General features: G+C 36.4%; 1 protein-coding gene across 4 annotated transcripts; it reads left to right on the top strand.

The window, feature by feature from the left end:
* Nucleotides 1-26,190: 26,190 nt before the first annotated feature.
* VSTM2A (V-set and transmembrane domain containing 2A) lies at nt 26,191-56,407 on the top strand. 4 transcript variants are annotated; one of them, XM_064660277.1, is made up of 5 exons: nt 26,191-26,818; nt 29,127-29,293; nt 30,180-30,230; nt 33,636-33,972; nt 50,550-56,407. In XM_064660277.1, the coding sequence occupies exons 1-5, from the start codon at nt 26,740-26,742 to the stop codon at nt 50,624-50,626; spliced, it is 711 nt and encodes a 236-aa protein (XP_064516347.1). In that variant the 5' UTR covers nt 26,191-26,739; the 3' UTR covers nt 50,627-56,407. The 4 variants fall into 4 exon arrangements, with proteins under 4 accessions (XP_064516347.1, XP_064516368.1, XP_064516357.1 ...); XM_064660287.1 differs by lacking the exon at nt 50,550-56,407 and adding an exon at nt 50,412-50,543 and having other exon boundaries at nt 26,197-26,818; XM_064660270.1 differs by having other exon boundaries at nt 26,199-26,818; nt 50,672-56,407.
* The last annotated feature ends 15,682 nt before the right edge of the window (nt 56,408-72,089 follow it).

Genomic DNA, 72,089 nt, shown 5'->3' with positions numbered 1-72,089 from the left:
TTATATACATAATAGTGACGAACAGCTATTCTGGATAAACTAGAATATTCAAAACTGCAGCATAATGATGCAATGGAGAGAAACACAGACCTTATATCACAGCAGAGCCCTTGAAATGAAGAACAGGCAGTGCAGTGTAGGACAGTGCAGGCATGGGATGGTAAGAGGGAGGTTGACATTGAAGAGTCTGGAGTTAGAAACAACTCACCAAAGTGTAAATAAAGAAATACAACTGTGGGAGCTGAGTAGAACCAGCTTAAGGGTAACAGAGAGAACAACGAACAAGTATTCAACATATCTAATCCATGCTGTATATAGGAAATTTCAGTGTGACATGGACTTGCTGACCAAGGCAGACCAGGATGTAAAGCATGTTAGAAAACATAAAAGTTAGTCCCATATAAACCCTATGGTGGGGAAAAGGATGCCATTGTGATCGATTTTACACTTTCTCTGGGGAAAAAAAAAAGAGAAAGAAACATCATCAACACCATCCCTGTCCTTCTGGTGAAGAATCTGGGACACTGTCAGCTCCTTTTAAATCCCCCTTCCACCTGCAACCAGACTGCAGCCACTCACCTCAGGACTCAGAGGGTTCTGGATGGATGTGCATAACACTAAAGAAATGAAATATGTACTAAAAATTGTGCATATAAGAATTTTAATTTTATTGTTCTTATTTATTGTTGTTAAGCCTTTTTCTGTAATAGTTTCTTTACTTTTTTCTCTATTGTTTTCCATGAACTAATTATATCTGTACCAATACTTATTTGATTAGGCTTTTAAGATTTCTGTTCCACTAAAAGTAAATTCTTAGCTTTGCATGTAAGGTGTGTTTCTGTTTTGTCAGTACAATATTTTAAGTGTAATGGGCTATTTGATTAATGTAGAAATGTTCAACCAGAGATCCATATCTGAACTATTCACCTTGAGCTTCCTTTAGAGGCAATAAAAATAAGTTCATGATCAGTGGAGTCAAAGATGCAATTCATCTTAAAGCAAATATTTAAATTATATTCTCTGTTTCCAATGATTGTAAAGGGATTTGCAATTTGTAACTTTGACAGAACAACTACACTGAGGTCTTCTGAAATTAGAGATGAGTTTCATTGCGTTTAGTACATGAAAGTGAGCATACCTTTTGTTTTTATATTGTTTCAGAAGCTTTTACTTCACTGCACATTCAGCCCAACAAAAAGAGTATAGCTTTGAAGTAGCTAATACCATGTTGCAGGGGTTGAAGTAATCACACTACTTCAGTATTTGATTCAGTGGCAACAGAAAAAGAAAATAGTGAACTTTTATCTGCCCTACACACCATCACAGTCTTTTGTGGTCATATAAGTAAATCTGGCAAGGCTGCTCTTTTCCATGTTCGTCACACCCTTTTCTCTCAAAATTTCCTGCAGTTATTTAATTCCTACAAGAGTATGTCTCATAAAGCAGTACAAGTTAAGTCATCAGCTGTTGTAATCAGAGTACGACTGTTAATTGTAATGTTATGCAAGTGTTTACTAGGAAAAAGGCTGCTCTACTGTTCAATCTAATACATCAGGAAAAGAAAACTTTACTACTGGTCACCCAATTTGACATTTTCTTCTTCCTCTTCCAGGCTCCTTAGCTGCAGATCTAAGAAGCAGTCTTATGGTTTCCCCATTCAAAAAACACACAAAAAATAATCATTCAGTTGAGTGTGATGCCTTTTTACTTCAGTAAGGGAGGCTTCCAAATGCAAAAGATAAATAAGAAAGAGTAGTCTCAAAGTTAAAAATAAATGTGGAATATACCAAGTATTTGCAAAAAGATAATTGGTAATTCTGCTTGGCTCATCCTCCAAGAAATAAATTAATCTGGATCCTGTATGTACTAAAGCAATCAGCATCCTTTCCAAGCAGGGCCAATAAGAGAACACTGCAATTAGTAAGTGTGGGCACAGCCTTGATTTATAATGAACCATGAAATAAAATACTTTATATACATGAACACAAAACATTTTGCATACTTACAGTGATTTGATCTTTAAATTTCAATTTGCCGCTTCTGAACAAGTGGATCAGGTGTTTGACTGAAAGGGTTGTTCATATCCAAAAGACTTTCCTTACTTTCACTAACTTGCTTTAAATAACCAACAAATCTTGCTTACTTTCATTAATTAATGAAGATTAATATAAAAATATTGGTGAGAAATATATTTTGATTAAATTTTAAAACTACTTACAAGTTGGAAATACCTAACCTCCACTGTATTTTAATATCAATTTGTTTCACTATGTTACAGAGAGTGTTTTAATTTTTACTGGTTAATTAGATTCAAAGTCTTCTTATGGGCAAAGGAAACACACCCAAAAATTATATTGTTAGTCTAGTTAAATCTTAACACAATAACGAGAGAGTTATTATTAGATTCCTTACAGTGATCCTAATTCTGATAGTTCAAGATAAATACAGTTCAAGTGACATGCACACACAGACCTTCTAGTGCCTACCTCCTTTCTTTGACATTCTGCCCACCCTTGCACAGCCACTTTGGTTCCTCAGTTAATTGATGACTTCAGCTGGGGCAAGATGACAAATGTTTTATGTCCTGTGCTGGAAGGAGTATGACACTGACACTGATGATTTCTTCTTCCTCATTATAGGGTCCTCTTGGGGGCAATTATTATGCATTTAGTCCTATACTGTGCTTTTTCTTTACTGGTTTACAGCTACACTTTACCTCCAAATTTATATGTGGTATTGGATATTTGTTCATTTTATTTCCTTAGTTACCCCTGAAGGTGTTTTAGGTGAGATTACCCCTCTTGGATGAGTGGCAATCATCCTAACTGAGCTATTACAGCCCTGAGTCTCTCATGCTCTTCTCTGCCACTCTTACCAACTCATGTCCATACTTGTCTACACAGCATTTTAATCCAGGATTATGGATAACTCAATTGCACAGAATAACTGCTTATTATTACAACTGGCATGTTATACACTTGTATATGTGTATTAAAAGTACGTATGCTTATGTGTTTTAGTAACATATATACACAAAAGCTTAACTGTAGGATGTAACAATCCCCTGGTTGTTAGATAATGGGGTTTAGTTATGCAAACTAAAACATGGTTCCGGAAAGGCCAAGTCCAAAAACACTGAAAGATGTGCTGGGAGGTTAATGAGCAGCTGTGGTCTGTTATTAGCAACAGCAAAATCATATTTACTGCACTGCAAGTTTATAAATTATTCTAACACAAAACCAAAATTTAGTTATAGGGAGATCATTTCAACAAATTTTCTTGGGCATTATTCAGGCATGTTAGAAAGAAACACTATTGATAGAGTTATAAAGTCTAGCTTTCCAATAACAAAAAGAAGACCTGTGCATGAATAAGAAAGAAAATAAGGACAGATCAATAGTCTAAGTAAACTCCCACTGATTAAATAGTTGGGCTTGTACTAGACAGATGGAAAAACATGAAGTCATAGACATAGAAACTGTCACTTTCTGCTGATGAAGAGGATGGGGTAAATGCTTTCTTCATGCCACCAGGCACAGAACAAAATATAACAGGCTCTTCAAAGAAAGGAGTTAGATTAGAATATATATATATATATATATGTTATCATATACAGTTTTTAATGAAAGATGGAAAGCAGAATGAGAAGGTTGCACAATCCAGCCATTCTGGATAGAGAAGCAGTCCAGAGTAAGCTGGAGAAACATAATTAGATACAATACATCACTATATTCCTTGGAGATAATTGCTGGAGTTAGCAGTCTTTAGGAATCTTTCTAGTTTTTCTCTCAATATTTCCTTGGCTAGATGGACACAAAAACTCAAGTACAACGACATAAAAAAGAATTCTGGACATTAAAAAAGAAAGAAAGAAAGAAAGAAAGAAAAGAAAGAAAGAAAAGAAGAAAGAAAAGAAAGAAAGAAAGAAAGAAAGAAAGAAAGAAAGAAAGAAAGAAAGGAAAGAAAGAAAGAAAGAAAGAAAGAAAGAAAGAAAGAAAGAAAGAAAGAAAGAAAGAAAGAAAGAAAGAAAGAAAGAAAGAAAGAAAGAAAGAAAGAAAGAAAGAAAGAAAGAAAGAAAGAAGAAAGAAAGAAAGAAAGAAAGAAAGAAAGAAAGAAAGAAAAAAGAGAAAAAAAGAAAGAAAGAAAGAAAAAAAGGAAGAAAGGAAGGAAGGAAGGAAGGAAGGAAGGAAGGAAGGAAGGAAGGAAGGAAGGAAGGAAGGAAGGAAAAAAAAGTATGTAGGAAGCTGTAGTACAGTCTAAGTGCCTCGGATTCAGGAAAGAAAATGATAATTTGCTGGTGTCTATGAACACTCAGTGTTCCACTGTAAAAGACTACAAAGACTTTGGTTAGTATTGCACATTTTCCTTGGATATATTGACCTAAAAGAGTGATGATTGTTGTTGTATTCAGAGTCATGAAGGGCTTAAGTAGTGACAACACAAAAGTACTGTGCTCTTTGTATATTATATATACACTGCAGGTCTGCATAATCACCATATTCCCAGTTCTTATTTCACTAGTGTATCAGTGCTAGTAAGAGGATTGATTCCAATGTATATATTCTTGGTAGTCTGTAAGCAGATCCTATGATTTTGAGTTTGCATAAAGATTCAATCACCTCTGAAATAAAATTTACACTATTTTGCTGGCAAATATTTTTTTATTATGAAAATGCATTGTTGCAAATTTTACGAAGATGAATCCTAGAGCTTCATCCATAAACATGTATGAACTGAACGTTTAGTGGACAGACACCTAAAGGGCTTGGGCTCTTGATGAATTCTTGAAAATATGTTGAGTGGAATGACATTTTCCAGAGAATTATTACATTAGAAACATCATGGCTAGGCTTCGCAAATGAAGATTTGGGAAAGGCTCTACCCACTTTTGCTACAGGCGCACTGGTGGCTAAAGAGGCCAATGTGAGATAGACAAGTTTGGTTGCAAAAGGCACAGCAGAAAGACTCCTTGGACGGTATCAGCAGTATACGATTCTTTCTGCGTCGTCTTTTCTCTTCGATGGTGATCCCAACGCAGCTGAGTTCTCAGCAACATGGCCTCAATACTCGTAACTGCTGCCTGTTCTAGAACAGATGTGTTAGTTACATAATCTCACCAGTGGATTTTTAGGATTGTACAGAGACAGCGTTGATGGAAGCGTTGTATGAGTCACAGGTAGTGGTGGTAAATGACCCATGATTTGGACCCATATAAGAGAGTAGACAGCACAAAGGCTCTGTAAACACTGATCTTTGTACTTTTCTTCAGGTGTTTATTTCGCCAGACTCTTTTATGGAGTCTTCCGAAAGCTCTATATGCCTTTGCTAACCTGTTGTCTATCTCTCCGTCAATCTTACTGTCCAAGGAGATGATGCTACCGAGGTAATTAAACTGTTGGACTGATTTGAGCTCTGATTGGCCAATGATGGGGATGATGGAAGACTTCCTGAGGTGCAGGCTCATAGAAAACTTTTGTCTTCTTCAAGCTGACTTCCAGCCCAAAGAGCTCAGCAGCCTCAGCAAAGCAGGATGTTAAATGCTGCAGAGCTACTTCTGTGTGAGCAACAAGGGTGGCATCGTCAGCGTACAGCAGCTCACAGACAAGATGGTTTCAGGTCTTAGTATGGGCCTTCAGTCCCCCAAAGTTGAATAGGCTTCCATCGGTATGATATCGAATGTAGATACCATCTTCTTCATCGAGGTCTGTCATGGCCCTTTGGAGCATCATGCTGAAAAAGACTGTGAATAGGGTTGGAGCGAGAACACAGCCTTGTTTCACACCATTGGTTATTAGAGAGGGCTCAGAAAGTGCATTGCTATATATGACTTGGCCACGCTGATCCTCATGGAGTGAGATGATCATTTTGAGGAACTTGGGGGGACACCCTAAACGTTCCAAAATCTGCTGCAGACCTTTTCTGCTCACAGTATCAAAAGCCTTTGTAAGATCAACAAAGGTTACATAGAGACCTTTGTTCTGTTCCCTACACTTCTCTTGCAGTTGTCTGAGAACAAATACCGTGTCTGTGGTACTCCTGTTGGCTCTGAAACCACATTGGCTTTCAGGTAAAAGTTCTTCTGCTATAGCAGGTATTAGACTGTTCAAAAGTATTCCTGCCAGGATCTTACCAGCAATGGAGAGCAGAGTAATACCACAGTAGTTTGAGCAGTCTGATTTATCTCCCTTCTTCTTATACAAGGTGATGATGACTGCATCACGAAGGTCTGATGGTAGTTCGCCGAGTTCCCAACAGCACACCACAAACTCGTGAAATTTAGCATGGAGTGCTTGGCCCCCATGCTTCCAGACTTCGGGTGGAATTCCATCAACCCCAGCTGCCTTGCTGATTTTCACCTGCTGTGTTGCCTTAAGAGTTTCTTCCATAGTAGGGGCAGTATCCAATTCACTCTTCAGCGGTTATTGTGTAACGTAGCATGGACCGGCATGCCCGGCGTCCAGCGCAGCACGGTCAGCGGCAGCAATTAGAAACATAATTAAGATACAAATGCATACAAGGATCATTTTTTTTCTAAGCAAATTGATACTAACGTAACTAACACATGTAAATACACACATGAACATCTGTTTATGCCAGGAAGAAACAAATGGCTACTCTTCACTCTGAAAAATCAACCTAGAAAATCTAAGGCTCAAAATAATAAGTTAAAGCATGTCAAGTTATGTATAGTGTTATGGTAAAACATGCTGAATCGTGGTATGCTTCTGAAATTTTAGAGTGCTTTTCTTTTTATGTATGTCACATAATTACAATGTCAAATTTATACTCTAAATATAATTTCAAGAGCACTATTAGTATGTAAAACTGTCCTTTTGTAACTAATTTCTTAAGGAGAAGATAAGCTGAAATTCAGTGGCTAGAAATGCTTACCCCAGGCAGAGGGTGGGTCAGTGGTTATCTGCTGACGATGTTTGTTGGAGCACTTACTTTATTACTTTAGGGTTTGAGTGTGATCCTTTCCTTGATGGCAAGGCTGGGTGTGTTAATATACCCTGTAGCGATGTTAAAAGGTTTAAAGTGGATGCTGTCAAACTAGCTGTGTCACCACATTCAAAGCTTTAAAGTGGAGCTACAGCTTGAAAAATTATTATAAAAATTCTGTATTCTTACCCAGCCAGTCTACTCCCTATATCACTTGATGTGTATCTGCTTACTTTACTGAATAAAACAAAGGTTTTTTAATGTTAGCACTGCAAAACCAAGACAGATCTGAAAGATTGCACAAGATTTCACTCTAGCTCATATATCACCGTCAAACTTGACAGATGAATTCCAGCTGCAAAATATTTATTACTGATGATGATGTAACAGAGAGGAAGAGTAGATTCCTGGTTGAATTTGCAGAGTAGGCAGTTAAAAAAAATTAATCTTTTGACTCACGCACATACACCACACACACACAAACACTCCAAACAAATCAAAACAAACAAGAACCCTAAACAAATCAAAAAAGAAATAAGGCAATCACTACAAGACAATGCAGAAAATTCACCCCAGTAATTTTTGTCTTGAATGTCAGAGTTATTCGGAAGACTAAAAGTGGGGAGATAAAATCCTCTGTCAGTCAATGACAAAAGCTGTCTCTCTCTGAGAAATAAGGAATGTGTATGTTTTATAATTGTGAGATTTCAAGTTTAGATATTTATAACAACCTAAAATGAATTATGTCAATTTATACCAATGTCACTCTCCATCACTTCAACAGCATTTTTCTGAAGGATCCACACCATTATGAATGTACACAGGTGAAATTTCTTAAGCATGCCTTCTTTACCAAGAGGACTGACACTTTTCCTGTGTACTTAATGACATCAGTTTCTGAAGCTTTTTTTTTGGCAGTAGCACATGTTATTTCAATAACTAGCTATCTGCTTACCTACCCACCTGCAATTTGCAATTCCTTCTTGGAACCTATATCAGGCAAAAATACATTGCCATAATAATTTTATTGGTGTTTAGACTGTTTACAACTGTTCCCTGGTTATTCCTTCATGGTTAACACAATGACCAGCTAAAGGGAGATAAAGGATATGGATGCTGTGTATGCCAGCTGCAACTCTTTCTGGAACTTCTTTTGCTGTTTGTGCAATGCAAGTCTCCATACATGTTTGTGTATGTTCCTCAATCTGTGGCTTCAGTGTACTGCACACTGGTTTTTGTTTGTTTTGAATTGAAAGCCCAGATTTTATAGCTCCATGCCCTAAAAGAACCTCAATGTACTTCATTATCAGGAATTATGGCAAATCAGTAGCTCACTGCAGAAAAAACCCTGAGATATCTGTATAAGTCTGCTTCCAAACTGTTCTTAACGTGAAAAAGTACACCATTTTTTTCTTGGATTGATGCAATCCACAGCTGAGATCTGAGGACTTTGTTCTTCCAGTACCATTCACTAAATGTAATATGAAATGAGATTAGATAAGAAAGCTACATAAGGCAATGACTCTTCTTTCTCTCTTTTTAGTCAGAAAAGAGATGCACTTGCTCAGTGTAAGTATGAGCTTCAGTCTTAAGAACTTACATGTCAAATTTCAAGCACAGAAGAAATAAAGAACACAAAACAAAAGGGTATAGACAGCTGAAAAGAAACCTTAGAAAGAAATGAATCTGCATCCTTAATCAGCATCAGTTACTTTGCCTTACACTGCTTTTGTGAATGTGTAATTCCAGCATCTGGAATTCAGACTGTTTTCAGTTGAAGACGAATCTACTGGTCTTGAGAAAACTCTATGAGATCATATCTAACTCCCAGACATCAGTTCTCACAGTGACCACAAGATCTCAGCAATAATGTCTTCTCATTAGAACCAATAAATTTGCTGTCCTGCAGGAGGAAGTTGTGAATATGGAACACAAAATTTTCACAGGTGCTTGGCTGAGAAATGACCCCTTATTGCTTTCAGCACTAAATACAAAATTCATTTCATTCTGCTGAGCTTTCTTCTATCAATTCTTCACACATGTAAATCAAATAACTCCTACCCCTTATCTCCAAAAAGAATCAATCTGTTGCTCCCAAAGGATGTAAACTAAAATGGATTGTTCATTTCTGTTTTAAAACATTAGGAAGCTTTTACAAGGATCAGAACTTAAAAAGCATGAAGATTAAAAAAAAAAAAAGGCACAGAAGCTAAAATCACCCCCAAACTTTAGATGAAACTGTATGTTTCACCATGCATAGCAGAAAAAACACATGGCTGATGACTATTCAATGATTTTTAGTCCTTCCTTTCCTTCTCCTTTTTTTAGTGGAGATCTTACTTTGTTACTCCCATTTTTTAGATAAACGTGATACACAAGGGAAATTGAGTGATATGTCTGTGGAAACCTGTTAGCTAATACTAGACCAAAAGTCCATTAAAATTTTAAATATAATTTTAAAAGCCAACTTCCAAAAAAGATTTTCTTGCTCTTCTAATTGGCTCTCTATTTCAGGGCAACACAGAAGCGTCTATGTTCAAATACGTGCTAGACACATGAAAAAAAAATCAGGAATAGTGTTCATGCAATTCAACTTGGGAAGAAAAATATTCCCAGCAAGCTGACATACCTGACAAATTTGTTCTAAACCCTGTCTACAAACTACATCACACCTTTCTCTCTGAGGTCTCTTTCCCTGTTTCTGATTCATCTGCCTGAAGCATCCATTTTTGCATGGCACCATTCTTTTGATGCCAAGGTATAATTGTTTTTCTATGAGTATCCTACTTTCTCTTTTGAAATACATCCTGAGGCTACAGAAGAGCTTATCTAAAAACATCAGGCAATATATAGAAAATATCAGGAGAATTTTCCCCTATCATTATTAGTGGCTCTGAAACTAATGGAGTGCATCCCTCAAAAATCTTTGACAGATGTTGGGTGACACCAAGTGATTCTGGGGTTCTACTGACTCTGGCAGCCACCATATAACTTGTTGCAGCTAAAAACAGTTATTAGGAGCTTGTCTCTCAAATTAAAATTATCCTGTCTTTGGATGGAACCAGCAAAAAAAAAAAAAAAATAAGGTCAGTGATTTTTTCTTAAGTTATTGTGAATTTTATGAACACAGTTAACCTCATTTGCATAATAGCTTGTATGCATGTTGCACACATATGCCACCTTAAAAAACACCCTCAGTGCCAGAAAATAAAAGCAAATGACAGACATGCAGAAAAAGTCACCTCTGCAGTGTTAATTCAGTCTTGTGTTTTTATTACTTGGTCAGTACTTACACATGACCCTTGCCTTTCTCAGTACAAGAATGGATTACATTCAGGAAAGTAATGAAGTGTTCAAAAATTTTTTACCTTTTTTTTTTTTTTGTAAAGTATGGCCTTAGGTCTTGTTTGCACAGCATTATTCAAGCACTCCTTTGAAGCCATTTGTTTAGACTTCTCTGTGGTGCCCATGACTATATTTCATGAACAGCAATGCCTTGCTTTTACAACTGCCTATAAAGTATGACTGCAATATTATCCTTATTTTACACAGGGTAGCTAAAGCACCAAGATTAAGAACCATTGATTTGGAGAACTCATTTTCTGCGATGACTCAGACTTGAGTGCTCTGTCTGCTCACCCTGTTCGAATCACACTTGCCAGTAACTAGAGTCTCCACACTAGTCCATCAGTACCAGCTGCCTTTCCATTTGGGGACTTCCTATCACCAAGTATCAAAAGCAGGTCTTAGAGAAATGGGAAAGGTCATTAGTCAGCATTCTGACAAATGTATTTTAAGCAGCTTGCCTAGCATCAGGCAAAAACTCTGCAGAAGTATCAGGGACAGAAATAGAAATCAGCTTTTCAATGCCCTCACCATGAGATAACCTTTGTAGCCTTGCCTCGTGCATGGTAGGAGTTCCAGCTTCTGTAAGAGGGAGGCAGGGGCCCTGAGGAAGCAGCCTCCCTCATGCTCCAAAGCACTTCATTCCCACAGCCCAGTCTGCCTTCTCTGAGGTTGAAGTTGGGTCCTGTGGTATAAAAGAGCGCAGAGATGTGTCATTAAGTACACGATGGGATATATGCTGGAACAGAACAAAGGTCACTCAGTTTCATGTCTAACAATGGTTAGTAGAGGTTACTTAAAGGAATAGTGTAAGAAACAGCTGAAATATGGACAGACATAACTTTCCACCCTGCAAATACAAGAAGCTTAAGGTTTCTGTCACACACAATTTTTTTTTTAAGGTAGAAGTTGCATCCAGGCTAGTGCATTTAACAGTCACCAATGGACATTCATGAAATAAAGCTTCCTAATTAATTTCTAAACATTTTTGTTTCCTGCAAAATATCTTACAACAAGAAGCTTCATAATTGAGAACTACAACAAATATATTTATCCGAAATAGCTTACAATCCTGTTTAGCACAATATCCTTGCAAGATAGAACTGTGCATTTGAAACCCTTGGGTTCGGAAGAGATATTATCCCGAATCCTGCGCATTAAATGACGAGTGCTTTAACCTGAATGTACAAACCAAGGCTTTGATTGCTGTATGTAACCTAAGACAGTGAATATGTCAAGCAAGCTTTTTGAATGTATAGACTCTTCTGGCACCTCAACTCACATCCATCTCCCATTACATGTAGCAGTTCCTCTGAACGTCTACAATAATAATCCTTGAATAATATCTTTTACAGTTCCCAGCTAACACAAACACAAGGTATTCACATATAGTCAAGGGGAAATATATACTTGGAAGTACGTGGTATTGAGAAAGCTTTGCTGACATTGCTCAGTACACCCGAATGTCCACTACAAATAATGGTGCCTACTTTCTCCCTATGTGTAAATATACACATCTACACACAGAAATTATCATTTTAATATGTAAAAAGCAATGAATCTGTCTCTGAAAGAAAACTTGAAGAAAATTCTTTAAAAATAATATATATTTTTTTAAAATCTCCTCTGGACATACACCAGCTGTCATTTCACCATATAATGAAATGTTGAGCATTTCATCCTAAATTCCTTTCAAGAATTCCATAGAGGTTGCTAAAATACTAAATTCCAAATGGCTTAGGAATATAGAGCTCATATGATTAGAGAGGTTCTGCTATGTAACCTTGAAACAATTATGTCTTGCCAGTAGATCAGACTAGCAGCCATGCACCAAAACCATACAGGTAGATATCAGTTAAATAAACCCCAATTCAAGGAAATTATAAAAAAATATAATGACTGACCCTTATCAGGTCATCATAAAAAGAAAGAGCAACTATACATCACCCCAAAAGCTTTCTTTTAAAATCTCAGACACTGTTCAGCCCACTATAATTATCTTAACTTATAAGCAGTAAAATGTTTAGTGGGACAATTTATGGAAGCAGGATCTATGAGAGAAACTATGCAGTTAATGGGGAATTGCTCAAGTTGTAATCTACTAGATATTGTTGCAGATTCTTTGTGTCAGGTTGCATTAAATGGAAATGTTACTATATTAATTTATGCTGGTTAATTAACTCTTAGATAATAACTAACTATACTTTTATGCAACACAAACCTAATATTTTAAGCCAAACATCTGAGGTTAGAGACCCAAAATCTCACAGCTGCTATACCGATCCTTAGCCTGAGCATGAATTTACATGGCTGAAAGCTGGCAACCACATTTGAATATTGCTTTATCACAATGCTGTGGTGTTGATTCAACAATTATTACAATTTGTTACTTCATTCTGATCAGCCCCTGCATATCTGAGACATTTGCTAAAATATTTGCTCCCTGAAAAATGAAAGTAAGGATGAAAAAATGAAAACTGGGCTGTATGCAAGTTATTATAAACACTGCCCAAGAGTACAGAGGACTACAGTGTGCAGTTATTTATTTGAGTGGCACATATTTACTTGAGAAAGCTGGACTTTCTTCAATAATGCATATCACCTCAAGCTAGGAAAATGTGACTAGCTAAAGGCAGGGATGCAAATATTGCTGTGTAAGTCTTTTCTTCCTTTCTTCAGTCCTTTTTTAGCAGTGGAGAGGGGGACAGAGGGAGATGGAGGGAAAGAATTCATAAGAAAAGACTTGATGTACTACATTTGCTGTCTGGACTTGCTCCTGCTGTTTACTTTTAAAGAGGTCTTACATGGATGTTGCTCTAAGAATAAACAAATAAAAATAAGTTAAAAAAGACACATTTTCAAAGAATTTGTTTTGTGAAAAACCTTGACATATTTTTATAACTAACTATGGAAAAGCAGCAGGAGAAAAAGTCACACCTGCACACTAGATTCAAAAAGAATCCAGACCAAGGTATACATAAGATTATCTTTGCTTTTTTTTTTTTAGCCCATTTTCCTGTTCATTATGCTTCGAAAGTATGGAAGAGAAAAAGCCCAGATAAAATATTTTTTTAAAAAAATCCTCCAGATAATTGTCTGTCTCTGCATTTTTAATACTAAGAATCTACAAGATACAAAATGTAGCAACTCACTGAAGCTATCAAGGCTGAGGATTTGACTTAAGGTTTTTTCACATTCCTCTGGCATATGGCACTCCCAGGAAGGGCAGTACTATGCCAGAAAAGCTCAATCAGGCCCAGACATTTCAATATCACCCTCAGACCAACTGGGCATACAAAGTAATGACACTGTGCTACCCCAAGTGGGCAGTTTTAGCAAGTTACCACTGACAAGTTAAACTTAGGACCAACACATTAGCTTTCATCTGTGAATTGCAGAGCTCTTCAGACAAAGTTATTATCCTTAATTTAAACCTGGATAAAGGACTTCTAATTATATGCAGTGTTCCCAAGGAAGAAGAGGAAGTTGATGCCAGAACAAGGATCAGAGCTGAGCTCCTCTAAATGCATGCCTGGTAGGCTGAACTGTGTTTTTTTATCCAAACATTATAAAACTGCATTTTGACATGTAAATAGCTCACTGAGGGGAAGAAATTCATACTGTGGGTTGCTGTTTTACAATATCTCATGAGTGTTTCAGGTCAGTTTCTGTATCACACTGGAGGGGAGGCTGGCCTTTTGATTGTTGGCCAGAGCTAATGGGTGTAGCCAGAGTATGGTTTGGAACAGTGAGAGACAGAGAAATCAACATGATTTCAAAAAAGCCCTCAGCAGTTATGGTATGAAAGTCACCCTGCTCTTTGCCCTGCACCCTTCCTGTGGTCTGCTGGTGGAAGGCATTTCTCTGCAAGCATCACTGTGGCTTTCCAGGCCAAGGATGGAGACAGCCTTTTTTACTAAGTGCAAGGGTAGTTGCTGCTGCTGGACAGCTTTTAATTTCCTTATTGCTCTTCACAGAACCTGCAGGAATGAGACCAGTGTGTTCAGAAGAAAAGTCCATCTCTCTTTACTTTGTGCTTTCACAGACCTTTGAAATTTACTAAATGCTTCCCAGGAGTCAACTTGTGTAGCAGTGCTGTGCATTATGTGGTAACTACCATCACAGTACTTACACCAGCACTGGAGAGAATTGCACCTGAAACACTCACTTTGGTTTTATAGTACAGAGCAGTGCCCTCTGCAATGCTACAGTACAAAGAACTAGAATGACTTACTGTCCTACTTCAGATTCAAGACAAGGCAGACCTTTGCCTTGCTATTTAGGAAAAAAAATAATTAAAACAAAAGCTTTCAAGCATCTCCTGTTCCAGCTGTAAAGATGTGGCAGGCAATGTAAATTGAACATTCTTGGCAGGTAGCTTCTTCCTAATGTTTATGGGTCAGGTTGTCAGACATGAACAGCAGGGTCAGCCAGCTTCTTTTCTACAATAAGTGACATACATTTTTACTTGTAGAGATCTAAGTGATTTTGTGCTCTGTTCACCTTATCCCTGTCTTTGTCTTCCAAGCAAAATTTTAAATGAACTTTTGAATTGTATTTTATATTATCTTCAATCAACTAGGTGTCTAGATGAAAAAGACATTTTGGGTTATTTCTTTGTCCTTCAAGTACTGTGCCAATAATTCAGATTTTCTTAGCATTATTTTGAAATAGTACAAACCAGACACCATTGAATGTATTTATGGCTTGTGTATATAATGAAAACAATTAAAACAATTAAAAGCCTTCTGCAGATGGAAGTTTCCAGTTGCTGAAGGAGCCTGTACAGAAGTGTGAAATCAAAGTACAATTTTTTTTCCCTGACTCAAAAATGTTTCTTCAACTGTTTAGAAAATACTGATTTGAAATCATAGAAAAAGATTATTAGGAGTGCAAGAAACCACTGAAATTCATGGTGCAACACCAACGATTTGCCATCTCTCCTGGCACCAAGAGGTGAAGCTTTATAAAGTTTTAAGAGATAACTTTTTCTACCAAAACCTTACAAAATTTTCCTGAGGAAAGTATTTAATTTTTTTTAATCTAAAAGAAAGAGAAGACAGAATTCCTTGATCTCAGTAATAGAAGAATCATTTTCCCAAAGCTTTCTTCTATTACTAGAGCTTAATATCACCATTTTCTGAAAATGTTATTACCATCAGGATTTATTTTGATTTTTCATAGATTTCTATATCTATATTCCATCTTATGATTTTTCATTCCATTAAGTGATTATATGAGTATGGATAAATGTTAATGTCTTTCTCTTGGTCTCTTATTTTATGGAAGAATAGATAGAACCATGGAAATCTTATGAGAGTGTCGACTACTTAAGCATAGGAACCTAATGCCTAAATGGCACCTTAGGATATCCTGACTCATCCCTAGCTGCACTCTCAAACAGATGTAGGATCACTCTAAGCTCTGTTGTGTATCTGCCAACCCCATGCCTGAGATAGTCTAGGAAACCTAATAATACCAGTAGACAGCTTTAGCATTAGCAGCTGAATTACTCCCCGTTATGACCCGTCCCAGAAGGAGAGGGCAACCCAAGTTCTTATTAATAAGAACTAGGGGTTGATTAGAGTGAAATGACACTGAATAATCAGTGTTTGTAAAAATATATATGTAGGGTTTGTTTTAGAACAATTTTGTTTCAAAGGTAAACAAGTATATTGCCATTTTGGGTGTTATCATCTATAGCAATACAGTAATATTAAAGCATCTATAGCAATATAGCAACATTAAAGCATAGCAATATTAAAGCATAAAGACAAGACTTAAGGAAGTGCATAAAGAAGAAAAAGGGAAAGAAAGGATAAAAGTGGAAAGATGTATATAGTCACCACATACTGGATCCAGTGATGAAACTTGGAAGTTGCAGCTTCCATGCCTATTAGTGGAAGTGGTGGTCTTGATCTGTTGGGGCTGGGGGAAGCCCCCCACAAAACTCAAAGATGTCATGAGTAATTATACAGTCTAGATTCAGGTGGGAAAGCCTTGAACCTCCCCAGGGCAGGGAGTTTTACCATGGATCATGTCATGGGACACTTCATAAGCCTCTGACATCCCCTAAGACAGTTGCAGCTGCCTATCGTGTCAGCATCAATCACAGTCCATCATGGTCCGACATTTGAGATGCATAGCCCAGGCTGGATGTGCAGATTTATCACGCATAGGGAGGACATTAGCATAATAAGAAAGATTCTCCCACCTTGGAGGATTTGCCTCTTCTTAGTCTTTTCCTATATCTTGAAATTCAGTTTGTAGCTTCAGGTATGAATCTGCACCAGGATAGTTGGACAATGGCTCCCACTTATCTGATCTGAAGGTCCTTTGGCAGTATTCAGGGAGAAGTGAGCCTTGCTGGGTGAGTAGCTACCTCTTTTCAGTTTGCAAAAGTCTTTTAGTGATCTTAAAATGCGTAAGTCATTAACTTTTTCAGTCTCTGACACTCTCCTATTTCAGAGAAGTGTTAAACATCCAACTCCTGCCAGAGAAACGTGGCTTAGAGTTGTTACTTTCATGACCTTTATCTACAGTGCAATGGCAGCAATAAGAATGAAGTTCAAGACACCTTCTGGTTCTCCTTTTAAAATACATCTCACGTAGTCAGAGGAAACCCACTGTAACTCAAGCTAGGTCCCACAATTAGAGAATTATCTTGGACAGACACTTTTCACTCTTCTAAATGTTGTATTAATTAAATTCTCTTGTAATCTTCTGGAGTGGCAGCAAAAAGCTGTTGTTGTGGCAACCTTAGAGCTGTCCCTCATGAACAGGCTTATGGCAAAATATTCAGTTTACAATAGCTTCTTCTGAATAGCTCAGAAAAACTTGGCCTTAACTGCTATTGCACTTTTCAGAATAATTGTAACGTTTTATTTGTATGACTAAAGAGAAAAATATAAATATTTCAACAGAGGGATGGAGGTAGTTTCCATTTAGAGAAAATGGATATTCTCAGGTTTTTCTTCTGAAATTATATCAAGCCTTTAATAAATAAAATTTTATTTTACTTAAATAAAATATGGAATGGTACTATTCTATAGAATGCAAAAATAGTCTTTTTTTGTTGAAATGACTGCGTCTGCAGGATTCTTCTGTTTCCAACAGACATATTAGCGTCACATTTCAATTTTGTACTTAATGTCAAAATAGGATATTAAACCCCCCATCCCTGTTTCCTCATTATACTGAGCTGTACTTGCATAATTATTCTTTAGGCTTCACTTAATTATATGCCCCACCATGTGTTACTTTTCAACATCATAAGTGGTACCACCTTACTGCTAGGAATATTAAACAATGAAAGGCAACATTCTTTTGTTTGGTTACACAGCATGCTGTGTCTGAATTCAGTCTCCTCTCATAGATCCCCCCTTCCAGCTTCTGAATTATATCTTTTACAAGTGTTTCAAAGAACAGCACTTACAATCATGCGTGCTCTACAATGTAAGGGTTGGTGTGTGGCATTTTGTATTTCCTGTATCCCAGATATTACCCTGTTATTCAGAAAGAAATTTAGAAAGAAAAAATAATGAAAGAAAAGAATGAAGGGAAAAGCTGAATGAAACTACAGAGATTCAGAAGTTTTATTTCAGGTCATTTTTTTTCTCACCCTGTCAAAATCACAAGCTAGTAATCAAGATGACAAATGAAGCATTGGAAAACCTACCCATCTAAAAATAGTATTTCCTAAGTATCTAACATTGTGTAAACCTAAAAGGACAGGAATGCTTAAGTGAAGAAAAACAGATAATGACTAAAAAGATATGAAGTTGTTGATCCAGTTCAATGGAATAACAGAATCACAGAATCAACTAGGTTGGAAAAGACCTCTGAGATCATTGAGTCCAATCTTTGAACTAACATCAGCTTATCAACAAGATCATGGCACTAAGGGCTACATCCACCCTGTTCTTAAACAGCTCCAGGGATGGTGACTCTACCACCTCCCTGGGTAGTCCATTCCAGTCCATTCAATGTTGGATATGAGTTCCAATCAAGCCTTAAACGTCCCAAAAGCCTTTTCATTATAATCCAAAAATACAAGACCTCTTGACCACACAGGTGTTAAATGTTGGCAGTTTGACTAACCAACTCAGAAAACTCAGAAATGCTATTTTTAAAAAAGAATGTTTTTTCTGAGAATAATTTTAAAGGGTTTGACTTTAAGAAACACACTGACAATGTCCAAGTGAGTGAGACAGATGGGATTTTTATAGTCAACACTACTCTATATTATCCAGAGAAATTGTGAACTCTAGGCCACAGAAGCCAAATAAAAGACTCCCATTAGCTAAATCAGCTTTTGCATCAAACTAAAAATGAGGAGATATTAGGAATGTCCCAAATAGAGGAAGATATTTTAATAGTTTAGCCCAAATAAAATTCATTTTGCTTTATTTTATGGCTTACTTTGTTTAACAATATTCCAAATCATAGTCACAAAAAAACTCTCAAAAAACCCCCAAACTAAAGCAAAAAAACCCAGACTAAAACAAAAAGAAAAAAACCAAAACAATCTCAAACAAACAGAGAAAAAAAAAAAGCTCAAATTAAATCTTCCTGATAAATCATCCTTAAAAACAAAGTAACCTATCAATCATTTCCAATCAAAAAATCCTAACATTTAATCACAAGCATATTCACACTTCAACATGGATCCACTTCTGTCTTTAAGCTTCTAATTAATAATTGTGTTGTCAAAATGCAGAATCATGATAGTCCTTAAGGCTTTTCCTGTACAGAAGATGATGAATACTTGTACTTAGACAATCAAAAGTTTATTTAGTTGTTAAAGAATATGCCACCTTAAAGTAGAATCATTGATTTATAGAATAATTTAGGTTGGAAAAAAAACTTTAGGATCATTGAGTCCAACCTTTAACCCAACACTGCCAAGTCCACCACTAAACCATGTCCCCAAGTAAGTTCAAAGAATCAAAATTACAGGGTTTTTGCCATTTTTAATCCAATTTTAAATGTTAAAGAAAGTGAATATCTAATAAATGATTACTGAAAAAGGCACTTCTCTCTAGGCTGTGGACTGCTGGTCTATGGATGTTATCTACTATGATGGATTTATTATACCAAGGTAGGTACTATGGGGTAAATTATATCATCCTTACTCATACTTCATATCAAGAATGTAATTTTCTTTATGGAGTGTGGATGTATGAAAAATCAGTGGAACCTATTCTTGCTGATTCATTGCATAAGGAAGATTTAATAAAATGTAAAAAAAAAAAAAAAAAGAAGAAAAGATGAGATAAAAATCAGATTGTTTCTAAGGTAAGTATGTCAAAGATTGGATAGTTTCTTTCTGACAAAATTCAGATGAAAACTAGTATCTGATGAGTTTCTGCTTACCAGCTACTTTTGTAATAAAAACTTTCCTATTTGCAATGATCTCTGAGGCCTCCTGTCCCTCTTGGCTTCATGGTCCTGCATCGTGAAGATAACCTCACAGTTATTGTGCTTACTTGAAAGCTATTGTCTCATAGGCAGGCAAATGCAGTAAAATAGTGCCCAAAGACAAATGCTGACAATTTTGCTTTTTCTCTCTGAAGAAAATAATTCCTTTCTCAGGCTGAATCTGCTATGGTAGCTGTTTCACTGAACTACATAAAAACTAAACCAAAAGAAATACTTGTAGTTAAAATGATGAAGGTGGATTTATTTACAGAAAAAAATGAATAACTTTATATGCAAAGAGCTGAAGTTATGCCAGTGTTTTTCACCATATCCTCCATGAAACTTTCTAATATGTTGAAAGGGCATTATAGTAGGCATTTTGCAATGTCACTGGCTTACCTCAAAGGGATATGGAATATCCATTGTTGACACAAACAGCCTACTATATTTTGAAATTCTTATATTTGCTCCCATCAGAAGCATAATGAAAGATTCTAGTTTTAGGAAATCAGAGAACTTTTCCTTTTCAAGCTAGATGTACTTCACTGCATGGGTTTATGAAGTATGCTTTTCTTTGGTTTCTTCATTGTTTTTAAAATTACAAAAAACCCAAACCAAACCAAAACAAACTAACAAACAAAAAAAACTATAAATGCATTTTGGGAATAGCTGAAAGGAATTGAATTCTTCAACCGAAAAGTTTTGTAAGTGCCTCATGCTTTTCTGGGTAAATAATCACAAGTAGTGATCTTGTCCTAGCTAACCACAGACAGACAATGACCAAATGGTACTTTCTACAGTCTGTCTTGTTCGCAAATTGCACAGACTCTCCCAGCTTCCAGTTCTCCAGCTTGCTGGAAAAGGTTGCAAACAACTCTTCTTATCCTCAGCTGTCTCCTTCCCTAAAGAACTGTCCACAAGAGGGCTAGGCTTAGCATAGATTAAAAACAAAGCAAAAATTTTTTAAAACTTAATGTAGTCAGCAATGTCATAATTTAATTTTGATACAGACTGGGATTTTTCTGAAATGCAACTGTTAAAGTAGGTAGAAATTCATAAGACTGTAATACAGTTAAATTTGTACAACTTGTTGACATTTGTAAGGCTTAACTGACATATTTAATTGCAAATTACAACATAACAAATATTACCACAGAGCAATGTTGTGCATAAAGACTTATTTGAATAAGATTTTGCTTCAAAAACAAAGTAACAAATAACATCTACCACGAAACAAGAGAAAAAGTATTTTTAAGTGCTAAATAAAGAACTTGTCTTGCAAGAAAATAGTTTTTCCCTAAGGCTACTCTCTACCTTCAGGATTCATTGTAAAACTTCAAACTAAAAAAAAAAAAAACAAACAAAAAAACCCCCATGTAACATATATTCTGCTTTCTTTGCTGCTATTTCAGTGTGCAGTTACTCCCAAAATGCCTGTTCTAGTGAAGACAGGGAAAAAGGAGAAACTAACTAAGTGAAAAAATACTAATTCACCAGGAAGTATCCTGTTGTTACTCCTTAAAGATAATTAAGTCTGCTGTTTTAGCACTGTGAGAACACTTTTCCTTCACCAAACTGACAAATCTTAAGGAATCAAGCAAATTTTGGGGCCAACTCCACATAAAAAAAAAAAGAAAAAAGTATTTCTTTCATGGGCAGAGTATTATTTGCCTTCAAAGAAAGGAATGAAGTTTTCTGTCTGACCAGCTTGAGAGTTGACTCCAGTCTTCCCCATTCTTTTGAACATGGCGAGCACGCCCCTCAGTAACAGCACACTGAATAACATGGAGAAAACAGCCCAGTCACTGTCTGACCTCCAGTATGCCTTTCTTCCAAGAAACCACCTCAGCTACTATCGTATTTGGGCATAACACTCTCAAGGATACCAAGAGGAAAAAAGGGGAAATCAAACTGGGATTTCAGTGAAGACTGAATTCAGAAAAGCTGCAGTCAATACCCACGATTCAGGCAGTATAAAATCCTACAATAGCATTTCTACATCTAATTTTTTTGTTTGATTTGCTAAAAAGATCTGATGACATGATACTAAGGAACTAAGGAACTCCAGTTTTTAAAAACTTGCTTAAATCAGAATGAATTTATCATACTATAAAGATACTTCTACATTATTCTGACTATGAACCAACTGGGAAAAAAAAAGGACAAGAAAAAGGAGGAGGTTCATAAGAAAAGTAATGCACTATCAAGGTTTTCTGCATAGTATGTTTAGCTTTGCCTGTTTTCCATAAACCTAGGGTACAGACTGTGCTTAAAACAGCTTTTTTTTTTTTTCTCTAATAAAAGCAAAGAGCAAACTAGGAAAAAGCATTTGGATTGATGCCTAAAGTCTCATTTTAAGGTTCTGTGGCCTTTTCTCCCAGCTACCTAATGGTAGAGAGAGACAATGGTAGAGCCATAAAATGTTCTGCTGTAAGTAAAAAGCTGTACTGAAAGAACATTTTTAAAGTTGCAAAATCAAGTACTCAAAGACAGCAAAGCAAGTCTTAAACTGCCTCCCTTCATATGTAAAATCATGTAGTCTTTAAATACACCATGACATAGGGATTTTTCTAGATCTTAGCCCACCTCATTTAGAGTATGTAAAGAGTGGAATTCAATTAATCAGCAGGTCTTTGACATTTTGTTTATTTTTATTGTTCAGTGTGTATTGCTAGGCCTCACCCATGCACACCACTCAAATCTTGAGCTGAAGGTAGAATTATGCGTTTTCTTCTGGGAGTCCCTATGATGCTCATCATGCAAATCTTTGAGAGCTTCATGAGAGTTAATTTGTCTTAACAAGACCTCTCTGAAGTGACACAGTAATATATTCCACTTTACAGACAGACAGCAGAGACACATAGACAACGATCAATGCAAAGCTACCCAGGGTCCAGATTGTGGGGTTTTGTCACATTTTACAATAATCTGCACCTTCAATCACAGCACCTGTTCACTTTAATTGCAGCTGTGACTGCTCAGTGCTTCTTCATCTCAACCATCAGGATCCTGAGGCAGGCATTCAGAAATGAGAAGCACACTCTTATGGACCCTCTGTGATGTAAGGGACTGTGGAGCATCCCCCAGGACCTCTGGCAGTCAGAGAGAGGTTCTGCTTCTCCAAGCCAGAACTTAGCTGCCCTGAGATGAAAGCATCCATTCTCTTTCAATACTTTTAAAGCATAAGTACTATATATTACAGTATCCTTTATTTTCTGGACCTGAGCAAGAAGCCATTCTTATACTAGGAGAATTTTGACTGCTGAGTGAAGCATGAGCCAAAGTCAAGAATAAGAGACATTCACCTAAAGTGCATCATAATTGCTTGTAAATGAAAGGAATGAATTAAGCTGATGGACAAACTATTTTGACATTTTCTAACTTTCAACCCCTTTGCTGGTGCCTCATCTCCTTGTCAAATCTTTCTTTTTTCTTGCTTTTCTTCTGTTTCCCCAGATTCTAATTGCAGGGGGAGTTGCAAGAGGCAACAGTGACATCATGAGAGAGGCTCAAATGAGCACTTGGGTTAACAAAACCAAAGAACAATCCTCAATAAAGAGAATCAACCTCCCTTTTAACTTCTAAAAATTACAAATTTCATCAGACAATACAATTTTTCCCTTTTAATAGTAAAGAAATAATTGAAATAATCACCAAAAAGAAAGCTGAAAATACCAGTCAAAATATTAAAGTAACTTTTTTGTTTTAATTTTTAACTGAGGTTGTTGGATGGCAACACTCAGCCATTGTTTCAGTCATCAGCTGATCAGCTTCTTGCAGGGCTAGGCAGCCCATACTGGCAAAGCACTCCAACCTTATTGCTGACTAGCAGCACAATAGCTTTCATTTCTAACCTTTATTGAGCTTGGAATCATGATCTCCATAAACATTTTTTCCTTAATAGTTAAAACAGATGCATAGATCCAGGATCTGCAAGCTGGGCAGAATGGTGAACATGCATGGGCATTTAAGATTTTGAAGGAGCATTTGATCTGGAACATGTACTGAAGTAGTAGTAAGATACAAGAAGATCTACATAATTCAGCTCCACAGCATCATAAATGAGTCTTCTATTATTATTACATTTCATTGGCATATTTGAAAATATTCCCCCACGCATGAATGTTCTGGCTATGACCTGAGAGAATGTCCAGTGATGACTCATCTATTACAGTCATTGAGAGTGAGAAAAAATGCATCAGAAAGCTCACATATACCATATCACTCCTGTCATAAAGCATGCTTAAGTTAGGCTACATCTAAACTTTCTACAGCACAAAAGGCAGAGATTTCACACTAAGTAACTAGACTCATTCACTGCCTAGATTAATACAGAATGGTTGATTGTGGAGGATTCACATCCATCAGGGTGAAATTTAACATTAACAGCATGAGGTGGGTTATTTCTGCTTTCTACTTGAAGTATTTGACAGAATCATATGGCTTGCTGCAGCACATAAATAAAATAAAAATAATAACTATGTAACCAAGTTTTAAGATTCTTTCCATTAAATCTATTTCCTAATATATCCTCAATTCTGATATATTAATAACCACATATATAATCTTGTATGTCCCTGTGACAGCAATATAATTTTAATTAGTTCCATTGACTACAGGGTATTTGGGAGAAATATTCTTCTTTCTAAATTACAAACTGATAAAATTAAATTTACCTATCAAGTGGCTTGAATTTAAATAGGCAAATACAAGAGAAAAAAGTGAGCTACTTTTATTTTCTGCTTTCCCTCTAAAACAGGAGAGGCTGCTTAGATTCTTTTTCCTTCTGTCTAATTTACATTTAACTTGACTGGTGATATTATGTCTCTAATTTGTAATTTCAGCTGATTACTGATGACGTACATGGGTTTGAAGTGAATCCTATAATCAGCCTTCATTTTCAGGAGTGACTTAGGATTTTGGCTACCAATCTGAAAAGGAACTGATTTCTTTTATAGAAATTATTGAAACATTCACCATCTGAACCTGTAAAGACCTTTACAGTGTATGTTTAATCCCTGAATCACTGACAATTCTTGGCTGTTTCAGATAATTCAGGTCCACCACCTTTAAAGACTAGTGCTTTTCTTTTGTTTTACAGGCTTTCTTTGGTTTTGAATATATCCATCATGACCTCCTTTGAAGTAATTAAAACTCCATGGTAATAGGAAATCTTTCAGGTAACATAATTGTTTTCCTACTTGATTTATGATAGTTGATTTATTTTACTAATTTTTGACTCAGAATTATTGCTATGCTTTATATATGACAACAGTGGAATAGGGTATTACCATGGGGAAATGGCTCCCTTATTTTCATAAATAAAGATGAAAACTCATGCAATTATTAGAAAAAAAAATTAAAATGTAGACAAAAAGGTTTTTTTCCAGTCAGTTAGAATTAGTCCTGTGAAGGAGATCTCTGCAGCTATGTCAGATGTCTTGTATGCATACAATAATTTGGCTGGTGCAGTGAGTAAGGTGAAAGTTGCATCTTGTACCATTGTGGAACTGCTGCACTTCTATTGCCAGGAATGATAGAACTTGTTCTGTTGCAGAAAAACATATTGCTCATGCAGACAAAATTCTCTTAATTCGGTATGGCTTGTAGCTTTTTTCAGTTTGTGATTAGCAGTTACATTCAGCTATTTGGCAGTCTGAGAGATTATCAAGTGCTCTTTTCAGTTTCTATTTAGTCTTTGTCTCAGCCTTAAGAAGGTATTTGGTGATTGCTTCGTGCAACAAGCACTTTCTAGATGTCTTCTTACTACAAGCAGCAGGACGACTTCAGTCAGAGAACTTCTCTCAGTGCAGATGTGTTTCAAGGTGTTTTGATCACCTAATACAGTCAAGGTTACTCTCGTCTAAACAGTATTAATATACATAGGCAGAAAACAGGAAACAGGGAAGAAAACATTCACTGCAGGAGGAAACATTCTTTAATATGCTGTAAACACCTTCTCTGGTGTACATAAATATATATACATATTACTGTGAATAATCTGTAACATATCAAAATTCATTTTTATCTAGCTAAATATTTTTTCTGCAGAAATCTGTATAATGCCACCTAAACACACTCTAAGTATCCTCCTCTTTATCTGTCTTTGAAGATAAAATGAAGAACATTTTAGTGTAATTTGCTAGAAGCATAGTTATTTGGAGCAGGCAGTAGTGAGTGCGATAGGATTACTGAGTACCTATTTTCCCCTCAGACTCTGTAAAAGGGAGAGGAAAAGGAGAAAACAGAAACAGCTTAACTCACCAAAAATCAAACCACTGCATTGCCCTCTTAGCCACTGAGTGTTTTGGGATGCAAGACCGAAGATTACATCAGTACAGTAAAGGCTCCCTTCTCTCTCTACGATCATAAACTGTACACTATTGGGAAAAAAAAAAAAAAAAAGCGACAAAAACCCCGCAGCTTTACCCCAGCATCAGAGCCAGCAGAAGTCAGAACAGGTAGAGAGGTGTAGAGACTGGGGAGGGAGAGGGAAGGGTTAAAGACATTATCGCAGCCATTAGAGGGAAAAGTTGAAGCAATGCAAGCACGGTAGACTTCTCTTTCCTCCCCTCCCCCCCCTTTCTTTCCCCTACTCCTCTCTTCCCAAACTGGATCAGTGTGTAGGGAGGGCAGTCACCACGACATCCTGAGCAGCAAGAGCTGACGCTGGGCGAAGCTGCCAGGTAGCTGAAAAAAAGGCGCAGAAAGCAGCTGATACCCACTTTTCAACGGTTTGTGTTTTTTTAGTCTGAGTCTGGACTTCAAGCAACACAGCGCCTGAGACAGCTCATCTGAACCACACTGTGTTGCAATACTCACTCTTCTCAAGGAAAAAGACTCCATCGAGTAGCAGAATGCTGCCAGTGTCGCAGCTAGGGCTACAATACAGAGCCTTTTTGTAACATTAGAAATTTCTTTCTGTTCATACATTTAGAGATACATACATACACTCATACATCAGTTCTTTCTTTTTTTTGAGGGCATCTTTGGCTTTTTTTTTTTACCCTGATGTGACTTCTTCATCTTGGAATGATGGGGATCTTTCTGGCTTATGTTGGATTCATTTTCTTTTCAGTTATGTATATTCAACAAGGACTTTCTACCCAAGGTAAGATCCCTTATTGTCAAATACGTGTGTTTGGTTTTCTATGCTAAAATAGACTGAGAACCGGATGGGGGGGGGGGGGGGGGGGGTAATGAGAGAAAAGAAAGGAAGAAAGGTGAAAGAAGAAAAAAAACTAAAGTGGGTAAGAGATGATGACAACAAGAATCAGGTTTACATTTAGTTCAAAAACTTGTCTGTAAATATGAAAAGAAGTGAGAAGTTTCCCCAAAGTAGAAATATAACAGGCTTCCTTTACTTGACTGCAAAGAGGGAAATAACAGGCATCTTGCAGAAGAGTAAAGGGGTTTTGGGGAATGGACATGCATGTGTTTGAGTTCTGACCGCTTGTATATAGGCATGTATGCGTACAAGAAACACCTCCCAGTGCATGCATAATTATTGCATTTAGACCAAATACTGGATGGCTAAATCTACTGCTTCCCCTAAGATGTTGCAGTCTCCTTTCGCGCTGTGTTCCCTTTCCTCTCTTATTATCCTGCAACCCTCAGAGTCAGACCTTCATTTCGATTCTGTGACTGTGTATTTCTACCATTCCCCACCCCCATCAAAAATGGGAGAAAAAGACAAAATCGACTTCTTTGAATACCTCCCCCCACCCCCGCCGCCTTCCTCCCTCCCTCTCCACCGAAAGGCGCGCCTTGCATTTCAAGCAGCCCCGGCGCTGCAGGAGCCGGTTGTTCGGGACCCCGAGGCTGCGGCGACGCTGTCAGCACCATGGACAGATCGCTCCTGGCCGCCCCCTGCGCCCGCTGCCCGCTGACTCGCCCGGTGCCTCAGTCTCATGCCCGCTCCTACCGCCCCCAGCTCGCCGTCCCCTGCTCCCTGCCCGCCTTTCCTTGCCGGCAGCTCCCCGCCGGCTTTGCGTTTGGCGGTGCGACTGGGAAGGATGGCGTCTGTATTCCCCTCCGTGTGCCCCCAGACCGCTCACGCGCACTGAGCAGGAGGGGGACAGAACAAACACACAAACAAGAAAAAATCCCCCCAAAACAAACTTACTAGCCTCGGACACGCATAACGCACAGTCCATTTGGCAGCTTAACTCGGTGACTAGCAATCGCTGACTGGTGGGGGCGGGGGTCAGAAAAGGGGACACTGTGAAATATGAAGATAGCAGATTTGGAAGTATGTGTTCCCAGGCACAAATAAAAGGGGAAGGAGAAGTAACACTGGTTACCAAATTATCCCACCAATTCCAGGTTGGCTAGGAAGATTGGATAGAGAGGAAGAGGGGAGGAGACAACGAGCAATATTTCCTTTGCATCGCATTTCCTTCGCATCATAATATGCTCTAGTCAATCTGTTAACAATGCATAACAGAAAGTGACATTGCAGTGTCTTTCCAAATTTCCTCTTCTTGAAAGACAGCATGTATTTATTACATTGTTTGTCTGTAGTCCCCCTCACTTGACTATCATGACTCATTATGTTGCACAATTTTAAAGTGAGTTATAGGAAAGGATGAGAAGGAAGTAAAGACTGAGGCTTAAACAATTAATGATGCCCTGGACTACTTCTATCAGGATTATCTTTTAAACCTAGTAGTGGTACACTGAAATGGGCAGATTCAGTTTGTTAAAGGGCTGGGATACAAATGTGAAGGTTAATTCTAGAAAGTGTCTGCTAGGACAGAGAAACAGAAGATGAATTGATTTTTGGTTTGTTTATACATAACCTTGCAAGCAGAGGTTCTCAGAAACAGTAACTAATTCAGACAAAGCCTTTAAAATGGACATTTGATGAGTGATTGTAACATGCACTCAGAAGAGTGTCCAGAGTTGCCCCTGCCAACAGCTGTTTCAGCTGGCTGCAGAAGGTTTAACAACTTACAGGTTTCCAGATCAGCCCTCCAAAATACAAAAAATCAGTCCGAATTTTTGTTTCTCTCCTCAATTGGTCTTGCACAAAATCCCTCAGTGAATCTGGTGAAATACTGCATTCTGCCCAAGGGTATTTGGACCTAATTATGTGAAACTTCACTAGCCCATGGGTGCAAGCAGGGGGGTCTATAGCATTTCGTGTGAGCAGAACTGAGAGTGTAAAGAGAATGGATTTGTGCCTAAGGGAGTACAAACATATCTAGGTGTGAGAGAAACCAGGGAAGATAATGTGTGGGAAAGTGGAAAAAAAAAATAAATAAAAGAAACAGAAAAGAGGGAGAATGAGAAAAATAAACAGTGACATTAAAAGCAGAGGGGGAAGGAGAAACAATAAAAAAGGCAACACAAAAAGCAGAGCATAAACAATCAGTAGGTAGCAAGAGATCCCAACATATTATGCATTTGTTTTGCAGCAAAATTCACAGAGTTTCCCCGAAATGTCACAGCCACAGAAGGGCAGAACGTGGAGATGTCTTGTGCTTTCCAAAGTGGCTCCACTTCGGTGTACCTTGAAATCCAGTGGTGGTTTCTGCGGGCAGCTGAGGACCAAGAGGCTGGAGCTGAGGTGACAGGCACTCAGGTACTAATCCTCTGCCATGGATTCCTCAAACCACCTGGAGAATGTCACGGAAGAGAGGAAAGGGGGGAAGGAAAGAAAGGGAGGCCAGAAGGAAGGACCAGAGAGAGGTTCTGTATCTCTCCAGGGACTTAGTTTTGACCATGAAATAACAATGCAGGAACCTGCAGACAAAAATGCCCACCTCAAGGGATGGTGCCTTTGGTGCCTGTCACTCCCAGAATGCAGCTAGGGATGCTCACAAAACCACGCAGATTTTTCAAAGTCCAATTTTTTTATTATTTTCCTCTCTGTTTCTTTCTTTTTTTTTCTTTTCCTCTCTTAGATTTTCCCTTTGGAAAGCAGCTGTTCAAAGACTGCTCCTTGTGGGAATTTTTTATTTCCCAAGTGGCTAGATCCTACACATGCCCTCCAATTTACAGCTAGCACAGTCGAGTTGGCAGCCGTAGGTAGCTGCCACAGGAGGGCACACGCTTGGCAGGGGTGGGGAAAGCAGGAGGGAACAAATGCCCCAGAAGAAGCAAAAACCCCAAAATAACACAACTGTGCAATTTCATCCTTCCAAGCGGGACAGGAGGGGCCATGTCCACTTACACTGCCATCTGGGGCGCTCTTCCCCGCCTTCGCCTTCACTGCCCGCTCCTCACCGGTCTCGGCGTTCAGCTGCCCCGAAAAGACTCCCACGCCAGCCGGGAGGGAGGTGGGGCGGCGGGGCAGCGCCCCTCGGCCACGCATCCCGGCTGTCCCGGGCTGTGCCCGGCGCGGCCCGCAGGTGGCAGGCGCGGCGCGCCGCTGCACGGGCTCCGCGGTGGGCTGGGAGAGGGGCGCGGAGCGGGGCGCGGAGCGGGGCGGGGGCCGGCGACCCACGGAGGCGCTCCTTTCCCTGCAGGTGGAGCTCCTGCCCGAGCGGGACCTGGACAGCGACGGCACGAAGATCAGCGTAAGTGTCGCCGCAAGGTGCGGGCAGTCCCCCGCGCCGCCGACCAGGGGTCCCTTCCCCAGTAAAAGCCCATCCCTCGGAGGGCCGAGTCTGTTCCTGCCCCGCATCTCCTCCCGATTTGCACTGCAGGCTGCAGAAGGCTGGCAGTCCGCATCTCAACGGTTGACTCGACGATCTTAGAGGTCTTTTCCAACCTAAATAATTGATTCTGTGATTCTATGACTTCTTCCTTGCCGGCCCAGGAAAGGTGCCAGGGCATCCCTGCCCCATGCGGTCCCCCACACTCCTGGGCATTGACCAGCATGGCACGGGCAGTAGACCATTGACAGACTCTGTACTCTGTGAAGCAGTGCACCAATCCTTCCTTGTACCTCTCGTTTTCATCTACCCTGGGTAACTGCTGAGCCTGCCTTAGCACTCCAAAGCTGGTTCTAAGGCTGAAATTTGTCTGTGAAGCTCCACTTCCCTTTAGCGGGGTGTACAGCTCTTTAAACGGGTGCTTTCCCAGGGCCATGCCCTCTGGCAGAAAGAAAGCTCAGAGAGACTTTGGTCAAGACCTCCCTCTTGGGAGTAATTTCCACTCTAGGTCCCTGAGACTCTGAGAAAGTAAGATTCTGACACTAGAGTTACCAATCTGCTGTTTGGAGATTAAACCAGAATGTTGTCTCAAAAGAATTATGAGTAGCGTTGCTCCAGCCCTTGTCCAGGGAAAAGATCTCTTCCTCAGCAGACCCACGTCCTGAGTCAGGCACAGCCACAGGGCTGTTTCTGACCTCAGAATAGTTCAGACCCTCCTTCCTCAGCATCCCAAGAAATGTTTAGTGGTGGGGTCATGGTGTGGTGCTCACTGCAGTGGAAAAACACAGATACACTGCAGCATGAGTGTTCTCTATCAGTCCGGAGGGGTTTGCCCTTTCTCTGGCAAAATCCCTTTGGAAGTGCCTTCTAGCTACAGCCAAGGCTGTAAGTACCAGCAAAACTTAAAACAGCAACAAACAGAGATGGATAATTTCTGTTAAATCTTTTACTCTGCTGCTTTTGATGCCTACAAATAACTAACGAAATAATTACAAGTCAAAGTGCAGCAAGGTATAGCTGAAGGGCATTTATAAATGAGAATTGAGATACACTATGTTCAAAACAATACTTATTCTAGCCATACTTACATTTCCTATGATACTTCTCACCATACACTATAAAAAATTTGTGTCATGGACCGTTTATTCAGTTACATTTGTAGACCATCTTACAAATGAGGTCCACATGTAGTCTTTGGATACTATTCCACTAGACACGGGCCTAGCAGACAATTCATTACCTATCAATACTGTCTCCTTTAAAATCTCTGTAGCAATCCATAAGAACTGAAACACAATATAGGCTTTAAAGCTTGTCTCATCTCTGAAGTAACAAATCTCTTTCATTGTTTATGATAATAATTCATAATGGGATATTTATAGTGTTTCTATAAGCTTGCATAAAACATTTATTTTACATTTGTAATAAAAAGAAAGTCAATGTTCCATAGATGTCTAAAATCACTTTTTACAAATGTAGCTGTTTTTTCTCTTTTTTCTGAAGACATACTAATTCTCCATGAGTATTACTGTAAATTATCATCATGAAAAGAAGAAAAAACTTTTAAGTGCATTTAGTAATCTTTAAAGAAATGCTAAAAAATATACTGAATGTTTGCTAAAATACACCTCTTTATCAGTTTTAAGTGATAATCAGGGACGAACTGAAAACATGCATATGTGCTGCCAGGAACGATTTCTAAATTTCAAATGCAAAAGCCAAAACTAATCCTGTTTTTCACCAGTGCTATGCAACACTGTTAACTTTGTGGTTATTTTATGGAAGCAAATGAAGGCAAAATATGACATATGCATCCTCTTTCCATTCATATGAAACTTCTTTAATACTTTTGCTGAACATAAACTGTTCAGGAGAGATATATTATTATTGAATATGGTTTAAATAACTATCCAGCACTCTCTGTGTAATTAATATCACATATATTATGCTTGTAAGTGTGCAATCCATACTTTCAACTCAGTTTGCCAAGTATAAATTCAGAGCTGGGTACAACACAACAGACTATAAAGTCCATCCAGCACCTTAAAGCAATAACATATTCACAAGTGTTGCTCTTCAATTTATCAATCAGGCAGAATAGGTGCTTTGCCAACACTGGTGACTACAGTATGCCAAGCTATCAGAAACAATGTTTTCTACAATCACCAATACCATGTGCTAACTTCAATCTAACAGTTCTCCAGTTTTGTTAACTACCATGAATTCATCATCCTGATGTTTCCTTTTGATATGACACAAAGCAACCTTTACATCCATGTTTATGTAACAGTGAAAGTAAACCAGGTTCAGAAGTTCTTCAAAGCTGAAGTTTTAGAGACATGTTTATGTAACAGTGAAAGTAAACCAGGTTCAGAAGTTCTTCAAAGCTGAAGTTTTAGAGACCACTGAACATGTTTTAACTGGCTTCTGGTAGGGAAACATATTAATTCAGATAGAGAGTAAGAGAACATTAATGAAATATAAATTCTCTAAAGTGATGAATATACAGAAAGGAACCTGTGTTAACTTTTCCCAATGCATCTTAATACCTATCACATATTTCTGAATGTATAACTTACTCATGTGTTTCAATTATCTGAAACAAAAATATATTATGTTTCCTTCAAATATTAAAACCAATTAAAAATAAAACAGAAGTCTTTTTTCAGCTGACAACTCTTAAATCGATCTTGAATATGTACTGATATATAACTTTCAATAAGTATGTATTTATATAAACAAGACAAAAGAGGCTACCTGACACAAAATGTCTTGTTATCGTTAACAGACAAAAAATACCAAGACTTTGGATACACTTTAAGGAGATAAACTGAATGTCAAATATACAGTTTCAATGTAGTGAAGAGTACAAACTAATCTAATAATTAGTTATTAACGTAGTTTAAATCTTGGAAAACATCTCCAGCAAAATTGTTAATGCACTAGTTCAAAAACTGAATTATTCAATTAAGTCAACTAACTGGAAAGGTTTAACCAAAGAAGTGCACAGATACAAGGTTTACATAAGAAAGCTCATTAAGAATATTCATGATCTTAAGCAATTAATTGAAATGAGCACAGTAGTTTTGGTTATTTGTCTGAGGCTAATTATATTTCAGAGGAAACCATCTAAGCAAATTTGGAAAGAAAATGTCAGGCATCCTCATAGACACAATTAGCCATACTCATCCTTGATGTAACCTCCCTGCAGAAAGCACAATCACACCATTGATTAATTTGGCACTATGTCAGTAGAGTCAGTAGAGTTTGCAGAGAAAGAAAAATTCCTGACAACATATTTGTTTTCTTTTCCTGGCAAATTTGCAGACAGTGAAAGTACAAGGGAATGACATCTCCCACAAGCTGCAGATTTCAAAAGTGAGGAAAAAGGATGAAGGCTTGTATGAGTGCAGGGTGACCGATGCCAACTATGGAGACCTTCAGGAATACAAGGCCCAGGCATTTCTCAAGGTCAATGCTAACAGCCACTCTCGGCGAATGCAAGCCTTTGAGGCATCCCCAATGTGGTTGCAAGACATGAAACCTCGTAAAAACATCTCAGCAGCTGTCCCAAGTAGCATCCACAATTCTGCCAATCAGCGTGTGCGTACCACCTCCAGCCCCGAAGCAGCAGCCAAAATCCCCAAACAAAGTCCACAATCAGGTATGGTAAAGCATTTTGAGCTTTCATTTGATTGCTTACCAGCATGCAAAAGGAGGCTAAATCAACAAGGTAACCAGGAATTGTGACTAGGAAGAGTGTGGTGCTCAGTTATTCCTCCTTCTTTCTGGTTCTATTCTTCTTGATATCTGCTTACTTCCTAAAATTTGAAGAATGAATTTCCAAGCAGAAGAAGCAAAAAACCTTAAACTTCTATATGTGGATTTTATCTCAACTGGTTTTATCCACCTAGGGCTAACTCTCAAATCGAAGTTTAGCTTTCCCTGTAGTGTGTGTGGAGAGAGAGGGCCATGTCAGTGAATGACTCATTTCATTTTAAGATGGCTGTGCATGATAAATTAAATAAAACAATCATCCAGATGTGTTTCTTCCTAAGTTATTTTGCACCAGTCACCTAATTTTTGTATTTCCAACATTTGGTGAAATTAATTTACTTTTAGTGTCAATCCTGTTTTCATAAGGAACTTGACTTCTAAATCTAAGCAAACCTTAGATACACCACATAGTTTCTCGGTTGTGTAGGATTTAGAAAGACCATGAGTTTGTCAGAAAATGTGTTGTTGTCATCTGCAAGTGCTTGACCATCAGCTTTAAAACAAGGGTTGAAATGGAAAAGCCACCATTCTCTGTCATGTAGAAATGAACATACTACACATTTTGTTTGGGCGATTTTGTTCAGCACTATATAAATAACCTATTATCAATATCAGTCTGCATTTTCTACATTGATACAGTAAAATTCACAGTTATGCAAAGGCTTATGAATATACAGGAGGTGCAGCACTATATGATGGCAACAGAGAGATGGACAGGATAAAAAATTGAGACATTGAAAATTATCAAATATCCTCTGGAGAACAAACTGTGTAAGTTGAAGGGTTTCTGAGCTACTTCTGTTTACACTGAGGGCCCAATGTAAGGCAGGAAATCACAACATACCTTAAAATATATAATGGAAAATAACCTAATTAGCTCTGATGCATCATTTTTCTGCTAGTGTGTTATTAAATAAAAAGCTGTGAATATCATAAATTTAATAGCACATCTACTGTGAAATCACTTTCATCTTACAGGCATACTATTAGAAAAACTTTTTCATAAGGAAAATACATTTCACTACAGATCGGAACAATATGATTATTCATATGAAAATTCTTATATTTGTATTGCTCCTAGAAAAGCTGGTGTATGTGCTACCACTATTTTATCTCTGTATACATTTTTTAAGCTTGTTTAAAAGTTATTTCCAGTTCTCCTTCCCTGAAATTGAGCCACTTTTATTTTTTAGCTCTTCCAAAAAACATCTAAGCTGTTAAAAGAAAACAAATATTTCAGTTTATATTAAACCATCATTCTATCATTGCTTTGCTCTCAGATAAATGTATAAACTGCTTATTTTCCATTGGACTTATACATTTCAAAGCAGCAGACTTTTCTATAAATGGAAAACTCTGGTTTCTATTCAGTCTATGTGAAATTAATTAAAAGAGTTAGAGGTTTATGAAATATGTAGCAACAGACTACACTGCATTGCAGCCAAAGTATATAAAAAACCAGCTAATCCACTAAATCATTTATGATATATAATTGAATCTATAGTATTGCTTATGTCTTTAGTCCAAGAAATATCTTGACTGATTACTGGACATTGGCAATTTGAGAGCAGTAGATTATTACATGGAAAGGTCCCTGTAAAAAGAAAAAACAATACAGAAAAACTGATCCCTTATTTTTTACTTGAGCAAAGATTACTGCAGATCAAGTGCAGACAATCACAATCATAAATAATTTAAAAATTAAACAGATAAAAATATAATTTATGTTATAAATTCATTTTTTTTTATGAAAAAGCACAGGCAAACTCTGCATTCATCAGAGGTGTAGCTTATGTACTGAAGAAACAGAGTGTACCAGGCCTAATTTGAATTTAATAGTTGCTTGCTACACTAATTATTTGTGATATTTTTGATGAACATCGGTTTAACTCATGAGAACCAAGATTTACTTTCTTTTACTTCATAAAATCTTGGCCTCACTTTTCCAGCTATGGTGAGATTTGGATTTTCACTCCATTTTACAGTCATTCTACACTAACAGAAATACCCATGGGAACAAAAGGCAGGGAGGGGGTTTAGCTCTATGTAACTTTGAGGAGCAACTTCAGCTGAGGAAAGGGAGATGTCAGTTGTGAGATCTCAAAAAAGCAAAAAGAAGTCATAGACATTAACAGTCTTCTTTTTATGATGCAGAATCAACAGTCTCCTTATTTAATCAAATGAGAAACTCTTCCCTTCTTGATCATCATACTAACTATATATATGCATGTACAGACAGCTGTGTGATTACGCTATGTGTAAGCAGTGTATCCATCCAGCCTAGAACACACAATCATGTTTGAATACAAATGTATCACTATTAACTACATGTTTTGAAAGACATAGAGGTTGATTATGATGTGTTTGTTAATGTTGAGTAATACTGCTTGAAGGGAGAAATATTAGTAACCATAGGCAATTGTATCAAATATTCTCCAATATTAGGGAGCTGGTGCATAGTTATTGGCAAGCAATAAATTTTACTGCCATGATCACGGATTATTGTAAAATACGTTTACAGCAATGGGAAACATGACACACTAAAATTATTGGGAATTCTCTATTCAGCCATTTCTGAAGAGATCAGCTACTAATATATGAAAAATTGACTCTGATTTTATTAATATTTTGTCCCCAAAATTTATTTTTGAAAGGTAGATAGCACTCTATTCAACTTCTTCTATCCTGAAGCACACTGCAGAATTTCATTTATTTCTTAACAATAGATATTTAATATGTAGCTCCAGAAAAGCAGTTTACAGTCACCACCATTTTAAAACATCATCATTTCCCAACTGAACAGATATTTCCACTATTCTCCTTTATGCAAAAGTAAAAATATCTGTGATAACTGTGAGGGAGCTAAATAGCCGGGCTGACAAATTAAAGTGGTATGAGGTCCATTCGGTATTTTGCACTGCTCTGAAAACACTATGCAAGTGTAAAAAAAAGATATTTATTATTGTTAGTGTAGTGGAGATTCAGTATAGGATGAAATAGCTAACGAGAACAGACACTCCCACAGACAGTCTTCATATAATATACTAAGAAACCCTAAATGACTAACTCAAAGTCAGAAAAGTCAGGAAAGAAAAAGTCAAAGCTAACACATCTTGACCCTTTCATTTCATAATTATGGGCTGAAGCAAATGAAGTAACCCATCACAGCATAGCAGGAATCTGAGTAATTTGACAGGGTAATCTGCATATATCCAGAAATTGTCCTATGTAGGTGGAGTGACAGACTTTTTTTCCTGCATAACTCATAACAACCTATCTTATTCCAAAGGCAAGAGCACAGAGTTATGACAAATCCTTGTAACTCTAAACAATGCTGCAATTAAATGGAGTCCAAGAGCTAAAATGACTTCAGGTGAAAGGAAGCTAAATAGTCTCCAGGCTGCACCAAATGTCACTGTTTCATGGATACAAATCTGGACAAACTTTGCTGCCTGAATTCAAGTGACTCAACATTTATGACAACAAAAAGGTCTGAAGAATTTGTTGTACTGGAAATGTGTATATCCCATTTGTTGTGCTGGAAATGTGTATATCCTCCAAACTCTTCCTGTTCTGCCAATGCTCTGTTAAAGCACTCAAAGCCATTAGTTGCTTTTCAGACTCAAGAAGATCAGTCTCAGAGAACTCAAAAAGGGAACAACTACAAATGAAGAAGTGACAATAAGGTTCATTTTCTGTCTGCTTACATATGGACTCTTCACATTTCTAGCAACTTTTTGTTATTTCATGAAGTAACAAATTCAACTATTAACCTAACTACATGCCAAAACTTCCTGTGGATGATAGCAGAGTTGCAGTGAGTGACTTGAAAAGGAGAAGGTGGTCCTTACCTAAGGCAGAATGGTCTGGATTCTTGGCATTATAAATCACACTGAGAAGCTGATGATCAGGCGTGAATGCAAAAGAAGAGGATTAAAACATGTTTCATCTGTCTGTTGATACTCATAAACCGATGGCATACCTTCCTGTCTCCGTTTTAATCTACGGAATCTAGGAATCTTCTATTATTAATCTATTTTAAGCAAAAAAATTATGTCCAATTTGAAATCTTCTGAGATATAAACCAACTTCTGTGTTGTTGTTTTTTTCTTTTTTATTTATGTTCCATCTCCTCTTAAAGCAAAGGAACAAATGTCTGCTCTAGTCTCCATCAAGGTGATGGCCAACATTACTGTTTTCTTCACTAAGAGAGCCTTTAGGTTTCACAGTTACTCTTTTAGAAATATGAATATCCATAAGGTTGGGAGGCACCAACCGTTATTGGGATTGTGGCACAACAAAAAGTCTCTGTTTTCTTAAGACTTCATTAAAGCAAAAGCCAAGCGACAGTTCTGTTGTTATTCAGCTGTTCTCAGAAATTCTTACAAGATGATAATGCAATGACTATCCCATTTTAAACCTGTATACACTGCAATCTCTGCTTCTACTTGAAATTTACGCTTTCATTCCCTCTTCCTGAAAAGAAGTTGCTCCACCTTTTTTAGATTCTCTGAAATAATGGAATAAGTTCAAACCATGTTAGTTGATGTAGCCCTAATAACTAGTTAGCTGTTGACCTTGGAACTGTAAACATCTCTTGAGAAGTGCTAATCTTCTCCAAATAACTTAGATGGCAATGCAAAGTCTTTATAGCAGCTAACCTTTTTTTTTTTAGGCCAGGTCTTCCAATATAGAATGAACTCACTAATGTCTTATGTTTCCTTCAAAAACCCCACATCTTAAGTCCTTATTTTTGCATAATTACTGATCAAACAAAATGCATACAAATACTTAAAATCCCATTCCTAGTGCTTAGTTCATCTAAACGCAGTAACAAAAAAACTCTTCTCAGTTTATCTGCAGTTCTAAGTCCTGTCACAAGCAAAATGATATCTACTTTTTGTAACCATCCCTCACTGCCATTGCCAATCATAGATACTATACTACTGTCAATTTCTATTCCTCTTACAAAAATACAGGTTCAGGAACTAAGGAGAGAAATCCCTCAGAACCAGTATGTGTTCATTTTTCTTGTTCTACAAGTTTGAAGAGTTATTAGATCCCATATGTCCACACCAGACTGAGTACTTGGGTATGCTTAGTTATAAACATATCCTCTGTGAAATCTGAGATATTATTTTCAACCTTAGTTATGCCCATAATTAAGCAATAATGATAAATCACAAGAGAAAATAGGTTTTCTGAGATTTCCTGAGATAATAATGGAATTTGTCATTAAATATATGGCAGCTCCACTGTAACTTGTATTTCTGTAAAAGTGATGGTGTTTGGATGCTGCACTTTTGTGTCCTATGATGCCCATCAAGAAACAGTGAGAGCAGACACAGAGGAAACTAAATGTACAAAATATAAGAAACTAATTTTGTCCTTCTCCATCTACAATGTAATTTTTATATGCACATGTATACTGAGATCTTTCCTTTTCTTTTAGTAACATTAGCAGTGTGTTTCACTGCCCATCTGTCATTGCTACATATGCACTTAATCATATCTCTTCCTTTCTTTTAGCTATGTAAAAATGAACCTTTCAGACTAACCTCACCTTTGGAACAAAAGTCATATACAAAGATCTGGTAGAAGACACCACAGGAGTTCTCTCAGTAGCAAAATCGCAGTAATTTTGCTCTACATGCCTGATATAACTTTATTTGGTAAATAACCACTAGATTGCCCACACATGCAGTAAACAAAGAGAAAAATATAAAGGAAGAAGAGAGAAAATAGGGAGGGGGGAGAAGCTGTGTATGATTTGTTTGTCAGTTCACTCAAATTGCTTTTTATTGCTTCACAATCAGACAGCTTGCACTGGGTCATCAGAGATTGCAGCATATGTGACAAGGCCTGCTCTTGAAATAACTGATGGGATTTCCTTGCTTCAGAACACAACCCATTTGTTACTTGACAGATATACAGCAAAGCAGAGGATATTTTTGCTTCAGATGAGAAACAGGAAGTTTCCCCTCTGTGGTGCCCTACTTCATTATGAAAATCCTTTGCATCACATAAAATGAAAAAGAATGGGTGCAATTGTCTCCTGACTGGAAGGGATACAACTCTGCTGAAGTTTAAAAAACATCATTCATCTACAATAGTAAAAAATTTGGCTCAATGAAGATGAAGATGACTTTTCTTCTACTCATAGAGTGAATTATAAGAAAAATCTAAACTTTGCCCAGCATGTAACACCTGAAGATGTTTAGTACTGTGAAGGTTTCTAGGAACAGAAGGAAGGGAAGGAAAAATCTAAAAACTGCTGTTTTCACCTCATTTAGACTCAGGGGGAGAGGGCATTCTTGGTGGTGGGTTTTGTTGCGTCAGAGTTTTTTTGTTTTTTCTTCAGCTTTGATTAACCTTTTTCTAGTGCTTCTCTTTGCAATCTTAGGTCAGACTAGTTTGAAAGCTCAACACTTTTAATATTTTCTTATTCTCTGGACAGGGAGTTTACATTTGATTAATTCAAAAGCTTCAAAGATATTCCAGACACATTACCATCTTTACAGCTACAATAATAATCCTTCTTTGTTGATGACAAAGCTGAATGGCATTTGAAGAGCAACTAATGACGTTTCCGTCAGCCTTGAGAAGACTCTTCTCCAAACTCTCCATTTTACCCTATAATAAGGAAGTTGCAATCATAGTGTTTGGCAGAGCAACTTGCTATTCTGTCTGTGTATGGGTGTTCTAGTCAGATCCACCTCATTGATGTTTGTTCCCCCATCTACTGTCAAATGCTACTGTCTTGGAACAAAACTGCTGTAAAAATGTGAAAATTAGATGCACAGCCACATTTGCAGTGCTTCAAACATTCAATCTATGTGTTCATCAATCAACAGAAATACAAAGAGTAAATGTGAATGCTACTTCTGCTACCAGTTCCGTTTCTACTGCCGTTATTATCTCAACTGTTGTTGCCTGTGACACTGACTGAGGATTTTGGCCATCAAATCAAAGATATGGGGCTATAAGGATTATAAAAGTGACTTCTACAAGACTACAGAAGATGATGTATCCATCTCCAGTTCCTTCTGTGTAACTGAAAAAAAGAAGAGTTTAAAAGTCAAGATGTTTTGTCAAGGAGCAATAACAAATCAATCCTGAAGTCAAGAACTAGCAGTAGGTCTCACAGAGAGCCATATATTCAGATGGTGCAAAGACCTTTACTAGAATAATACTGTTAGATATTATGACTACATAGAATTGTGCCAGTCTGAAACACTGCCAAAACAACAGGTCAATTACTTATTTTGAAGTCAATTGAATTATTCCCACATATACAATATCTAATAATCAGGGACCATCTTTTACCTGAAGAGACTTTGAATATCAATGAATGATATTATGATTGATTCCACATCTCAGAATTGTAATGAGAAAGGTTGAGAAAATCTGAAACAAAAGCAGAAAAATTCAATAATCTAGAATATGAATAAGATAGAATTAATACAATATTTGGCACAAATACTAAGCTTCATTCTCACAATACACCACTTCCAAACTAGTGTACTGTGGTTGTAGGCACGATACCCTTTTTTTATTTTATTTTACTTGTAACACAGCAATAGCAAGGGTAAAGGATTTGGATTGTGAACACTGATTTAGCTCTTACAGTTTAAAATGTTGCCACCCTAAGTATCTTTCTTGCTCCAATAGAAGTTATTGCCCCAAATTTGGATGGCAGAAGGAAATAGGTGTCTTCTCAGCTTTCACAGTTCACAGTGTCAAGCCTCTATATTGCCATAAATGCATAATTTATAAGCCTCTATGACAGCTGATAAACTAAAACACAGAGCTGTTAAATTGAGATAAATGAAGAGATAGCATGGTGTTTGTTTCTATCGCTCCTACTATTGGGGGTTTAATTTCCATAAGAGGGGGAGTCAGAGAGATGGAGTCACTGTCATCTTAAACTGCTCCAGCTAAACCCGTTAAGAGCTTGTGAGTCACAGCTCTTAGACAGAGGTACCTTCTGTTAATCAGAGCCATTGTTCTAATCTCTAAAACAACTGCATCATCCACCAGGCAAACAAAAGGAATGGTCCCTGCCTCAAAATACTTACCATCTAGGAATCAGACAGAAGAAACCAGATTCACCCAGTGGGAGTTTAGCTGGGTTCCATGAAAATAGCTCTTATATAAATTATATAAATAGAAGGAGATCAGATTGACTGTACATCAGTTATGAGCCTAAGTGTCAGGTGTGAAAAATGAGAAAAAGGATTCGATATCACATGTTGAAATATTTACAAAAAATTTAAATTTTCCTTCCATCATAATAACTCCTTTATATTTGGTTTTTTTATGACAGTGCTGTTGAAATTAATAGAGTAATATTAACTATCACCCACTTAAATTTTCTTTCCAATAGATGAAAGAATTAACAGGGTGCAAAAAGCAGAGGAGCAAAAAGACAAGTCCAATTTTAGTTTTCTTCAAATAAAACTCTCGGGTTTTATTGTATCTTTCAGAAATGGCTCCATTAAGAGTTTAATTACTAAGTGGCATATATCAAATATACACACACACATATATATATACATTACTAAAATGCTGAGCAATTTGTGTTGGAGTCATGTTTCATTACAACAGCAGAATTCAGTTGTTAAAAGAGTCAATTCAATAGTTTTTGTTAACAGCCTAAATTCGACCTTCATTCAGGATAGGGCATAGCTATATGCAAGTATACAATGGAGATGGGTTACCATAGGACAGTCAGAAAAAATTGCATTTCCTTTAGAATCAGCCATTTCATACAGATGAATACAAATGCAGCAGTTTTTATTTTTTCTGCCACACATTAAAAAAATTCTAGGACATTTTTTGTCCATGGTTTTCAGGGATACAATAAGAGAGAAAGGTGCCCAGTGCTGATAAGAGCAGTCAAAAAGCATGCCACCATTTGTTCTGAAACAATACCAGTCATCCAATCGGGGGCTTGCATTTGCTTGAGCTTGCACCCCTTCCCCTCATCTTTGAACTTGTTGCAATGGGCACTGCATACTGGCCTGCTTTTCAGTTTTGTTTAAATAGCTAACTCTGGTATTTCACAAACTATTTGCAAACACCTCTTTTAGCAATCTTTTCTCCAAAAAGTACTCTCTCATTGAAACAGCTGAAGTCAATGCATTGCATTACTTTTACACGTGAAAAGATCTGAAAACTTTGTAAGCTAAAAACACCAAATAAAGGAAGGAAAAAAAATAGAATATCTGCTACAAATGGTTGATGCTTGGACATTTCTGACTCTGAGACCAAAGTAGGCAGAATCTCATTGTCCTAAGAAAGTCAGGCAGGGAAGTTTGAGTATTAAGGTTAAAAAGCTTCCATAATATAGTAAATAAATGATGATGGAGGTACTCATAGTTTTACATTCACTGAACAGATCAGAGACATCAAGACCTCACTATATCTTTGGATGATCACATGAAATTTAAAGAAGTTGAGCACATGCACAAAAATGTTTCTAGCTGCTAAAAGGAAATATAGACTTCTAAAGCTGAAAGCTGTGTCCCTTATCTTCAAAAATCATTATGACTTTGACACACCTTACCCCACATGTCGCCTGCACAGACAATTCATCAACACTTCATTTCACCAAATAAGAATCTAACTACTTGCAATGTTACTACTCTAAATTTGTTTAGGAGAATATCATATGAAAATGCTAAGGAAATTAAAATTTCAGAAGCTGAATTTTAATGGGACAATCTGCCCACATACCTAGACCACTTTCAGACCAAAACAGCCTAAAAAATGTTCTTAAGAAGCATAAGTATTAGAATAAAACTTAGGATAACTGCTACAAAAATGAATGACACTCATGAAACCAGTAGAACTGTATCAGAATTTCCTAATCATATTCATATATAAAGTATTATTTAGTACTGAACTACTTAAGAACAGAATTTAAACAAAGCTATATATGAAAACAGAAGGAAATGCACTGATGAGAATGGAAGTTGTGCATTACAGGATAAAGGATGTAAGAGAGACCAAAAATTACACCTGAAATGGATTAAGTCAAGTACACTATCCAGTTCATCTTCCTGAAAAACTGTGTTCAAACTCAACAGTTATTTTTGGCTGGTTTTATCAGAACAGTATGAAAATCTATATATATTGATGAAATTCCCATTTGAATTATATGTTTAGGGATCTCATCCCTCACTCCTGTCTGTTCAAAGTGAAAGGATGGCAGGGTTGAATCATTTTGATGATCTCATTTTCATCTTTGAGAATGACATTAGAGATCCTTTTATCTTATTCATAGTGCATGATTGCCCAATTAGGAAGCCTGATTCTACTCACTAGGTAAATAATGAGATACAAACAAGAACACTTTTTAAAGAATTAAAAAGAGAATGATGACTCTCAGATGTGTTTCAATAGAAGGACAAGAATGATGAGATTTAGTTGTTTCTGTGGGTAGGATTTAATGTAGGAAGTGATGTAGAAACTAGTCTGAATGTAAAATCCCATATTTGTTCACACTGATATGCACTTAATTTTACTTTTGTCCATCTTGGCATTGTGAAAGTGCAGAAGTCATTCAAAGTCCCATTATTCTTTCTTTTTTTCTCCTTTCATACTGTTGTTTGTTCTCCTTTTATAGATTTACTATGGTTTGTTCTGAACCATTGCCTGAAGCCAAGTATCATTTTCCTACATGCTACCTATATTTGAAGTCCCCTCAGGTTTTTTCTTCTCCCAAGTATTACCATCTCAAATTTACTTTAGAACATGACTTTAGGTGTAGCCGGCAACAATTTAAAGGTTGTGACCTACCTTAGCCAAGAAAGAGCTCCAGGAGTTATTGTAGCTCAAGTTTCTGTCAGAATTCTCCCCTCTATTTGGGGTTGGAAAGTTGTCGCTTTTTTTGCTCCATGACAAGGTTGAACACATCTGTTCACCTGGGTACCTTACCTAGTGAAAGCTAAGGATTTACCATCCATCTAGAATCCCATCCCTCTTCCTTATCTGCTCTTCTAGACGTCCCTGACAGATAAGGAACAGACATCAGATGAACAGCACTACACACTGAATGTGAAATCTAAGTAGACTTCAGGGAAATTCAAGACATAACCTATTCTAAACTTCAATCAATTTGGAAGCAGCTTTCTTCCAAAACACAAAAAAAAAAGCCACAAAAAAACCCACAAAAGATCCAACTAAAATCAAACCAACCAACCAACTAAAACAAAGAAAAAAAAACGCAAACAGAAATTCAGAACTTTTTCCTCTGGTGTGTAAGAAAAATTCATTTGCTCAAACAGCAATTCGCAGTAGTTTAAGCTGATTACTGTACAGCCAATGGAGAAGGATGGAGGGAAATCTTAAGCAAAAGGATCTGCGTTGAATCTGATTACTGGTCACCTTGTGTTATTCAGTTCCTCAAAATCAAACACAGATGACTGAGCCTTAAAACACCCATGAGAAGTCAGTCCTCTGAAGAGGAAGAGGGGTATATATATCTCAGCAGTATAAGAGACATATATACAACAATGATTTATGCAATTCAGAGGAACAAGGATGATAGCAATTGATAAGCCAGAGAGAAAAAATCTATTTATTAAAAACCTGTGTGAGACATATTCAAATAAAACTTCAAATAAAATCAACCACACTTGATTTTATTTATCTTTATGTATATGATACAGCAAATGTCCTCCAAGAAATCTTATAGTTAATTTATGTCCCCAGTAAAATTAAGGCAAGTATCTCATGAACTTTAACTTACTTTACATGGAAATAATGCAAAATTATGATTTCACGTGTTTTCAACTGGGGCTCACAAGAAGGTTATGTAAAATCCAACATGATAAAGCAAAGCTAAGTGTTGTAAAACAGCAGACCAGGCACTTAAAGATGGAAAACATCAGCACAAATTCCTGAAAAATGAAACTTCCAAGATTTCAAAAATTAGTAGAACAGCAGGATATTTTGGTATAATGTAATACATACTGAGAATCTAGGATGGATTTTTGTGTGACTGGCTGTATTTCTCCTGTACCAGTCAGCACAAAACAAGGACACTGCTCAGGCATTGATCAGTGGGTTACTAATTAAAGGAAATTCAAAGATACCCTAACTAAACTTATACGTTTAATAAAATAGTAAGGAAGTGCTGTTGATTTTGCAGATTCCTTCTGTTATTTATATGAGAATACGCTATTTATAGTATGCCTAACTGTAAGAAGGCAATTTTCAGAGTCTCTGACAGATACGAGGCTCAGAATGCAGGAGGCTATTATGTCCCAAAGCTTAGAAAGCGCAGATGGAAACTGATTAAGACCCAAGGTGGTTAACCATGCAAGGTACTCCTACAAATAGGAGATGCTAGAATTGGTAATGCCCGAGGCAGCTGCTTAGTTTACAATTCAGTGTTTCATCCAGTTGTGAGAAAATGAACGGGCAAAATTATTCAACCAGTATTTGCTTTTCTCTGCTTGTCTCCCAAAATCCCATGTATCTTTACACAAATTTTGTCTGATCAATATCGTAGTGAAAGCCAGGGACTGTAGTCATTCAGGCATGGAATGAGTAACTACCTTTTTGGTCAGTTAGGGTTTACTAGAATTTATAACTTCTGATGGCTTTATTTTATACTTAGATGCTCTAAAACTGATTTCATTAACAAAAACAAAATTGATGTTTACCTGTGTGGTCCATACACTATGAGCCACAAAATATGTTTCAGTATTTCTGACAGAGATGCTTTTATTATTTTAAACATTAAGGTCACAATTATTTATCACAATTTTTTCTCTCTGTATTCCTAACATTTAAGAAAACCATGAATTTGAATAAAACACAGTTTCAAACATCTTAATGGCATGAACTACTCTTTCATGCCGTGGCACAAAAACTTATCTCATAATCACATGCCTTTGGCAGAATGGTACTTGTTTACAGGAGAAAGCTAAGTATTTCATGGACATTTGCTCTTTTGGATGTGTGTTAGTAGCAGGAAGTAAAGGAAAAATAATAAGTATTTACATTTCACGGGAAGAATTTAACTGGATCCCAGTGACTGATAGGTGAAACTCTGAGAGTGTCTGACACACACATCAAGTAGAGTTTAATTAATAATTTAGAAACAAAATACACATACATTATACTACGCTGCTTCTTCTGAGTTACTGTTTTTGAGGGTTACATAATTGCAGTTCAGTTTTACCCAGTGTTGTTGACATGCAATAAAATTTATTTTAGCTGTCCTTGTGTTATTAGAAAATAATGCTTGAAATGGATACGTAATGAGTAATCAATTTATCAAACCCACAGCCAGATAGACAGGTTTTAACTTACATTACTTTGCTCACAGTTCCAGTGATTCAAGTCTTGGTCAGAACAGTACACTAAAATACATCTGCATGAAAAGTCTGAATCTGGATACTCTGAATTTTCAAGATATTTGAATTTTCAAGATATTTTAATTTGGATTTTGATGTGTACCTTGCCTCTGAAATAAGTTTAAAATGGTGGAACTGAGTCTCTGATTTAAGCACCCTATGACTTTCAGATTTGAAGTCAAAATGGAAATTTCTGAATATTTTTGGTCACATCTTCTTTGAAGAGGAAAAACAAAATAATAAAATATGAGCAAATAGAACAGAAAAAGAAAAAAAGTCTAAAAAAGTTGCTTTCAGTTTCGCTATGTCCTCATTCTTCATTGGCAGCTTTCACTCTTTCAAAAGCTAAAGAAACACTTGGGTTCATGAAAAAACAAATACAATTCTTTTTCACATCTCTGGGAAAAAAAACCAACCTGAATATACTTAAGCTTCAGTTTTATTTCATAAAACATCACTGAAAAGATGAGACCACACCTAATACCCATACATGTCACTGCATGTTGCAATTTTATTTGGGTTGATATATTATGGAAAATTTATCCGCTTGGGTTAGACAGCATTTTGGAAATTATTAAACCAGATTAGGATATACTAACTGGTTCCCAAAACCTCACAGAGGACACTGTCTATGACAATTTTTTCCAACAAACCTAATAGCCTCTTTCTTCACATTGAAGCTGAAATTGTTTTAGTTGTTATTTTCCCTAAATTTTTTCTCATGTGTTCAGAATTGCTTTAACCTGCGTTTACTGCTTGTACTCTAACCTAAATCCCCTGCAAGATAAAGAAAAACAGACTTGCTTTTTAGAGAAGAACATGTATGTAGAACAATTGGAGGGAGGTCATGATTTATGCAGAAACTGAACACTATAAATTCAAAGGTTATCATGAGTTTGTATCATATATTACCCCCTAATTTGGGGATCTACATATTGTCATATTGAAAAAAGCAAAAAAAAACAAAAATCAAAGAAACTTTTCCCTGCAAATATTTTCTACTGTGAAATATTTTGTCAAACTTATTTTATATCATACTGTTTCTCCTCCACACATTACAGTTTTCAAATTCAAAAATCGCAACACTATTAATTGTTAAAAAAGCTCTTTTAAAAAATATCCATGAGTTGTATTATACATATTTTCTGCAAAGGAAATGTATCTCCAAAGACCTCTTTAGAGTGGTCTTGAGCCATGTATTTCTCCAGTTCAACCAAAAAACTCTCATTTCAATGAAATAAAACAAGTGAAAATAATTGAATACATCAGGAAATGGTCTAACATTAACAAAGGTTGTAACTAAGTTCTGCTAACCTTATTAGGGAAAGAAAACCCTTCATAATAATCTGTCAAACTACAAATTTTACACATTATATAAAGAGAGAACAAATCTATGCTGCAACAAAACCCAAACTGACCTCAGTCCTGGAGTTCAAGTTCGTAAATACTACCTGTGTGAGAACAAGCCCCAGAAGGAAGTCACAGCCAATTTGCTTGTGTGTTTGCTTGTTCCTAATACAGAGCAAGTGTTTTGAGATGCTCAGAAAAGTGCTGCAGTGTACCTGAATATTGCTCAAGTAATAATGCAGGTAGCATTATCAGATGGGCAAGAGATAAGTAGGCTTCCCATACCTGTGTTCTTTCAGTAGAAACTAAGCTCGGAGTTCTCTTGGACTTCTTTGAAACATCTCAGTAATGTCTTGGAGATGTTTCCATTTAAAAGTTAATATTCATTTAGAGATTCAGTTCACACGTGGATAATTGAAATATCACTGTTACTTAGAAGGTTTTTGTGTATGTGACAGAGGACTAAGAGTGCTTATGGCAACTGCTATGTATGCAACATCTCACATCACATATTTACTAAAGTAAGCAGTGTTAATCTAAAATCTGGAATTAAGTTTAATCCCCATTTTTGAAGGGAAAAATTTACTAAAGACAGGGACAGAACACTTCTTGCTACACTTATAACCATAGCTAGCAGATATAAAGAAACTGTGTTACTGATAAATATGTGCAAGGTTTAAAAAATGCACTTTCCTGGAGTTCTTTTTGCTTTCATTGTGTATAGTCTTGATGAGGAGACAAATGTGCTTTTTGGGGCTGCAATGAAATTCATCATCCTGCTTAGTAATAAATTTTTTACAAAAATAGCTTATACATGATCAATAGTTTTTTTTTAAATAACTATTTATTACAAGTCCATCATTATCATAGACTGCTTATAACACCATTATTACTTCGTTGTAGAACTGATACCTGTAACTCTCAATAACATTAATACTTTCCAAATATACAACACAGATATAAAATCTATTGATCATGCATTAATCTGTTATAATTGGAACTCCTATTTATAGTGCAATCAAATTAAATTTATAGTTTTCACCTCATGTAATATGTTTCAAATTTGGAATGTGATTCTATATGATATAGGGAGTTATCAAGCCCTGAGACTTGGTATGTAAGACATCCAAATACTTATATTCTTGGTGTGCGGACATTTCAGTTTAATTAGTCTAGCCCTGAATGTTTTTTTTCTGCTAACATGCTTAAATATAAAGTCACGTGTTTAGAAATAATGATATGTACCATTGTTTTCATAGCTTTATTTTAAAAAAAACCTCTGGGAAAATCTAGCTTCTCAAAAAAAATAACCCAAACACTTTGGCAATCTGTTTCCCCCTTGTAAATAGCACAGTCATTTGCCAGGATCTCCTCCAGTTTACAAGAAAACACTCTTTAGCCACTAGATGATTTTGTTGTAAGTAATCAATGATGTGATGTTGGAAATGATTTTGTAAAGAACACTCTGAGATGGAAGGTGTTTGGGTTTGTCCCTTTTAGTGTATGGTTTCACTGGGTAACGTTTAAAAACACAGATGAGAAAGAAAAGCAAAGCAAAACAAAAACCTTCCCTGGGACTGAAATACTCTGTATGTGTTGTTATTTGCAGTGCATGCCAAGACATTCATGGGCACCAGAGCCAACCTGGCGAGCTAATTAAATATATAAATGTATGTGTTTAAAACAGCCTTATAAGGAGCATTGGAAATCTGCAAGATGAGCGAATATCTTATAACTTCTTCCGCAGGTGCGAGGATAGCTACAAGCCATGGACTTTCTGTCCTGCTTCTTGTTTGTGGCTTTGTGAAGGGTGCTTTGCTTTAATCTAAAAGTGCTGACTTTTTCCAATATCACTTTCTCTTCTTAAAGCAAAGAGCAAATCGCCTGTAAAATCCACGGAGCGGACAGCAAAGTTGACCCTAACCTCCAACCACCACTCTGCACCCAATGTACTCTAAATCTCTACACAAGGAGCACCTTCTTCAGGAAGTACAAACAAAATTACTAAATAAATAAAATAAAATAAAATAAAATAAATATTATAAAAAAAAGAAGAGGATACCACGTTTTCTTGATATATCTTATTTTCTTTGGCGTATCACTGATATTTTATTTGAAGAGAACTGGTGTGATGTAATCAAACGTTTTGTAACAGCAAGACCTAGTTTCCTTTTCTTTCGGCAAGGAGAAGCCTCATCCTTGACTTCTCAGGGGTTGGCCTGCGAATCATCAGTATTACAGAATTAACCATGGATGACATTTGGTTTCCTACACTGAAAGAACCATTCCAGCCTGGAAGCAAAAAGAGGCCAAATAATGAAACAAACCATAGTGATTTAACATCTACCCAAATAAAATACACGCAAACTTTATCAAAAAGCCTTTTTTTTTCCGTTTTTTTTTTTTTTTTGGCATGAGAAATAGGGAGGAGAAAATTAATTCCACAAAGCAGCTCAGCAGACTAGAGGATGTTGTTTCTGGAAAACAAATGAGGGTATTTTTCTTTTGATTTTTTTTTCTTTTTCTTTTTTCACTTTTTAATATATTATTCTTTTTCCCCTGTGAGGTTTTTTCCTGTCTTTTTGTTTGCTTCTTGTTCAATGGTGGCAATTACAGACTTAGGCCAACCCCTGATGATTGTGTGGAGGTTTATATATATACATCTTTCTTTGTGTGTGTGTGCGTTCTATATTTCAGTGTGTTTTCTCTAATTTTGCAACTCCTGTATATGCAAAACTAACTTAAATTCTGTAAATTGCTTACAGTCTGTGTGATATAACTTCAGAGTAGACATACTTTGGTCCTCATGCAAGCCAGTTTTTAATATTATCTATATGTCGTGCCACCGAGAGACATTTTAATTTCTTTTTTTGACAAAACATCACTTTTACTTTGTAATTTAGTAATGTGTGGATTTTGTAATACATATTCTTCACTTTGACTGGTTTGACTCCCTTCAGCCCTCTGTTTACTCTGTAAATGCACATTAAAATTTGTTATGGTCTCTAGACAACAAATTATTTTAGTTTGTATGTTGTGTTGGAGTTCAGATGCTGAAAGCTCTTTTAACTTGTGATGTTTATAGAAGATGAAGTGATTCAATTACTAGAGACTGTAAAATGCAGGTTTGCAGTCAAATACTGCATGTAAAGGAACGTTAGAAACAGAAAACAGTCAAATAAACCAGAACATGACTTAAAGGAGGTTCTTTTGATAAAGAGTTATAAGAAAGTGAATTTATTACACTGATAAACTATATTCTCATCACGGTTCCTCTACATGGCCAAAGAAGCGTTTTTCTTTGCTTTTTCTGGAAGTGGATTTTCATTACTCATTGATATTTTTAATTAAAATATTTTTTGCCTGTGAAATGAACATGAGAATTTTGCTGTTGAATGATGTAATATGCGTTACATGAATTACATTCATTAATGCAGGAAGGAAAAATTGCTACCATTTGCAGCTGCAATCAGGAAGGTTTTTTTCTTGTTCCCCTCTTTCCACTGATGCTGAAAAATTCACACCCTTTCATTTATCAGCACAGACAATCACATATACCACATGCTTATTATGATCTATTTACAGCAGCATTAAGTAGTTGCAGTGTGGTCAGATTTGTGATTTCTCCTCACTTTGTAAGCAATGTAGAAGGAAGCAAAAAACTATGTTTAATATCTCACCAGCCCGTGGTCAACAAGCCTAGCATTTTATCTCAAAACTCTCATAAGTCTGAAGTCTTCCTCCATTACTTTCAAAGGATAAATATCAATTAGGGGCCTAGAATCAACACTTTGGAACACTGATGGTTTGAAAGAGGATAATGTATTTGTGCGGTTCTAATTTCCCATACATTCTGTACTATAAGCTTGATTGGGAATAGTCAGTCTTTCTTTGATTTTAATCTAAGCAGTAATAAAGAGAGAAGACATTTGGTGTAATACAGACAAATCAGGAATAACTGTCAGAGAAAAAGGAAAAAAATTCTTCTGTATTAACATCAAATTTATAACCCACTTGGAATGTTGTCTATTGAAAAAGTTTTGCTCCATAGTAACAACAGCCTACTGATAAAAAGATTAAAAACAGTCCCCATTTAAATGTTCTTAATCAAAACCAATATTGTGGATCAGAGAGGATGTAAAAGAAAAGAGTCAAGAGTCAGATCTTTTTGAAGTCTCACTTCCTGAACACACCGATGGAACCAAACTTTCAGAACTCTGGAGAGAAATCTATATTTTCACCATGAAATGGATGTCTATGACTGGATGATATGAGAATCTCCTGCCTGGAGCTCGGAAACTTCAGTTTCCATTGGTATTAACTGGAACCAAATGCTTAATGTCACATGTTTTTTTGTTGGTTTACTGTATCCATATAACTTGTATGACTATTCCATGTATGCACAGTCATATAAACTACTCACAGTGACATATGGCATTTTGCAGAGCACTTTAGCCTCACAATGTTAAGAGTTGTTACTATGTTAAACTGATATTGTGTTTTGTTTTATGCTGTTAGCTGCTTGGATATAAATCACCATGTACTAGGAATCCAGATTAAAGAACCAGCTGAAATTAAAAGCAGAATTCTAGACCACTTGGCCTAGTGTGATGCAAGTCAAGAGACATTACCAAAAAAAAGTGCCATATTGTGATCTGCTATTGTTCAACAGTATCAGCAGAAAAAGGCCAAAAAAAATCTGTAGGACTTTTGAAAAACCTTTAAATCTTGCATGAGATGCGAAGGGGATACATTAACTGTCCTCTTTCCTCCCTCCACAGGATAACATGCCCAAATTCTTCAGATGAGGCTGATCCAGCCTTTCTGGTTGCAGATCTAGAGCACAGCTTTAGAGTTTCTGTCAATCTGTGTGGATGCAGAAGCAACATCTAACAGGAGAAAGTATTGCATTTCTAAATTCTGTTTTGTCTTAACATCTTAACAGCCATTCTTCAGATTGAGAATCTTCCTGAAGCTCCTAGAAATTCTCATAATGGAAGTTAAGCTTCAATAGTCCCCCTTTTTTCTAAGAACTGAGTTATGAATAATATTTGGTATAGAAATGCAACTATTGCCAATTTCTGTCTGGTGCAGTTCTAGTTTGGCTTTAACACCAATAGATAAAAAAAATTAGCTTAATTACATCCTTTAAAGGTCCTTATTGAGTTAGGTATCTAAAAGGTCAATTTACATCTAGAAGTGGTAAAATCTCTCAACTTTTCCACAAAAACAGTCCAGTTTTGAGATGGTCATTTACATGACTCATGCTTCTCACTTTGTGTCCCAAGGGCCTCATTGTATATGTGACTTTCTTCGGATCATTCCAGCAATTTTTGTTTTTAATGAAAGAATAAGCATGGGTAAGTATGGAACACTTGTATTTCAAGGTATATGCCATCTACATTTACACACTTTGAGATCTGGTATTTCATCAGGCTGAAAGAAACGTATTCCAGCCCCATTAAATGTCAATGACAGTTTTTGTATTACATGAAAAAAGATCTGTGGCATTTTTGTACTACTACTCAATGATTAGTACTGCAATAGAGCCTGTCTCAAAAAGTCTCCTTTTCTATGGTTACTCATATTCCTTTAAGCTCTAGAATTTCATGCATACAAGTTGTTGTGTAACATTTTTGAACTTTCCTTTCTTAGTTGCCTTTTGTAGATTCTTCAAATTTGTGGAGCATGAGGGATGCTTAGACCATAGATTTAAAAATCTTGGAAGACTAATTTAAGATTACCTGATCCTCAGAGCTCCTATTAAGAAAGGTACTAGAAAATGTGCATGGTAAATGCCAAATCTATCATGAGTTATTATTATTTCTTTTTCATTCTCAAGATTGAAAATTTATATTACAGCAATACTTGAAGCCAAAGATCAGAAGTAGGTATAAACACGAGACATCATGGCAAATGCAATAGGACTGCTTAGAGCTTCATACTTACACATGTAATTCAGTGCTGCTGTGATTTAGGATCAGAACACGCTCTAGAACCAGTTTTTCTCACATTCATTCTTCAAAGTATTTTTGCTTTATTCAAATAAAATGAGAAAACAGTGGCCACTGCAAAAATCTGAATGTCTGCCTAATATTTTTCAGTGTTAAACATTTCACTTCTAATGATCTTTACAGTAATGTATCATTCATAATTTAATTCATCTTTAAAAAAAAAAAGAAAAAAAACTGCACTGCTGTCAATCTTTGGTTCCTTCCTCTAAAAAAAAAAAAAAAAAAAAAAGGAAGAGAGAACAATTCAAACCTTTGTCATTTGCAGGGTATGGGAATATTTGTCCATGATATTATTATTAGTAAATGTCAGATGTTGTTTACAGAGCTAAAAGCATTAGGAACCAAGAATGGGATCATCATACTTTGCAATATAAATTTTTAAAGGTTAATGTTCATGATTAGCTCAGCTATACAATGCTAAGCACACAGTTGCTTAATGCAACTCACCATAAATGCCTTCAGTCTTTTGTTCTGAGCTTCCTAAATATTTACTTATTTGATTTCAAAGTCATAAAATTTGCAGATATGTTGACATGGTTGAAAGATTATACATATTTTTTCTAGTGCTCTTCATCCTATCAATAAAAGCAGAAAGTTAAATCAATCTGTAATAATGAATCACAATCAATTTTTAAGCATATTTGCAAAGAAACAGAAGTACACTTTCTTGAGAGTCAAGTTTAATTGCAATCTTATTTAATTTTCTCCTTTTTCTACTATTCTTTTTCTGCCAAAATTTCAATCTAAAACCCAGAAAATACTGTATATCTTATTACTTCTTACAAAGTGACAGAGGACAAAATAATGTCACCTTTGTTATGAAAGAATGTAGGGAGGAAAAAGGAGGGGGAAAGACTCTTTTCATTTAACAATAGTCTAAATATCTGCAGTGCCCATCACCTCAAAATATCTTGATATATATATAATTTGAATTCCAACTATATCATTCTGACAGTAGAGATGGTCTTCAGTTGGGAGCAAATGAATTCACTTATTGAAATGATCCTTTACATTAACAATACAGCAGAGAAAGAGGTCTTAACTGTATATGAGAGTATTTACAGACAGCTCATAAGGAAGCCAAAATGTACATAATAGACTATTAATTCCTTTTTTCTTTTTATATGCCATGAACTTGAAGAATGAGAGATTGGGTCTGACAACTAGCTGCTTAAAATAAACTATTTCGTTTAAAACTCTGAAGAAGCAAAATCGTTATTAAAATGATTTGTATAACTATAACCTTTTAGATTATATGGGGTTTAGATTTTTAAGCAAAGTTATATATATTATATATAATATCCTTGTATATTCAATTGAGAAGGAAGGAGACAATGACTTCTTTTGCTACTTCTGATAGAAGATTATGTTTATTGCTGCTGATTGTTTTCAATATCAAATGACTTAACAGACCCTTTAAATCACTTCTTAAAAAATCGAGTGCCAGTTTTTCTATCACCTACGATACCCTTCAGTTTTTGATTGTAAACCAACACTGGTTCAGATTTTTAAAATGTTGCTTTTTCCTCATAATAGAAAAGAAGGAATCCACACTTTATTAAAAATAAATGTCAACATGTTTACTAAACCACCTAATGTCTTTTTCTTTGGTGATTTGGGCACAAGATATATTATTTTTGTTCATATATTTTATCCACTCAATGGGGCTAAGCACTGAAAAAAAGATAGGGAAAAGTGGATCTTAGTTGTTCCACCTACTAAATGAAATCCTGTGTAAGAGAGAGAAAACAGAAGGTATGATTCTTCTGTTTTCCTACAACAGCCAACAATGAAGAAACTTCACTGGGACTAACAAACTAAATCACTGCCATAGAAGATGATTTTGATAATTCAACTTTGTAACAAGGTGAAACACTCAATAAAATTGAAAGAAATTTCTCTAGCAAAATGTAAAAAGCTTTTCTTCCAAAACCATGATTCTTCCAACTGACTAGGGCTTTGAACAGGGGAAGGTTTTGTCCACCTTTTGCAACTGCACCATGGCTATCCCAAAGAGCCTGTCAGGTGTTTCCATCCCACCAGCACTGCCCCACACTTGATTATTAATGATGAGGGCACCCAGGAGATTAATATATATTTCAGAACAATAATTTTCTATACCTAAATTTATTTTTTTTACTATTTTTAGCTTTTCAGTAGAAAAAATCTTCTTAGGTAGTTTTCTTTTAAGAAGTGAGGCAATGTTTCCATAATTCATAAGTGTTGTAGATAGTTTGGGAGTTTGGTTGTTGTTTTGGTTTTTTTAATAGTTCTTAGCACTTAACAGAACGGGCTTAAAAAGTCACCCAATGGTATTCTAAAGCTGTCTTTGTGCAAGAACTACTTGCATTAATGGAAAAAACCCAACTAACCAAACAAAAAAACTCCCACAAAAATCTCCTGTCCTGGAGTTCATTCTAATGAGGAATGCAAAATGTTGGGTAAAGGAGGTGAGGAGGAGAAAGCTCCTGGAGTGATTTTGGTGATAGTGGTCTGATCTTTGTCTTTAACCTTTCCAGTATACTTCTTGGACTCAGCAAAGGAATAAATTCTGAAAGAACTTATTATACACATGCAGCAGCAGAAATAAAGCATGCAATACTGCTGCCAATCTTATGCAAACCACAAGACCTACTGAGTTTGCACAACAGTACTGTGTACAAGGGCAGAATATCCATTGTCTGGATTCTAAAAAAGCTGAATGCCTGGAGTTGCTAGATATAGGCTGCTCCCACCTCTGGACACGATTTGTGTAACTAGAAAATTGCTCCCCTTCTAAAGCTCCTAACCCATGGGACAAATAAAATAGAGAATACTGAAAAATAAAGAATATTGAACAAAATTCCTCAGGAGTCTCCCTTACTTCCTGTGTTTGTGACTAACACTTCTAATATAAAAATTCAAGAAAACTGCTCTCCTCAGCATTAACCTTCACAGATGGACTTGGAGAATACTATTTGACCTGAATTTTACATCCCAACTTTATTTCTTTCACTTTTGCAAGGTATGTCAACATTGAAATAAAACACAAGCAAATAAAGAAAAGCCAAAATGATGTATTGTGCCAAAATCCTCACTCAAAACAATATTAAATGTGAATTAACAAGTATATCTAACACTAAACCAAACTCTTTTATCAGGCACTTTAAAGAGTCATTGATTTATAATCATGAAATTTAAGCAGAGATCTGAGGATTATGCTCTATTATGCATTTGTTTCAAAAAATAGTAACCTTAGAGTTGCTTGTAATTTGGTAAATTAAATGCTATTTAGTATGGTTATCTATAAAGGTAAACAATACAGATATTTAAGACATTTGTCATGAAAATATACACAGAACACACAGAAATTTAGAGACAGACCTGCTTATGGTAACAGTTTCTTTTCTCAGCAGATGGATGAAGCAGATGGAAGACCTGTGTTTTCTTCACACTTTTCCTACGATCACTAGTTACAGCAGTAATATCAATTCTACCCTGGAGATATATATGAAGCAATTTTTCATCTTATTCAGTTTTTCTTTTTAACCAGATTAGGCTTTTGGTAGTCCTCAGAAATATGTAACACAGAAAAAAACACAGGCAGTTGTATGGAAGTATGAGGGCCTTCAAGTATATTCACTCAACAAATAAAAGCAAGCTTTCCTTAGGAAAAGAAATACAACATATTATACTGTATGATGGGTTTGTTATATACAAGTTATATTTGTTTGTTATATACAAGTTATATTTGACGCACTCTTCAGAACGATTTACCATCACTTATAGCAAAAAGGAGGTTCTACTAGAAACATTCGTGTTGCAAAATTCTAAAATATCCTATTTGTCCTCATTTTATTGTGGATTTCTCAATTGTGTTCTGTATTTTGTTTCAACAATTTAAGATATTAAGCCATACAACATCGCTGAAGTGGATAAGAAGCACTTGTGCAATCTGTTTCACCAGGTCATCTTTGAAGGCTTTGACTTCCTAGCTGTAGGGTGGTTACAAGGAAGTAGAGTGGCAGAAATGTTTTAAAACAATCACAGCTGTATCTGGTCGTCCAAAAAAAATCTCCAGCCATCTTGTGGGGGAGGATTTCAAGGGAACACCATTCAGGAAGCTGACACAAGATCTGCCAGTGAACCAGTATACAAGTACCTAGTGTAAGTGAGCTGAACCTAACACTGGAATAATTTGTTTCTATACTAACTGTAGACATTCCAGAGGAAGAGGAATGTACTCAATGTGTCAGAATCAATGAAAACACCATTGTAGTGGTTAATGGGCAGACAAGCAGAAAATTAATATTATGACATATATGAAACAAGCTACGTAATAAACTCTGAAAATAATAAAACGACATGACACATGTTTCTGTTGTGTGTTGCTGAGGAAAACTAGGTGCAGGTTTAGACTCATTATCTCTGACAACACCAATACCAGCATGAGGCAATGAGATAAAGCCCTAACTCAAAATGAACCTGGATGACTGAAACCACTGTATCCCAAGAAGTAACTATATGAGCACTGAAGATAGATAGTAAAATTCCTAGTGAAACTGGACATTTGTGAGAACAATAACAAAAACTACAGATCCAGTAGAAGGGTTTCTTTAAAAGGCTCATGTGGGTGTGTAGCAAGCAGGACTGAGGAACTGTTCATCCTCCTCTACTTGGCACTGGTAAGGCTGAACCTCAAATCCTTGTGTTCAGTTTTGGGCCCCTCACTACAAGACACTGAGGTGCTGGAACATGTCCAGAGAAGGGCAATGGAGCTTGTGAAAGATCTGGAACACAGGTCTTATGAGGAGCAGCTGAGAGAGCTGGGGTTGTTTAGCCTGGAGAAGAGGAGGCTTAGGGAAAACCTTATCACTGTCTACAACCACCTGAAAAAAGGCTGTAGCCAGGTGGGTGTCAGTCTGTTCTCCCAAGCAACAAGAAACAGGATGAGAGGAAATTACTTAAATTTGTGTCAGGAGAAGCTTAGAATGGATATCATGAAAAATTACTTTGCCAAAAGGGCTCTCAAGCACTGGAACAGGCTGCCCAGAGAAGTGGTTGAGTAACCATCCCCGGAGGTATTTAAAAGACATTTAAATGTGGCACTTAGGGACATGATTTAGTGGTGGACTTGACTTGTTAGGTTAATGGTTGGACTCAATGATCTTAAAGGTCCTTTCCAAACTAAATTATTCTATGATTCTGTGAATATAAAACTTCATGTTTCCAAACTGAAGGTAAAAAACATCTACTGCTGGTGAGGAATAAAATAACCTTTAAACATATAGTTCTATGAGCAAATTATTCCAGGAGAATATTTCTGCTTATCTCTGAGAAGCATATGGATATGGCTATTACTGAACACAAAATACTGAAGTAGGGGGCCCCCTTTCAGATATGGACAGTGCAGAGATTTCAGAGATTTTTCTGACTGGGAACACAGATGGGACCATTATTAAACCAATTGTTTAGAGTGCCATGCTGTATTATGACCTTTTAGACTTCCTTCTAATAAAGTCTTGTTTCAGGATTTTCAATTATTTTACACTATAAATCCTATTTCCTTTTTTGTCTATGAAAAACAATTATTTTTTCCTAACCTTCTCTGTAGAAGCTTTTTAAGGTCCAAAAGGAAGATTGATGGTTTATGCACAATTTACTGCCAGCAATTCTTAGTGGGAAGAACGGTAGATGTGGTGGTTATTTCAATACACCACAAGTAGAACATTAGCACTAGCACTTTAAGGCAGCATAACTGAGACTTTTGATTTTAAAATTCATAACATGTTGTAATGAAGTTGATTAACAATATTATTTTGCTCTGGTTGGAAGTACAAGCAGATAATTGTCACATGCCAAGAAAACATGGAAGTATCAACTCAGCCAAAGATATTGGGTCATCCTTCTGGCTACATAGTACCCTATCTAGGAGAAGCATACCTTGTATTGACTTTTAAACTGACTTCTATCCTCATTAAACAGCAAGTATTTTAGCAGAAACAGGCAGTATAGCGTTAATCCTAATGCAGTTACAAAAATTTTTCTACTGATTCATTTGAGCAAGAGAGAATGGGACATATATGAAAATGAAGGAATGTAGAAAGTAATACATAAAGATTAAACACATGTAGATTGGCGGAAAAGTTAACATCACTACCAGTTCATGTCTTTCTGGCAGGATCTACCATAGAAGCATATTTTTGCCTTTTCCTCCCCGCCCCCTTAATTTTCTGTTTTCTTCTCATGCGTCTATTGTAAAGGAATGTATAAATATGATGTGCTCAATTATTAATCATGTATCATTCAAGACTGGCAAGCAGCTTCAGAAATAAAAATGCAGAGAAGACTTAAAATTATATCCCACTTCAGGAGTTTTACCTAAAAATAGCTGGTTCCTGTATCAGCCACATCCTGTTGACTTTTATCACAGAAGTACCAGGCTGGAATTCTAAGTATTCACATACTGCAAGACATTTTCACTTAAAAAAAAAAAAAAAAGTTGAACAAGTGAAGCTAACTCAACAGGAACTCAGGTGGTTTTCTCTGCTGCACTGGTACAAAAAATATCCCGTCATTTGAAACTGCATGTAAAGCCATATGATTTGCCCAGATTACAGAAAAATGACATTAAGAAGAAAACAAAGCAAAGCTTTAAATCATAGTCTACATTCTGTTAGCTAGCTTCAAGGACCCTGATTAGAATTTACTAAAACATATTTCTGCATTTTAAAATATCAAATTATTTAAGACATCACCAACATAGCAACTACTAAAACTAAGAACAAATGAGCTCCACTTACTTTTGAAAACAAGGATCAATTCTGAGAGAGGTAGGAAGGCAGAAGTTTGAGAACAAGAATTGCTGCTAATAATACCCTCCTAGGGTATACTCTTCTAATGTTCCTTCTATAAAAAGCATCTTCGTATTGAATTAGGAAACGTTGTTCTCTTGCTCATGGAATGGGTGTAAATGACAAGCCTTACTTTGGTAGTTTGCAGGCTGCAGTAGTGGCTTCTGCAAAAAGAAGTTGAGGACTGCCCTGTGCTGGACACAGTCAATTCCAGCTGGTTCTGTGAAAGATCCACTACTAGACAAAGCTGAACCCATCACCCATCATATTTATTGCCTCTGGGAAAACATTTAAGAGAGGTCACACAATGCTGGGGAGAAAAAGGAGGAAGGAACTAAAAATAAGGAACAACAAAAGTCGGAGGAGAAGGTGCTCCATGGAAGAACAGGCACTTACTTGAAAAGATTGCAGCCTGTAGGAGACCCTACACCAGAGCAGAGAAAAAAAGTGAAAAGTAAGGAGTGGTGGAAGAAAACACTGTGTACTGGTCACAAATCTCACATACCCCCACTCCCCCTCCCAACCCTGCATGGTGTGTTGCCTCACTGTAGAGACTGTGTAACCTATAACAATAACAAAGGAGGGAAGAGAGGAATTTGGAGTGAAGTTGAGCATGGGAAAAATGGAAGGGAAAGGTGTTTTCACTCCACATTGATCAAAAATATTTCTCATTCCTGTTCTTCTTCTTCCTGCCCTGTCCTACTGAGGAGGGAGAGGGAGAGAGTGGCTGAGTCTGAGTTTGGTTACCATCTGGGACAAACCCATCACAGCTTTCCTTGTTCTGGAAAGGAAGAGTGAAAAAAGAAAAAAAATTACCATCTTCTCACATATTATTAATTGCAGAATGTGCATGAAGATGTGTCTGACTTTTCTTTAGTTTCAACAAATCCTTTCTGGTTGTGTCTAAGGTTCTTGAGTGGATTATTGGATCTCAGAGTGACTCAAAGTCACGTATGTAACACTTCATAAACTATATTTTCCTTCCTGGTTCATTCCAGGAAAATGTAGGCACTGTTTAAGCAGTCCAGGAATCTACATTAAAGTGCAATCTCAGATTGAGCTAATCCCCATTCTATCAGCAACAAAACAGGCAACCTCCACCTTTTTCAATGTCAGAGTTATGGACTACTCACCTCTAGACCACACAAATAGAAGGTGTCTCAAGTTCTGGGTTCTTGTTTTCTTACATTCAGTTACAACAACTTTGGGGGAAAAAAGCATTCCTTTTCATCCTACTACAATGTCTCTTTAAAATTTTTCAAGAGAGTTATTGGTGTTAAAATATAGAAGGTTAAATGGTATAATGGAGGTTGGTTGGTCACCTATGAAACTCAGCCTTCATAAGTAAAATGACAGAAACAAACAGTGTTTGTCCAGAAGACCTTGCCATGTACTGGGTTGACTACTTCAAACAAATTATTGTTTCCCTGATCACTGCCTGTCACTGACCACTGATAAGCATAACAGTTCTTTCCAGCTTGCTTTTCTGTATTGCTTTCCTTCAGGGTAATTTGTTGCTAGATTCTCTGAGTGTTTATTTGTTCATGCATTTTAATTTTCATTGCAGTTCTTTACATCTTTGTAGGAAGGAAGAAAAAGGAAGAAGAAGATTTGATGTGTCTCTTGACTAGAAATATTTGTCCTTAGATGGAAATGAGTAAGATTGTTTGCATGGGTAGCTGGGGTGAGAAGACAGACGGTGTCAGGTCATAGAGAGAAATTAAAGCTATTTTTCTTTAAAACACAGCCTTTTAAAAATGAAAAAGTAGCAGAACTAAAGCTTCCTAGAAGCCTCTCAAGGACTAAGATTTGGAAGCTTCAAAGCCAGCTAAAGGTGGAAGCTTTTTATCAATGAGGAAATCCTGTCAATATAAAACAGTCCCTTCATTAGTTTTTATGAGAAGAGGAAAGATATGAGGAAGAAGAATGATATTTCAAGTGTTTCAAATAATGCAATGACCAAATTAAATAGTTACTAAACCCCCAAAATATCACTAGTCAAGACAAGGCATTTAGAAGAAATAGGGAATTGAATACATTTAGAATTTGGTCTTGAAACATAAATTCTGATGTCTTTGAATGACTATATACTTAGGGCGAGGGGCCCCCTGGTGGTCTAGTGGTTAGGATGTGGCTCTCTCACCACCGTGGCCTGGGTTTAATTCCCAGTCAGGGAACTCCTTCAGGCAGATGGAGCTCGTCAGCCCTGTAAGGTTATCCATCTAAGAGAAGGTCACTCTAAACAAACCTACATCCTGAGGACCTCACTGCCACCGTCCGAGCTTCGCTCAGCCCCGGCAGATGACCCTTAGGATTAAAGGGTGGGCTCAGTTCAGCACACACTGTGTCTCACCTAAAAAATCCACTGCGCAGGGTCAAAGGGTAATGACCTTTCCCAAATCTTCATTCACGAAGACTGGCCATACATATATACTTAGGGCACACTTTTTTCTTGGTTAGGTAAGAAACTCTACCTATGATAAGACAATTTTTTAGCTGGTAAGAGGTTTTTGAGGTTCACATGCTTCTCTTAGAATCTGTTCTGAAACTGATTTTGTAGTGACAAATGGCAGGCATTGTAAAATGCCTCCCATACTGCTATAACAGAACATTCAACTTTTCTTCAGTGTCATTCTGAGCAGTGATAATAATGGCCTTAAATAGTATGGGGGAAATTACTAAAACAGCCTCAAACTGACAAGGGTGAAAAAGTATAAGAAGAAGGACTTCAGACTGTGTGACATAGGGGAAAAAAAAAAAAAGACTGGTAGTTCTGCAGTGAAGGGACAAAAAGCAGAAGATACGAAAAACATAACAACAAACCTATTACAGTTGGTTTGGAAGAGAAGAAAAACGAAACACAAAATATTCTGATTTATGTGATGAGAAAGTTGATTAGCTCAACAATCAAGTGCCTCTGTACTTAACCCAGATCTAGTTAAGTTAAACTATGTAGCACTAGTTAAACTATGTAACACAAAAGAAAAAAACAGAGATAAAGAGAAAGCACTCTTCATCACTTGCTCAATTCTTCATGGCAAAAGGAACAGAAATTGTCACGTAAAACTTTACATAAAACCAATAAAATAAGTATATGGCTAAATCTCCATGAACATGTCACATCTCACTCCAGTTATTTTGGTGCATTCTAAATTGGTAATCACACCATACAATTAATTGTACTTTAAGTTTTCCCACACATTAGAAAACTTTGACACTTTCTAAATATATTTTTATTTCATTAGAAAATGTCTCTTATTTATGATTTCTGCATACTTACCTATGAAGCCATTTGTCACTTTTTCTTGTGGAAAAGAAAAAAACTGAAAGGAGAAATGACAGAGGAAAATAAAACTAGAAGTGGCATAAAGTAAGACTGACAGAAATTTTTCACTCTGTTTTCCAGTGAATGAAACAAGAGTAGGAACATATTTCAAGACAAACAAAAGTAGGTGGAAAAGACCTCACCAAAACTAATGTGGATACAAGAAGTTCGTATAGGTTGGTTGATTGGAAGACTGAAAAGGTTTATGGAAGTGAAATTTGTGGTGGGTTGCACATTAATAGAACCACATAGAGTCAGGAGATTTCTACAGTGAAAATAGCTGGAGCTTGAAATTAGCATTAGACAGAAGTGTTGTATTATAACCTTGTCCTACTCTTTGTTTTTTCAAGCCATTCACTTGTGGATGCTGTTGGATACAATACATAACTCGGCCTTTGGCTTGACTCTCTAACTGCCGTCACTCACTGATGCCTCCAAGTAAAACTCTAAATGTGTCTTCAAAGCTGTTCTACTCTATGAATGTCATATAGTCCAAATAACTACTCCATGAATTCTCAAAACTTTTTGGATAACCTGCAACCTTTACTTCTATTCCTACTGATTTCATAAGGGAGTTTTTTTTATTTATCTATCACATTTTGTGTGTATTATCCAAAACCTATTTTGAGCATATTTCCTTCCCCTGTTCTCTTCTGACAAAATTTTCCACTTCTATTATTCTTACCACTTTCCACTTCTAAGAGTTTCTGTTCTTTATGCGCTGGAGTTTACAATTGTGTTGAAATAATATTCTGTTCTGTTTGGTTTTTTTTCTTCTGCCTTAAACTGAAAATTGGCAATACTTTTCCAGTCAGCTTTCATTTGTGAACAGTTTTTCTTGGATTTAATTTGGTTTTCAACCCTTTCGCCTTCGTTATTTAGAATAAGTTTTAGGTAGGTTACTGAGAGGAGAAACTTGTCACTTTCTACAAAGATATCACAAAGTAGAGAAATATTCTGAAGATTGATGACCCCTGAATAAAATTTTAAATATAAAATAAAGTTTTGTCTCAATTTTAAAACAAAAGTTTTATCTCCATAGTTTTATTACCAAACAGTGACCAGACTGTTGTACATGGCTCGGTTAGAGCATATTTCCTTTGTCAACACTTAACCTCTTGCTGGCCATATACATCAGCTAGCTATCTTGCCAGTCCTTTCTCTTATGCAGTCCTAAGGTACTTTATAAACTAAACATCAGAATCACTTTATCCTACACCGAATTTTATTCACATCTCAGTTGAAACAGAACTGTCTTGTAACATTCTGCAACACCTTCACAGTGGTTTAAAACAAAAGAGGTCAACACATTAAGGTAAAAATGCAAGTATAAGTTTTCAAACAAAACCAAACTTAGTAGATAGATTAGTGTAATGGTCAGTACACTACCTTTACGTTTAAAGAGAGCATCAGGGAAAATTTATTAATCTATAATAAGCAGAAACCTTAATTTAACTTGACATTTTAGTTTTATGACTTAACATTTAATAAATGGATCAATTTTTAAGAGAAAGTATTTACCACTCGTTTATAAGATATCATACTTATTTCCTCCTTTAATGTTAGAAAATTATTATGGCATTTAGGTACTGCTTTATGGTAACTTTGAAAATACTGACTCATTCTGGTAATGACGATACAGCACCAGTTCCAAAGCAAACTCAGCTTTCAACATTAAGCATTGGAGTGGCAGGCATGACTTTTTTCCATCAGTGTCTCCCTAATTTTAAGATCAGAATAAGGAGATATTTCTTTAATATTAAATTAATATCTATAACCTTAGGTCATACAGTGCCATATAAAGCTACATCATCTTCACTGACAGCACCCTATTGTATATATTATGGAAACTCTGAGTTGTTTACTTATTTCTAAATGGTGAAGAATCCAAATCAGTTGAAATACCAACATACTATTAATAAAAATCAGCGTTCATCATGTGAAAAACAGCTATAACAATTTGCTCTTCCATCTTAAAAACAGACAAACTTTTACATAAAATAAACATAAAATATTGGCATATTTATTAAAATTACTTAGTATGTCAAACTCTAAGAGAAAAAACCCATCATCCAGAAAAATTGCAATCAACACAATTTATTTCTACTTTCTATAGTGTGCAATACTATGGCTTAATAATATGTATCCACTGACTGCTCTAAATGTATCTTTTCTTTCTGTATCTATCCACACCTACATGAGACTAGAAATGGTTCAGTGAACAGTGTGTGCACTATGTGGTGAAGGTTTCTCCAAGTAATTATTTAACTGTACAAGTTGAATAGCTCAAAGCCCCTTTTCCACAGTGTTCTTTTTGTTTAGCACTGATTTACTGAATGTGACCAGAGAGTCTCTTTCACTAGAGGCTTTAAGAAACAGATTAAAAAAAACAGTTATCAGAAAGTTTGTTATACAATTCATCCTGTATGGGAACAGTGGAATGAACTTGGTGACTTTCAAGATCTCTTCATCCTACGTGGTTTTGCAAAATTTAGAAACAAAGTCAAATGTGAGAGATCACTTTGACAATTTTGAGCATGAACCAATGCCTTCTCATATCAATGATAGCTTTTTCAATTAATTCAAAACCATATAGGATTAAGGAATACAACATTGATGATTCTAATCCATGTTTTTACAGTCTATCTTTTATCATTAGGGCATAAATTGTCAAAGATACGATTATATTAGGTATTGCAAATACATTTGAGAACGTATTTGGACACATACATATGTTATGAATATCAGACAGCGATGTGTAATTTAAGTTGTCAAATGTGTTTTGAACACTATGTTTATAGCCCAGAGAGCTGCTCTGTGGTTTGTAGAAGGGCAGACATCTGGATCATTATAGTATCTGTACGATCAAAAAATAGAGAGTTGATTTCACAGCCATTTTTGACCTCTCTGAATAATTTCAATCTGACTATGCAAAAACTCTTCCCCCAGCAGACAACAGCATTGTACCCATGTCAATTATTGTAGGCAGTCAATGTATGGATGCTGAATAAGTGATTCAGTCCTTATGGAACTGGTATTTAGATCTGGCATCTGTTTTTCTTGGCTTGTTTCTCTGCTGACTTTGCCAGCTTCTTAATCTGTGTCCCTTGCTTTCTCTTACATGCATAGACATTTTTCCATTGCCTCTCAATTTCTGCAGCAAGCAACATGTTGACCTGTTTTCTTTTCTGTGATCCTTTTTTTCAGTCACAGTGTTCAACCCATTCTTTAATTCTATTGAGTATGTTTCAAATTTTAGCATATTGTTTGACTTTGATTTCCCCCTCCATTGCTCCATATGCAAAGGACTGTGAGACAAAATGAAGAAAGGTCTGAATTCACCACAAAAGGTAGAATACTTGGAGTAACAATAGGAATTTTTCCCTCCCAAGTACATATTCCTTAAACATGTCATAAGAAAAGTGTTAGGACACCATAGATATCCAAAACCTATAGTTTCAAAACTAGAAAGGCTGCAGAGGCATCAAAAGTCTTGCTGATGGCAGGTTTCTAGCAGGGTTTTCAAAGCCATTTCATCCCTTTCTTCTCTTTACTTTAAAGAAAGTAAAGGCCATTTCATCTATATGTATCCTGAGAACCTAAACAGTTCTCAAACACAGGCCCACTGGCTGCCTAAACATTTACAGACAATTTCAAATCTAGCCATGGTACAGAACCATATGAGGCAACACATATCAATATAGTGTGACACTGCTAAAACTGCCCAGAATTCCCAGTTTCAGGTGTAGTTTAAAATGCAAACACATTGACAGTGGTCAAGGTCAGAGACAAAATGCAGGACTAAAAATACCTCAGCTATCACCCTGAAGGGAAGTTCTAAGGTTAATCCAGAAATCTAAATAGGTATCCTGACCAAAAACATAACACTTAAAAAACCAGTTAAGGTCACTAAATTGAATAAATTCCAGCTACCATGTGGAACAACTCTAATCATATGGAGCTGTATCCACTGTTCACTTTGGTATTACCAAGTAAAATACTTGCATGCAGTGTAAACAGAAAGAGAAGACAGTGCACAATTAAGTCCTTGGAAATGAAAAACAGAAGAACAATTGGTAATGATGACCAATATGATCAACATGACCAACATTTCCTACACAGATGTACATGCAGGTGGCTCGTAGGTATGAGCAGATGAGTTTAAGCCACATTTTTGGGAGGGCTTTCGAAGATGGTTGAAGGACTGCTTCCCATGATAAATAGAGGACAGAAAAGAATTTCTAGAGGCATCTGTTTTGCAGGGATCTTGTGTGATGATTATTTCAATGCAATGGGGCTCTTGTTCTCACAACCAGCAGCAACAAAAAGGTACTCGGAGAAGAATAAAGTCATAAGAGAATAAGAGAAGTGATTCTAAAGAATTATTTTATTGCTACTTTTTTGGCATTGATTCAAGAAAGGTCACAAAATGCCTGAAAATATGCTTAAGATTCTGTGAACCTTTCAACAATGTCAGGGCAAAAATGTAAGCCTTGACCTCTCTGACTCTGACAGAGGCTTCAGAAAATTATTATCTCCTCATTTCAGTCTATGCCTGCCTCCTGGACTTTTATCCACACATAGAAAAAAAAAAAGTCAACAAAATGGTAATCACCAGTGGTATAAAGAGTATATTTTCTTATTTTTCTTGTAGTATTGATAAATTCCACCTAATCAGTCACTTACCCATATGATTTTCAAAAGTCCCTTCCAATTTATAGCATATTATTGAATCCTGAAGTACAAGGGCTTGTTGAGCCAACTACAATATCTTCTACTGGGATGCTCAATTAAACACCACTATTTTCCATGTGCAAATAAAGGAATTTTTTTTTCCATTGTTTCAACACTTTCTAATATTGTGTTTCTCTTATTTAAAGAAGTTGATCTCCATTAGTTTACAAAGTTGATGACATTTGAAATGCCACACCATTTACTTTAAGATCTGAAAGCAAGAGCCTTGACTTTGGGAATTCTATCAAAATCCAATAATCAAACACTTGAATTCTGTGTGAGCTCTGCTACTCAACACAGGAAGGAAGAGAGCCTCTGCAGATGTCTACTTCACACAACCACATGTAGTAAAGGTATGGTTTCCACCTCCCCTCCTTCTCCAGGAAATGGAACTTGCATTTTTTAACCAGGAACAGAGCTTCTCCCTGTGTGACCAGTATCCCTTGCTCCTGACCCCTTGTAACATCCTGCCAAGGATCCCCAAGAGAATCTGTCTGTCCCTGTTGTGTGTCTCTCTGTTACATCTCATCTTTGATCACTGCTGGCCATTAATTCCAACATTTTATAGAACAATTTATAATTATTGATATGCTTTTAGAGAAAAGTGGAACAACAGAAGAGGTTGGTAAGAGAGGAAAAGTAAGTAGGCACATAGGTTATTTGGTTCAACAGACTTAAGAATTTTCTTCAGGCTGCCAAGACAGCAGTTAAGTGCAATAAAGTTAATTTCTGACAGCATATCTCAACAAAATTTTCAATGACTTTCACATTCCCTTTAATAAAAATATTTTTAAGAGGCATGCCATTGTTTCTTAACCTCCAAAGGAATTATTTACTGACCTTTTCTGACTATGAGCATCCTAGTAACATTTCAAATGCTATTAGGATATTTATTTTATTATCCAGCACTATCTACTCCTATTTTTCTACAGGATATCACCTTAAAGAAAATGAAACAAAGATAAAAACAATAAGCAGAGAATTGTTTTTGAGAAATGAAATCATATTCAGATGACTGAATCTAAGAGAAATAGCTTTGAATTGAGGGGACAATTATTATTCTCTTCAAGTCTTTCTGTTCTCTCTTATGTATACTCCTGCCACTCTTGCAATTCCATAAATTTTGTACTGAAATTGTATTAGCCTTTCATAGACAGTATACTGATGAGAAAGAGAGAAGGATCATCATTCTCTTGCTGTTTCAATGTTGTGATTTCTTTGTGACAAATTCTGTAACTCCATCACCAGTACTATTCATTAAATAATAAGATTAATTAATGAGAAGACCAATCTGTTTCACTTTGACTAACACGCATAGACTAATGTAGTTCTTCTGATGTTTATGAAACTTTCACAATAAAAATATAATTCCATTTAAAGAACTCAGATTTCCACAAATATGCAAAGTCTGCTCTGCCAAGTCTCCATCTTTAATTAAAATTAGTTAAACAGTGCACATTCAAAGAAAAGGTATTTTCTTATAACTGATTAGTAGCTTCTACATGTGACAGAAGTGAATTGAATTATTTTTACCTGTAAAAATATTCTACATCTTACTCTATAATATGTTTGTAGTACTTCACATTATCTTTTTCCTGTCGTTTACACAGGAGCAGTTTGTCAAACTGATATTATGGTCTGTAAGTCCAAGCCTAGGCCTCAGCTACAAGCCAGAGCAACTCTGAATCTATTCGAACAATAACAAATTGCAACCTCAAGATCTCATTCTCCCCTAATCATTTAAAGTGATACTGTCACCTTAAAGGCCCAGGTTGATTTCAGGCTCTGATTTGCTTCTATCATCTCTGTCTTTTCATGTGCTTGCAAGATTGTGACACTCAGGTGCTCCATTGGAAACGTCACTGTAAACAGAGCCTCTTTTAATTTGATTTTAGTTTGGATTTAGCAGACCCTCAAGATTTTTATAATATTAACTGCATCTACTGGCATTAGCTCAGCCAGTTTATGAGCCTACCTATACCTTTATGAAACATTGACCATGGAGAAGTTTTGCTGAGTTGCAAAACTAGTTAAAAAACTATTTTTAACCTTCCAGATATCCTATCAGATTCTTCTTTTTGACAATGAGGTATACACCTCTTTTGTCATGGTACAAATACAGCTGTTTGATTTTTTATGATACTAAAATTATATTACTTATTTTAGGCTACATATCCTAACTCTTATATCTATATCTTGCATATTCTGCCTCCATATTTATAACACGTCTTCTCCAATCATGTCTTCCTACATCTGGTTTTTATCTCTCATCTACTTAATGCTCAAAGTTTTGGTTTTTTTTTTACTTACTTGGATTTGTATATTTTAAGTTTAACTTGCTTAATTGAACTGGTATTTTGCTGCTAAATCTGAACAATTAC

Source organism: Pseudopipra pipra, chromosome 1, assembly GCF_036250125.1.
Source record: "Pseudopipra pipra isolate bDixPip1 chromosome 1, bDixPip1.hap1, whole genome shotgun sequence".
NCBI lineage: Eukaryota > Metazoa > Chordata > Aves > Passeriformes > Pipridae > Pseudopipra > Pseudopipra pipra.
Note: the sequence above shows the minus strand (reverse complement) of the source record. Positions and strands in the feature narration are given on the sequence as shown.

Bases quoted from the DNA above. Each gene is read 5' to 3' on its own strand.
- VSTM2A (XM_064660270.1), top strand. From the start codon at position 26,740: ATGATGGGGATCTTTCTGGCTTATGTTGGATTCATTTTCTTTTCAGTT. The intron at 26,819-29,126 runs GTAAGATCCCTT...TTTGTTTTGCAG, and splicing joins ACAAGGACTTTCTACCCAAG to CAAAATTCACAGAGTTTCCC. The intron at 30,231-33,635 runs GTAAGTGTCGCC...GCAAATTTGCAG, and splicing joins GCGACGGCACGAAGATCAGC to ACAGTGAAAGTACAAGGGAA.